Below are 63,787 nucleotides of genomic sequence, written 5' to 3'. Positions count from 1 at the left end.
CACATGTAAGAATGTCATCTTCACCACTAGTGAGAATATGTCCTCGAAGTATATACCTTTCCTCTGACCGAACCCTTTCACCACAAGTCTGGCCTTGAACCTCGTCTGCTCAATCTTTTGTCTGAACACCCACTTGTTGATCAGAGTTTTCTTGTCCTTAGGCAGTTTCACTATGTCATAGGTGTGGTTCTTATGTAAGGATTCCATATCCTCTTGCATAGCTTTCAACCACTCCCCCTTATGCTCGTTGACTACGGCCTCTGCTCAATTTTCTATCTGAACACTCACTTGTTGTTGAGAGCTTTTTTGCCCTTAGACAATTTCACCTTGTCATAGGTGTGGTTCTTATGCAAGGATTTCATCTCCTCTTGTATAGCTTTCAACCACTCTTCCTTATAATTGTCGGCTAGGGCCTTAAAATAATCTTTTGTCTCTCCCCCATTAGTGAGCATAATGTACTCATGCGGCGAGTACCTCTTTAACGGTTGTCTATCCCTAGATGACCTCCTCACCTGTGGCTCAACAGGTGGATCAAGTGGGGGCTGCTCCCTTGGTCAATCTTCTGAAGAAACTTTTTCGTCCTCTGCACCTTGTTGTACTCTCCCGTCATCAGGCACCATGTGAAAAATAATCGGATCCATGTCCTCTAGCTCACCTAAACTAAGCTGGTTCTTCTCTGGCTTACCAATGTCTTCCATACACTGATCTTTAAAGAAAACTACATCTCTGCTCCTGACGAGCTTCTTCTCGGTTGGATCCCACAATCTATAACCGAACTTTTCATCACCATACCCCAAGAATACACACTGCCTAATCTTCATATCGAGCTTGGACCTCTCGTCCTTTGATACGTGAACGGATGCCCTGTATCCAAACACCTTAAGATGATTGTACGATGGATCCTATCCAGTCCACACCTTCTAAGACACTTCTCCATTCAACAGGGCTGATGAAGACCTGTTTATCAGATACACTGCTGTATGCATTGCTTTTTCCCAAAACGTCTTGGGCAATTTCGCATGAGATAACATGCATCTGATTTTCTCTACAATGACGCGATTCATTTGCTCAGCCACACCATTATGCTAGGGGGTCTTGGGAATCGTCTGTTCATGCCGTATACCCAGGGACTTACAATACTCATGAAAGTTATCGATATATTCACCACCATTGTCAATGTGAATGCACTTCAATGATTCACCTGTCTCTCTCTCGACTATAACATGAAACAATTTAAATACACCAAAGACCTCGTCTTTGGATTTCAAAGCATAAACCCAAACCCTCCTAGACGCATTATCTATAAAAGTCACAAAATACAATGCTCCACTCAAGGTTTTTGTCCTCATAGAACTACAAACATCAGAATAAACTAAATCTAATGCATGCACTTTATTAACATGAGAAACAGTTTTAATAAATGAAATTCTATGTTGTTTTCCTGATAATTAATTAATACAGGTTTTGAGAGGTATACCTGTCACGTATGAAAGAAGCCGCTTCTTTGCTAGTACTTGAAGCCATTTTTCACTCATGTGGCCTATACGCCTGTGCCACATGTCAATAGTTAAATCTTCCGCTGCGTTCAATCCACCCCTTGCACACACTGACACTTGCCTTGTAAAGGGTGTAACACTTCTTTCCTCTAGCTGTGATTAATGAACCCTTGATGAGCTTCCAGTGCCTACTAGTAAACCGGCTTTCACAGCCATCATCATCCAGCCTTCCCATTGACATCAAGTTGAGGCGAAGATCTGGGATATACCTCACATCCCTGAGAACAAATGTGCAGCCCACATCGGTCTTTACACAAATATCACCGACCCCTACCATCTTCGATATGCCAAATTTTTTTATCTTTACGGTCTCATAATCACCTGACTTGTAGCTTGTGAAGAAGTCTCTACGTGGAGTCGCATGAAAAGAGGCTCCCGAGTTAATCACCCAGTTGGTATCCTAACTCGTAGCAGTGAGACAAACATCATGATTTGCTGAAAGAATAACTGCAACGTCGTCATCTGAAGCAACCGCAGTGAAATCTGATTCATCTTCATTCTCCTTTCCTTTTCCTTTATTGTCGATCTTATTCTTACGACATTCATGCTTATAGTGGCCCTTTTTGCCACAATTCCAGTATTCAACATCCTTCTTAGTACTTGACTTGCCTCTTGATTTATCTCAAACCTTCCCGCCCTTCTTGTTTTTTCTTCTCTCCCGTTCCTGTGTCACAAGGGCCTCTTACTGAGTAGACCTCTAAGATTTCCTCCTTGTCTCCTCATTGAAGAGACAATTGGTTACCTGTTGCATAGACACATTTCCGTCTAGTACGGAGTTACTTAGACACTACCAATGTTTCCCAACTGTCAGGCAATGAATTAAGCAATAACAAAGCCTGCAATTCATGATCCAGGACTATCTTCATAGCGGAGAGCTGGTTCACTATATCGCTGACCTCATTCATGTACTCAGTCACAGAACCACTAAAACTTGAGATTCACAAGTAGTCTTATCAGAAAGATTTTATTACCGACTGTCTTCCTCTCATACAGTCCTTCCAATTTCAGCCATAGGCTAGCGGCTGAGGTCTTTGTAGACACATGGTGGAACACAGAATCATCCAGCCATTGTCTAATAAACCCCACTGCCTTCTGGTCCAACTTCTTCCAATCATCATCAGACATATCCTTTGATTTTGCTGATATGCCTAAAATTGGAGAATATGAGACCTTGCAATAAAGCAAGTCCTCTATCTTAGCCTTCCATATGGTCCAGTTAGAACCATTGAGGCTGATCATCCTTGATGAGCCACCTTACATAATTCGAAACCGATCCCACTCCGTTCAATGAACTTGGCTTTAATACCACTTTGTTGGGGGCCATTGCACAAAACTTTAGGATCTAGCCACCCAAAAAACACCAGAATGATGGGATAATAAAGCAATGAAATAAATCAAAGCATAAACCACACGACATCAGAAAATTTTACGTGGAAAACCCTCAAAAAGGTGAAAACCGTGGGACCTCGCCCAATTCAACAATCCACTGTAAAGCAGAATGTTACAACCAATCAAAAGCACACATCGCTTGGATCAAACCTTCTTCACTCATGCAGGAGTGGATAAACAACAAGAGAACAAAAGAAAAATGGAGAGATCTTATCGATCACGAGGATGTAGAAGCATTGAGACGTGGACTACGAAGTAGATCACCTCTATGAGCAGAACCTCCCTTCCACAAGCTTCCTCTCTCTCTCTCTCTCTCTCTCACCTTTAATAGCCCTAAGCCGACCTAGAAAGCCTTTGGAAAACCTTAGAATACCCAAGAATCCACCCCAATCCGCATACACCCCTTTATATAGATTTAGAAAGAGGTAGAATCGGAATAGGAAACAAAAATTGCAGAATCTGCGTTTCCACATACGAATCTGCGTAAACTTTCGATGTCATCGAAGGCCTTTGATGACAACCTTTGATTTCATCTGAGGTCCTTCGATGATATCGAAAACGGACTAAAATCTGTCCAGCGACCTGGAATGAAAAATTCCAAAAATACTCGATGATATCGAAGCTAGTTTGATTTCATCGAACCCAACAATGATGAGAAAATCCCCATCAAAACAGACCCAGTGAACTTGTCTCGGGATATAGCAATCTCATGGATCTTAAACCAATCCATCGACACCACCATCATTACCTTAAGATCCATCCCATCCCTCCTAATCCCATGGGATTCGCCTGGCCAAACAAGCTGTATTAGCTTGATTTTTTATACATGGTGTTGATGTAGAAATCCGGTCACCCCTTCTCCTAGCTCCTGAACTTGTACAAAGAGCGAACAAATAAGACCCTAGCTCATATGCCAGGGATCCTTCGATGGCGAAGTCAGGAAACTGGGTCTAGTTCGATACACATGGGTTAGGGCTAGAGATTGTGCATACATCTTCCTTTGAGGACTTTCCCTTATATAAGTAGGAAGAGGTGGTGGCGTGGAGGGGGTTCGTCTCTACTTTGGCGGGGATAGAATCCTAGTAGGATTCTGGAATTGTGTACGTGAATTCTTCTAGACTGTTGGTAGAGAGATCTGCGTTGGAGGTGATTTCCGTGTTCCTCGGCATGAATCACAGTCTGGCGACGCTTGGTCAAGCTCGGCCTAAAGTTGGTCGCGGGCCCTGGTTGGTCACGTTAGTCGAGGCCTTGCCATGTCGATGAAGGATATGGTTCACTTATTGAGGCCAGGTTTAGCCTCCTTGCCGAGGTCGGACACGTCCTATCTGCATAAGTTGAGCTCGGTTTCTTGCCTGAGGCCGAGTTTGACCTTAGGTTGAGGCTGGTTCTCCTTTGGCTTGTGCGTAGGCGGGGGCTTGACCATTAGGTCGTACTCATAGTTTATCAAGGTTCTTGACCTGGCTTGTCGACAATAGGTCGGCATATTTCCCCCATAACATATGACATGTACACAGCACAAATCACTTGCTTTAACACATGCGTCTTAAGTACTTATGTTTTTTTTAAAAAAATTATTATTATAATTTTTTTATGAATTAAAAAAAAACTACCTAATTAATATAAAAGTTACATTCCAATGCCTTCTTCAAAAGTACTTTCAATCGTATATCTCATTGATTTAAGTAATTATCAACTTCCTTTATATTATTGCTGGCATATGGGTTTCCTTGCCGACTCGGGTAGCTTCTGCCATTATGTGTATGTGAAATTCATTAAGTGCTTAATCTTGTGTTAGGCTTAAGATCTTTTTTTTTTTAATTTTATTTTATTTATTATTATTATTTTTGGGTTAGCTTGTTAGTACATGTTGCGGGGAAATCCAACTCTACGAGTTAAGCCAACTACTTACCTCAGAGCTCGGAGGGGAGACCTTGAAAGTGTATGATGGATAAGCGGGTTCGAGTCCTCTCTCGGCTCATCTCAGTTCATAACCGCTATCCTTGTTTAATAACTCGACAAATGGGTCAATCTGCGCACTAGTCTTGGTCCAAGGCCACCTTAGTTCGAGGTTTAGAGTCGAGGCAATGGGAATTCTACCAGTCCCGAATACTAGTACTTTGCCTTGGGCCTGGTGAGGCCGAGGCTGAGGCTAGATGCGGATATTCCGGGTGCCAAACTTAGAAATTGCCCTACGTAGATATAACCAAATATCTCGCTCGTGGATACGCTCCTCTAAGACAAGACGCGCTACACAATCCCTGGATTATGGACGAAATCTCCACGATTACAGTATCCCACTGATTGAGCGAATCGTGCCGAGATTAACGAACATAGATCATCCAACACGCAGGTATAAATACAAGGGAACCCCATTGCTACAGGTACACAAGATCTCGCACCCTCTCTCTACATTCAACTTAGACCTAGATTCCCTACCCTGACTTAGGCATCGGAGGGTCCCCCAGCTTAGCCAGGGTCTCCTTTGCTCACCTTTTGTGTAGGGTCAGGGTCCATCGAAGGTTCACCGCATTGAGCGGAGGGTGGTCCAAATTTTGACATCAACAGTACACACCTATGTCAGTACACACACTCCATGTTAGCCAGCTCCGCTGGGGATCGATACCAAGACCTCAAGTGTTGAAACACACAATTGAAGATCCAAAACTTAACTTAAGGTCAATTCATCATTGTTAGGCTCAAGATCCCAAACTCAGGCTCCATTTGTGATTCATATGGAACACACGATTGAAAATAATGTACAGGCAATGCTTAAACTTCAAATTATTTCTCTTGATGTGGCCCACGCTAAATCACGAATGGGCCTGATCTTTAAGCCCCAAAATAAAATTTTAGTGGGGCATATAATAATTAGAGAGGATTTCATATAATCATCACTTTGGGCCCTATAACCTTGGAAGGTTCAAATGTGGATGTCTCTTTCCAAACCACTTAACAGGTCAGCTTGAGTTTTTTTAATTTTGTAAGTAATGCAGGATTACATGTCTAACGGTGGGAGTGGATCTCATGGGCCTTGTGAAATTTTGTTTTTTAATATAAAAATGTTTTTTAACATCTAATTGCTCTTCATTTTTCTGGACCATCATGATATGTATGTAAAATCAACCATAAGATGTTAAATCCTATGTTAGGATTTGGGCTAAAAAATCATATTAACTTCTGATTTCGCATACCACACTAAAGAAAGCATTTGGGAGAGATGCGCAGCTTTGATTTTTATAGGTCCACAATGATTTGATGAAATCCACTCAAATCATTAAATGCCATACAAAAATTTAATTGTGGGGCCCTAAGATTAAGCTCATATATGATTCAAGTGAGTTATACGAAGAGAAACAATATAAGGGGCAAGCATTACCCTCAATTATTTGGTCCATCTAAATCATCGGATGGAGGTGATTTTTGGCCCTAAGCTTGATCATGAGATGAAGTGCATCATGTAGGGGTGAGTTTTACAAAAAAACATCACGGTGGGGCTTACGTGAGCTGCTAGCCCATCTGGTCAGGTGAAGGTAGTGCGATGATAATCGTGTAAATTAACGAGGGAGGTAGCTTATTGAAAAAGGAAAAGGTACCAGAGGTACATTCCATTCTAATTAGGCAGTTTTTCGTAAAGTTCACTTTTTATGTAACCATCTAATTTTCTCGAACCCACCGGACGAACGTTCCTGCGCACTCGTGCGCCTTGTGGTTTGGCACGTGCGGCGCGAAGTTAAAATCCTCACACCGACATCACTTCCCGCCTCTTGACTTGACAGAAGAGAACCTTTTGGGTTTTGGGCATTTGTGAGAGAGAGAGAGAGAGAGGGTGAGAGAGATGGAAGAGAAGAAGCCTCGACCTCCTCCACCTCTGATATCATCGGCCTCGTTCAAGGGCGCGAACGTATTCCTGTCGAGAAGCCTCGTCGCTCCCGAAACCTTCGACGCACTCCACGACGCACTCAAGATCAATGGGGCCCACGTCTTCCTCTGTTGCGATCCTTCCCGATCCGGTCCTTCCGATTTCCACGTCATCTCCTCTTCCAATCACGTATGTCTTTCTTCCCTCTCTCTCTCTCTCTCTACCTCATTTCCCTTCTATTCTCTCGAAACATCGATCGCTCATGACTGTACAATCCCTCAATTTCATTTTCAGGAGAAGTTCGAGGATCTCAGATCCAAGGGCTGTAATTTGCTCGGTACCCATTCCTTCCTTTTCTAATTACTGTTTTCAATGGTCTTATTCTCCCTATTCCTAGCTCTAATTACGTCTTTTGATTCTTCAAATGGCTGGAATTGATTGTATCGGCAAGTTCAATGAATCTTAAACTCAAGAGATAACGGGATACTTGTTGCTCTCGGTTCTAATTGCCTGATTTTCGTTCGGTAGGGCATTCTGTATGGCTAGGGACTTGCCTTTTGCCACTCAGACGATTCATTTGGTGGGCCACACCGTGGATGCGCAATGCTTTGGGACTTGTCTGCTGTCTGAAAATTGGAGTTTGCGAGCCCTATAGACAAATCTGTATGCAGATTCATGTGCCGACCTGGCACCTTGTCCTGGGCTTGCAATCTACACGCTGCATCCCACTTGATTCATCACTCAGATGTTCTTTGATCGCGCCAGGTTGGCACACGAACTAGAACCATTAACAAAATCACGGTCAAGTATAGGTTTCCCATACCTAGGCTTGATGATGTGTTAAACATGATGGCTAAATCCACTATTTTCTCTAAAATAGATCTCAAGAGTGGGTATCACCAAATCCGTATACGTCCCGGTGATGAATGGAAGACAACCTTCAAGATGAATGATCTGTTACATGAGTGGTTGGTCATGCCTTTTGGCTTAGCTAACGCACCCAACACTTTCATACGGGTGATGACCCAGGTCTTGAGACTATTCATGAGGAAATTCTTAGTGGTGTACTTCGACGATATCCTGATCTATTGCACCACTAGAGAATCATACTTTGAACATTTGAAGTTGGTCTGTATCGTCCTTAGGGCGGAGAAATTATACGCTAACCTTAAAAAGTGTTTGTTCATGTCTAGTCAGGTTGTGTTCTTAGGGTTTATAATGTCAAGAGAAGGGATGCGTGCAAACCCAGAGAAAGTCAAGGCCATAGTTGATTGGCTTGAACCGAGGAACATCCATGAAGTGCGAATCTTCCATGGCTTGGCCACATTCTATCATCGGTTCATTAGGAGTTTTAGTACGATTATGGCTCCAATTACAGAGTATAGGAAGAAGGGAGAATTCGTGTGGTTGAAAGCTGCAGTTAAGGCTTTTAAAGAAATTAAGGGCAAGATGGTAGAAACTTCCATCATGCACCTTCCCGACTTTTCTAAAGTCTTTGAAGTTGCGTGTGATGCATCTGATGTTGGTATGGGTGGAGTCTTGAGTCAAGAGGGTCATCATGTTGCCTATTTCAGTGAGAAACTGAATGAGGCAAAACAAAAATACTCTACCTATGATGAGAAATTCTATGCGGTAGTGCAATCTTTGAGACATTAGCACCACTACCTCCTACCGCAGGAATTTGTCTTATTATCTGATCATGAGGCCTTACATTATCTTCACTTCCAGAAGAAACTTAACCTAAGGCGTGCTGAGTGAGTTGTGCTCCTTCAAGAGTATTCGTTTGTCTTGAAACACAAGGTTAAAGTGGAGAATAAACCAGCCGATGCCCTTAGTCATAAAGTGGCGTTGCTCAATTCTTTGAGTGTAGGAGTTGTCGGCTTTAAACAATTGAGAGACGAGTACCTCACATGTCCATATTTTGGGATTACCTATACGTCACTCTCGAATGATCAACAAAGTATGGGGGATTTTGTGTTGAGAGATGGATTCCTTTTTAAAGGAAATCGTTTATGTATTCCCCGTACGTCCCTCCATGAATTCCTTGTGTGGGAGTTTCATTTGAGAGGGATAGCTGTCCACTTTGGCTGCGATAAGACTATTGCTCTCATTGAGGATTGTTTCTATTGGCCAAGTCTCAAGCGGGATGTTGCCAAAATTTTAGGGCAGTGTAGAACATGTCAGATGGCAAAGCAACAAAAGAAAAATTCTAGATTATATATGCCATTACCTGTGCCACATGCTTCGTGGCAAGGCATTAGCACGGATTTCGTGCTTGGGCTTCCCAAGACCATTAAAAAGCACGATTCCGCTTTTGTTGTTGTGGACCGCTTCTCTAAGATGACGCATTTTATCCTATGTTCTAAAACTTCGGATGCATCTAATATTTTTAAGGTCTTTTTCGATAGTGTGGTCCGTCTCCATGGTTTACTCAAGACTATAGTGTCTGACTGTGATGTCATATTTACTAGCTATTTTTGGAAGACATTATGACACGTGATGGGAACACGTTTACAGTTTTCTACTACATACCACCCCCAAATTGATAGCCAAACTGAGGTGGTTAATCGGAGCCTTGGAAACCTCTTACGATGCTTAGTGGGTGAACATGTGAAAACTTGGGATTTGATTCTACTTATAGCCGAGTTTGCCTACAACAGTTCAGTCAATAAATCTACAGGGTTGAGTCCATTTGAAATTGTTAGTGGGTACAAATCTCGGTTGCCCATAGACTTGTTACCCATGTCAGTTATCCAAAGATCTTCTGAGTCAGCCGATGCATTTGCACGACACATTCATGACTTGTATGCACATGTTAGACAACGAATAAATGTGAGTAATGATAATTATAAATGTTCAGTTGACCAACGTCGTAGGTGGACCGAGTTTAATGTAGGGGATTATGTAATGGTTAAGATTAGACCAGAGCGGTTTCTTTTGGGTTTCGCTAAGAAATTACAAGCTCGCAGTACTGGACCATTCAAAGTGCTGCATAAAATTGGGTCTAATGCATACATGGTAGACCTTCCACTTGAAATGGGAATAAATCCGACGATTAATGTGGAAGATCTAGTCCTCTGTCCTAACCCTTCCATTGTTTCTTCTTCCCACCATTGGCCACTTTCTGACTTTACTTTTCAACCCACTCCACTCTTTCCACCATTAATTGATCGTAAGGAAGAGATTGAAGGGATAGTGGATAAGGAGATTGTTTCCACATGAGATGGGGGCTTCTAAAGGTACCTTGTCAAATGGAAGAACAAGCCAATCCGATTCCACGTGGCTTACAGAAGCGGACCTGCAACGGATTGATACGGACCTTCTCGAGACGCACAAAAGTTTTAACTTGTTGGAGCCGAGTTCTTCTCACCCGAAAGGAGTTGATGAGGACATCAAACCCTTGAAAGTTTATTAAAGACGAAGGCTGCCGATGAATACATCTTTATGACTCGATGATGGTTCGTGGCACAATCAAGGAAGATTTTGAAGACCTTACACGTGGCCGTGGATTAATTGAAGGCCCCACATTAGGACGACACACATGTAGGATGAGTTAGAAGACTGATCTGTTACGCATGATTTTTTCTAATTTTTTTTTTAGAAAGCTTTGTTTTGCACGGTTTTTTTTTTCTTTTGTTATAGGGGTAGTTTAGTCATTTTCTTTTAAATACGAATTTTATAAATAGGTTGCTTTCTACCCTAAACCTAATAATGTTTTTTAATGAAAGCTTGGTGCCTCCTTCCCCCCTCTCTCTGCGGTAAGTTCTTCTCTTCCCCTAATCTCTTCTCTTATTCTAACTTCTATTTCTAGCCCTCCAATTTTCTTCTTCTCTTTTTATGCCTTGTCTTATTATTATTATTATTATTATTATTATTATTATTAACTCTGAAAATCTAAGAATTGATCCCAATCCTCACTCATATTTTCCAGCCGTCCTTATTCTAGAAATCCTTTGATTTCCTGGACTAGGGAAGCTACGTTGATTGTTGGATTGAAACCATGCAAGATCGGGAGGTCCCATCCTTTGCTGGATCCAATCCACGCATGCTTTGAATACGGTATCGCAGGATTGTGATGATGGTCTGCAACCATTGCATGTTCCCTTTATTATTATCTTTACTATGATGTGGAATGTGAATATTCCAATTGATTTGCTTAGTTTATTTCGCTGGATAATTTTTGTGCTCACACATGCATTTTAGTTTAGACCGTCCCGCATCAACAACTATGGTTCTTCAACATTAATCATTCTTGGAAAGAGTTTCAGCTCAATCATATCCATCAGGACTTCTGTCCAAGATTGATTCGGGAGCTTGTGCATGTGGGGTGTCATAGTAAGAATTCACTATTCTTTTCTGGCCAATCACGATTTTGTTCTGGTTGGAAAATGATTTTCAATTTTCTTGTTTCAAGCACTTCATTTCTTTCATGGCTCTGACATTAGTACTTTCATGGTTAATATCTTCTCTCTTTGGGAACTTTTGGTGCTTTCCATTTTGTTACTTCATGTTTGCATAATGGAGGGTGCTGATTTAGGTTTTGCATTTATAATTTTACAGGTCCTCAATGTATTTTTTCTTGTGCAAAAGAGCGTAGACTTTTGCCAAAGCAAGGTTACACTTGTTGCCTTGCGATGGATGGTGTTAAAGTACTTGCATCTGGTTTCGAAAAGGATGAAAAGGTATTAAGCTGCTCATGATACAATTCTTTGACTACTTGTTTGAGTATCAAAGATTTTTTCAGATATTGTGATGTTCGAACCTTTTCATGTAGTGAAGTATACACACAAACACGATCAGTATCGAGGTTCAGGGATCTATATACTGACTAGGAAAATGGTTACTACACTCCCAATCCACCTGTGTGTAAAAAGATCTTAAAGATTTAAGATTAAAACATAATACAGTGGAGAGCAATCACGTGCGATATTGACCTTGCAAGCTTGTGTTATTGTTGTCGTATCTTACCTTTAATTGGCTTCTCTCTAATATCCAGCCACCTGATCACCCCTTCAATTTAATATATGAAGTATGAACACTAGAATATAGAATTGGAACTGAAGGAAAATTGCTAGGATAATAATAACATAGAGCAAAAGCATGGGATGCTCAGAGGTTTATTTAACTTGCTTCAACCCTTTCTCTTCTTGCTTGATTTTTTTTAAAAATTTATTGGCAATGATATTTTATTAGAAACTGAAAGAAACCAAACAAAGCTAGGCTTGATGCCCTGAGCCACCACATGCAGCTAAATACAGAAAAAACCAAGAAAACTCCAGTTGCAAAGTGGTGGTGCGCTGCAAAGAAACGGAAGCAGAAAACAAAAAAAAAGCAGTTGCAAACAAACTTATCTGTTCTCTCCTATCCAGTATCAACAAGAAGTAGATTTCCCTAGTCGATCCATCTTTGGCCAAAGCGTCCGCCTCACTATGTGTGTGTCTTTGGACGAGGGAGAAAGACATTTGCTTATGAGTGCACAATTCTAACACAGCATCCACCAAATCTGCCTGCCCTCCAGGGCCAAGAACTCTTTCTACCCCGATGGTTGTAAACTTGTAAATAAATTATGCCCCACAACCAATTTTATGGCCTGCAGTCTAGCTGCCTCAACAATGTTGGAGTCCTTGATGCTGATAGATCCACGAGAACTCAAATAGCACTGTGCCACTGTTATCAAGCATGCTACCGCCCATCTCTGCTTGCCCAGGATTCCCGAAAGAGCACCATTCAAAGTTCACTTCGAAAATACCAGCAGGGGGAGCGGTCCAAGCAGATCCCTCCTTCGGCTGCTTCCAACGGCACACCAGGAAATCGTCCCAACTAGGATCCATCATGGAATGCAAGAAGCCTCTGAGTCTAGTATATGCCTTTGTCCAAACCTCTACCAACCTGAATATTTTCTGAACTATTACTTGAATCAAAGCAGCCTTGCCAGACAATCAGCCTTCATCCAAACTCTTTTCTGACTTGATATATTTTGATTCTTAATGCGCATGTGAGGTTTTTTTTTTAATTTAAATCTTTTTATCTGTTTCACTTATTCACAGGTTAAGATTGAAAAACTAGTGACTGCAATGGGTGGAGTGTTGCACACAAGGACATCCCTGGATGTTAGCTTCATAATTGTAAAGAATGTTTTGGCTGCAAAGTATAAGGTAAAATTTCTTGCAAGCTTTTGAAAAGGAACAGATATTCTTGATGTGGCATACAGTGTTAATGAACATTGCATACATTTAGGAATTGTTTTTTTTTTTGTTTTTTTTGTTTTTTTTGTTTTTTTTTGTTTTTTTTTGTTTTGTTTTGTCACCCATTGTTGATTTGTTGATCTTATACTGCTGGATCACTAAGCTACTGACATGCTTTTATTTAATTTACAACGCAAAAACAGTGAATTTATTTGATTTGAGATTTTATGCATGGATATCTCGTTCAAAAAATTAACAAAGCACAGGGTTTTCTATGCATGCTTTTTGAAAAAAAAAAAACTGCTTGTTATAAGTTACAACTTTCCAAGTTTGAGGAACTGAATGGTGTTCACTCCTAGGATAGTCCTTTTCACAATATTAGACATGATAGCTAACTCTATTTATTTTTCCTGGATGACTAATAATCATCACTCGCAAGGCTTATATGTGAATTCTATTCAGTGGTATAATTAGCGTGTGGTTCTTCTGACTTCCTCTAATGCTCAAGTTGTGTTGATTACTGGTTGCTGATTTAATTAGCTGTAGTTGCCGTGCACTCAGGTCATGTTGTAACTTTATCTGTTTATAGTTTATAGTTTTTTTCCCTCCCCACTTAGGAGACTATTCTTGCTCGTTGCAGTGGGCTTTGAATGTTCTTAAGAAGCCAATTGTCACGAGTAGCTGGCTACATCAATGCTGGAATGAGCATCGGATTGTGCCTCATGAGCCGTATAGGATTCTTCCATTTACTGGCTTGACCATATGTGCTACCAGAATACCAGCAGGTTGGAAAAGTTAATAAGATAATTTATGTCTTTGAACTGAATGATGTTAGCTATATTCTGATAGTTTCTTCATTTGATGAACTATTTCTCTGTATAAGGGTGTGCTAAGGTGCTCATTTTACTCAGATGTGCGGAAGGAGATGGAAAAGTTGGTCGTACAGAATGGGGGCCAGTATTCTGCAGATCTTACCAAGAAGTGCACACATTTAATTTCTGATATATCCTTTAAGGTTTAAATAAGTTTTTCCTTTTTTTAATGTGATTGATCCCGTTCTCATACATTTTCCTAGGCAAAATTCTTAGAGTTTCAGTGGCCTACTCCAAATACATGTTATTTTCTGTCATATTGGTTGCTGCTGAAGGTATGATCGTGACTAAGTGCCTGTTTGGTAGCAGCCTAAAAAATGAGTTCATCTCATTTTAGTTAATTGTATTTATGTATTAGAAGTCATATTTATTTTTGTCTAGGATAAAAAATAATCATGATAACCAACAATCACATTCTCTAATACATAATTCCAATTAACTAAGATGAGATGAACTAGTTTTTAGGCATCTACCAAACAGACCCTAATTGTTCTTTTTTAAATTTCTTGAGCCCAAAGTAAATCTTTTTAGTTAGAGGTAAAACTACTATGAAGCTAACTTTTTCTCTAAAGAGGTTGAAATGTACTATTGTGATGCATCAATGAGATTATTCCATTAAGTTGTGGTGTGAAGCTAACATTTTCCCAGAAAGCTTTAACTGTCCGCATTGATGCACCTATGAAATACTTCACTAAATGGTGAGCTGCAGGGTAGTGATTGCGTCATATTTAATCCCATTACTAAGTTTTCTTGTCAAACTCTACTGAAAAGAAAAAGCATCTAAGAAGTTTGCTCTTCCAAAAAGTTGTCCTGCTGAGTAATTTATTCACTCTAGCTGATCCATCTGCTAAGTTATAACTGAGACATGCACTTCCTCATCATATGACCAAGTTGAGAAGGATCTAAGAAGATTGGCCTGCCAAAAATAGGCCTTTGTAAATATGATTATGCTATTGACATACTGGAAAGAGATTATTTTACCATCTTCCCTTTAAACATAACTAGAAATTCCTTAAACAAAACCCTCATCCATGCTCCATGAAAAAAACATACTGCCGGACCTTGACATGGAATATAGTGGAATGGAGATTTAACCCTTGGTGTGAAGCCTAAGAAGTAAGAACAACTAAATAAATTGGGACATGAGAGAATGTATTATATACATCATGGTTCTGAGGTTTCTCTTTATTATTGTGTTTTGTTGTGACCGAAGATCATTTAGGGCCTGTTTGATAAGTAGGAAAAGAAAGGAAGAAGGAAAAGAAATATTTTTTCCTTTGACAATAAGATTTCAGCTGTTTGATATGCAAAGAAAACTGTGGATTACACAATGTAATCATTAGCCTTTTCCATGCTTGCAAGTCTCTAGCACAAGAAATGAGGTGACTGTTGTCTAAGAAATATGAGTTTTCCACTTGTAAAATGAACAAACCCCTAAAAACGGAATCTGTTATTTAATACCACCAATGGAAATTATCATTAAATAATCATTTTGATTTCCTTTCTTTCACCAGGTTTTCCCACTTATCGAACATGTCCTTCATTTTCTTTTGAAAGGTAACACTACCAGGGCTTGAACCCTGGTTCACTCACACACACTACACTATGGCCCTTCATTATACTTTGTGTGTACATACTTTTGCATTTGTTGTCTTGTTGCTATTTCAACAAGATCCATTTTCATTTTTCCATATTCTATTTACAGACCTACTGCAGGTCCTCCACTTACATTTTAATTGTCACTCTCTTAATGATTACTTAAATGACAGTTAAAGGTGTTTCCTTGACATCCTTACGCTCCTGAAGGTGACAAATTTCTTGTTGCCCGAAGATGGGGTCACATCAATATTGTTACTAAGAAATGGTTTGATCAATCTATTGCAAGAAGAGGTAATTCCAAGAATTATTAGCATGCAGTTATTCCATCCCATCGAATTTAAACCATCTTATTTTATCTCTTGTTTTTCGAGGAAGTAGTAAATGGATCATTTGGTTAGCTGATTCTTCCTTGTACTTAATAGCTTGTCTAGATGAGGAGTTCTATCCTGTTCATGGAACTTCAATTTCTTCAAGTAATGCTGTAAAAGGCGGTCTGAAGGGACAATATGGCCAAGAGAAGGGTGACACAACTTCGCAATCTGTTCCGTCAGCTGTGATTGCAGACACAGAAACTACACTGTCCCAGAATACATATTCAGTGTTTTCTGATGCTGCCATGCCCACAAAAGAGGCAAGTGAGGCACCTAGCTTAGAGACCAGAGGTGAAAGAAATTTTGATGGCTGTGTTGCTGATGACTCCCAAAGTGAAGATAATGACCTGTACTTGTCAGATTGCAGAATTTTGTTAGTTGGTTTTCAGGCTAATGAAATGCGCAAGTTAGTCACTATGGTGCGTAAAGGCGGTGGCACTCGGCATATGTCATTCAGTGAAAAGCTGACGCACATAATTGTAGGGATACCTTCAGAGATGTAAGTTTCTCCAACCTACCACAACATCATATGTGCCCTGCTTGCATTATCAAAGGCTTCCTTATTTTCCTATCTCATCTGTTCACTAAGATAGGAACGACAGGAATTACTGTGCTTGTGTTACACTCTTTCTGCAGTGAAAGAAAAGAGGTCAGGCACTATGCATCTTGGGGTGTCATTAATGTGGTGAGGACCATCTGGCTAGAAGACTGTGACAGAGAAAAGAGAGAAATTCCTGTGTCCGAAAGGCATATTGTTTCTGATTTACTTCTTGCAAAAGGTGTGCAAGCCATCTCCATAACGACTATCATTTAGATATTTTCTGCTTGCATACTTTTAGAGTTGATGTTGACCTTAGAAGTTCAGTTATTTTGTGCTTTATTAAGTTTGACAAATGCTCTGGTGCTTTGAGAGCACTATGAGTTATAGTTCCCCTAGTTTCTTCAGTTCACTTGGACAGTCCATTATCAATCTAAACTGTTAAGTCCAGAATTAATAGGCTATTGTACAAAAATCTTGTGATCAGATGATCCAATCCATCTTTGATTTGGCCTTACTTCCAAATCCATCCATTTTTTGAAGCCATGGATGGAATGGTTACAATTAAGGTATTTTGTAGTGGTAATGACCGTTACCTTTACGATATGGGTTGGCTGTTATGGTCTCCTTTTCAAAAAAATAAAAATGAAAAAAGACCTGGAAAACCTATATTGACCCCGTAATGGACTGTTATGGCCTCTCAGGGGGTGTAACAGGCCGTTACCTTTACGTAAAGGCCTTTACATCCCCGTAATGGCCGTTACGGCACACCACTTACAATTGCCTAACAAAAGCAATTCTTTAGAATCATAAGCAATCCATGAGATGCCCTAACAAATAGATGGATCAAATTGTTGATTGGATCTATTTTTGTGTAAATTACCTTAACTGTCCATATTAAAGAGCATTGATCAAATGGTTCATATTTGTCAAGTCAGCGTATGCTTGTACGGTAGCCTATGAAATCTGCGTTGAACCTAACGAACAGTCTAGATCAATGGATTGGACTGTCCACGTGTCCCAATGCAACTAGGAGCACTATAACTTATAGTGCTATGAGAGCACTGGAGCATCTCTCTATAGGTTTTATGGGCTTGAGTTGGTAATTGTGATTGATATGCTTACGATAATTTATGTATGACACGATCGTGTGACTGACTTGTTGTCCTGATTACATGCACTACATGCTCTCATAAACCATTAGATACTGGAATTTCAGGAACAAGAGAAGGGAAAAACTTCGTTTCACCTTCCAGCATGCCAACTCGCCAGGTACTGACTGATAAAAACTCTGAAGCAGAATTGTTATTGGAGAAAAACAGAGATACTGCAAGACAGGAAACAAACTTCAAAACGAACAACGTTGTTGAAACTGTTTCTAAACCTGACCGGCGAAGTCAAATTTATGCTGCAAATGAGGAGTGTAGGAGTACACACAAATTACAACAAGATTCTGACATCATTGCTAGGGATGTAAGATCATCAAATATTTTCAAGGGACAGTTATTTCGCTTTTCAAGTTTATTTCCTGAGGATCGGGTAAGTTAGATTGTTATTGTTCCTTTTTGTTATTTCATTTCAAACTTCAATCACCTTATATGGTTTTCTGTTGTAAAATTACATTATTTATTTATTTATTTTTAATAATGAAGTTAATTAAGTAGATACTAAGTGCGGAATATACAGAGAATTCTATAGAGCTGTGATGGTGATTAGTGCAGGCTGATGAACCATTAGGCTTCAGGGTCTAAGGTTCTCTAAGGACTTCCAACCAGTTGCTTTGGTTCAGGTACACTGTAGTACTTAGAAACTAGAAAGTAGATGATTTTTGGCACCCAGGGTTTCTCTAGGAGAGCCTGAGATGCCAAGATAGGTTGCTCCTAACATAGACAAAGTATCCTCCAGGGACCCTCTTATTTTACAGTGTAGCGATCCCATCCTTTTGAAATGGATTTGTAGTATCAAGTCTTTGCTAGCTTTGTTCCATGAAGTCTTTTTTTTTTTTTCGGAGTATTTCTAATTATTGAAACTAGATGATGGGGTTTTTATGTCTTGAAATAAAACCAACGTTACCATTAAAAAAAAAAGCCGAAAAGAAACCTTAGCTGAGAAGGATTAGAAACATATGTTGGGATGGACTGTCATTTATCTTCTTTATGTTTTACTTTAAACAAACTCAGAAACTGATATGGTATCTTCGTAATTCATGTACAATTGCTGACCACATTCATGGGTGATTTGCCCACCAAATAGCATCTCAGGAAGCTTTGACCTAGCGTTCAAAGTATTTTCCCTTAATAATAGCATTCATTAAAATTTGTTGTTCGACCCAGCCATTCCATAAGTTGACCAAACCAACAAATCAGTTACCTCCTTGAAATCATTGGTTTCGCTTTCACAAAACAAGGCCAGAGTTTGCTAACCTTAGTTGCAAGTTGCAATAGGCGTAAGGAAGCTGGAGTTGTAGCAAGTGCCATTGCAGCCTCATATCTAAGTCAAAAATTACTTGGTTGCATATATTCCTGGGCCAAGTTGCAGCAAGTGCTGGATGATTCAGAATGCAATATAGAATTTGTCTTTGATATCTTGACTTTGAGTTATGTCTGTTTCTGCTTGAATCAGTTGTCCGAATGAGTTGCGAAATTTTGACTTTTTTCATTACTGATCCCATTACTGTTTCCTTTCCCAGTGCACCTTGAAAGTTTCAGCATATTATTAGTTTCATGTTGCTTACTTATGTGCCTGCTTCTATCTCCAATTTTGTGAAATCTAATTGGTTTACATTTCTGTGGTCAGAGAGCTGAAATTGTCGAATGGATTAACGAAGGAGGAGGGTTGGTAGTGAATGATCAAGGGAAGCAGAATGTGCACTTCACCATTGCATGTCATGGTCTGAAACAGAGGCCTGCTGATGCTTCTCAGTCTACATCTGTTTCTAGTCACTGGATTCGGTACTGTTTGGAGGTGCGGTTTGTGATTGCATATTCTTTCTTCTCAGTTAACCTGTATCGAAGACTCTAAAAGGGGCAAGGGGAAGGCCCAAAAGGACGTGGGTGGAGGTAGTAAGAAAATATATGATGACCTATGATCTAACTGAAGTTATGACCCTTGATAGAGTGGAGTGGCGGAAAAGGATTCACATAGCTGACCCCAATTAGTTGGGACAAGGCTTAGATCAGTGTTTCAAATAGCGGTCGTAGCGCTACGTAGTGTAGCTAAATAGTGTTAGTCCTCCGTAGCGTACTCTACAAGGGTCGTAGTGTATGCTACAATGTATTTTTTATTTTTGAAGAGTGATGAGAACATTTATTTTTATTTTATTACTTTATTTTTTTAAATTTTGTTTATTAAAAAGTGTAGAACTCATATTATAAAAATAAATAAAATAAATAAAATTAAAATTAAAACTAAACCTTTCTTTGTTTACTTTCACTTACAATGGTGGTGATGCTTTGTTAAAGTTGGTGGGAAACTCACATGCTAGAAAACCTTTAAAACTAAACTTGAAAGAAAAAGGGTTTCGAAAGAGGGTTTTCGAAAACCCCTCTGTATAGATGACATCTGTATTCTACTTAATACTCGTAACCTATGGGATTTTTATTTCTTTTCATACATGTGACTTGTGACTTGTGGTTTCAATTAGACATTATTAATTAAAGTGGTTTGATTAAAAAAATTAAACTGGTTTGCTTGGAAAGTTGTTGATGTGATAATTATTTGATTTGGTTTATGACTTTATATGTGGATTGGCTTTTGATAAATGATAATTAATAACTCGAATATGCTTATACTTGAAAAAATGAATCATCTTTTAGGCATTTTTATTTTTACATTTTTTCTTACTATTTATCATATTTTCCTATATTTAAATTAAAAAATAGAAGCATCATGTAGCTTACGCTACATGCTACGGAGGGTTGAACGCTATGCAACACACTACCGCTATTTAAAACACTGGCTTAGATGACGACGATAATGATGATTATCTTAAGCAATTTGTCTGTTCGTTCCATGATGCTCACATGCAGTCTATTGATTACTAAACCTCCCCTATGAAAGTGTTTTGTATGGAGAAACCACTACTCAATATTGGCCTGTCCACATCAATTAGCTGGTTCTGGGAAATTTATAAACTTGTTTATCAGTTATCGCTTCCTTGGAGACAACCATGTGTGGTTTTTGCTTCATTTGTTTCCCATGCCTAGTTTTGTGATATTTTCTTCTCTTTCATTTTTTCTTCTTGTGCGGACATATCGATATCAATTATTTCCTCTGTAGTTGATACCTTGTGTTTGTCATCTTCATTGACTGTTATGGTCTTGTAGCAATTTTTTTTTTTTTTTTTTTTGCAATATCACTTGTGTAATTGTTTGGAAGTGCAGGTATAATTTTTCGGATGAATGTAAGTACAGATGTCATTCGGTGAAGGTTACAAATGACGATGGAAGTCATCAGTAAACTGGGAAATGAAGCTCAAAATTCTTTAGTGTGGCTGCTTCAATAAAAGAATTGCGGTCTATGAAAGTTAATGTCCTTTTCTGGTTGCATAAGTCTCTATGTTCACAAATCATGAATTCCTTCGGTAGGATAAGCTGCCAAGCCTGCCAGTCCTCAATGTGTGTGTGATATTTTTATCTGTTGATAGGTGTCCACACCACTTGTGCACAGTTCTTTTTACATGCTGATGTGAGCAGGTGTTTGCTACTGCTGCCATCAATGCAATGAAAGTGGTATGCAGAGCGCTTACTGCATGTTAGCTAGATGGTGACGTTTGCTTATTGTTAGAACATGCTTAAATGTCGTCAATAATTCTTAAATACGTAAGATTCTCTTAAAATCAGTAAAGTGCATCGAGTTTCAGAAATGACTGGTGGCGGGGTAGGAAATATCATTAACCACTTGATACAAGTCTATCCTTGTATTTCTAAACAAAATTTACTTTTTGTTTTTTTCCAGCTTTTGGGGAATATTAGGATCCTGATATACAAAGGAGAAATAGCTGCACATGAAGTTGTTGGGTTTCTGAAATTGTGCTTGAGATTTATCGATTATAAGTAAACTTTTTGAGAATAAATTGTTTTCTTTACTCAATGTTGCAAGAAATGCCACAAGAAGAGAGATCCCTTTTGGATAAAGACAGAATACGCTTTTATGGTTGAAGTCGACCTAGTAATTCCTCGAGGACAAAAACACTTCCGAGAAGAATAAATTGTTTTCTTTTTCCTGTTCAAGAATTAAAGAAACACCATCAGAACAGAGATCCCTGCCACAAAAAAAAATTATGGTTGAAATTGATCTAATAATCCTTCTAATCCATGAAGTTAAAAAAAAGAAGAAGAGAGAGCTAGATATATGTTATGCTATTTTGTATCTTTATTCTCAGTCATGTCATTTGATTGGTCAACGTACCATCGACTTACAAATGTCTGCTTGTTCTGGACTTGGTTTTGAAGGAGGGCTGCATGCCAGACGTTGGAAGTCACGTTCTCTACACACCGTTACCCTGCCGAGTTCCTTTCCCTGGGTTTGAAGGTTTTCGGTTCTGTGTCTCCCAGTATGAAGAGAAAGATCGGCTGTTACTAAGAAACCTATGCTTTGTTATTGGGGCAAAGTTCACAGAGAAGCTGAGTAAAAAGGTGACCCATTTACTATGTAAGTTCACCAGTGGCCCGAAGTATGAGGCTGCTTGTAAATGGGGAATACAATCAGTAACTGCTGAGTGGATCAATGAATGTATCAAGCAGGTAGATATCCAATTTGGGGTTTCTTGAGTGTGTCCAGGCATGTGTGCATGTGCATGTGGGTGCATCAGTGGGTTGGTATACATGCAAGTGCATCTGGCCTTATTACATTCTCTATTCTTGAAATCAACTAGGACTTTATGTTACTTCCAGGACACAGTAGTTGCTTTGGATCCATTTCGACCAAAGCCAGTAACAGCTCAAGACAGAGAGGCAGGATTGTGCACCATGAGTCAGTATCCTACACAAGCAGCTCACATGGTATCTGGAGATGCTCCTTCTCTGTTGCTGAGTGAAACCCAAGGCTTAATGAAAATACCAACACAGACTAATGGTAATAGTCTACACTAGGGTTCATAACATTTGATTTATCTTGTGAATTTTCATAATCAACAACAGAATGGATGGCATGGACAGGGATTAAAAGTAATACTTTCAGAGAAGAGGAAAAACACTCACGTGTTTCAAGTAAAAGGGCAAGGCACTCAGAGGATGACAGTTACAGGCATTTACATACTGTGGAAGTATCAGTTGATGAAGGTGTTATAGCTGGCAAGACACTTTCCACCAATAACACCGTATCAGAAGATCGTGGGGAAGCTTCTCATGCTCTTCCTGATGTAGCTGCTGCTATTGAGGACCTGTTAGCACAATCAAATAAGGTACTGTACTTATTTTTTTGCTCTATTTGCTCGTTGTGCATTTTTATCGACTTGTTACTTTATGGTTTCTGATGACAGATTCAAGACATGATGTCACCAGAGAGGACTGGGTGTGATCGTAGTGTATCCTTATGTATTTAGCTGATCATGCATTTATGATGTCTACTGCAGGGCTTTTATAACAGTTTCATGGCCTTATAACAGCCACCCATTGGCCATCGCTACCTTTACAAACTGTTGTAATGGTTCTTAGAAGTTAGAACAGGTTTTCTCTCTTTTGCCTCTTCTATTTTAGTTTTTCTAGTGACAATTATGAAGTGGATGACCAGCCATACTCTCATAATTTACCTTTTAAGGAAACATAAAATGATTATTATATATAAAAATGTCCTCCTTTTAAAGGAAAATCTCCAATGCTGTTATAACAAGTTAAGCCTGTCATGACAACTGATATGACTGCTATCATATACGCAGTCTTTTTATGGTTATCCATCATATCTGGGTCACAAGCTAACAGTGGGAGGCTATTACAGTCAGAAAACATGAAGATGGGCTTCAATAAAACCAAGGTTTACTCCCATTGGTACATGTGTTGATAGATCCTTGACAGTAAAGGTACCGATTTTCTCCCCTGATCGCTCAATTCTTGGTCAAGATCATGCAGATTCTCGCTCCGACTTTGGTATTTCAAAGCATTGGTTAAACAGGTAGTCCTTCAATTAACTTTACAGAGTAGCATCTATACAATAACAGCTACACTGGGGATGAGTAGAAAAAATGTTCTTCTGTGGAAAGGAAATGATTAGAATGATCAGTTATTTCATGAACATTCATGCAAATAAAGTATTTTTCAAGCGTGTATCTCATGGTTTTCATTGAGGTTTGCAAAACCCACACACATGTACAAGGGATAACATCTAAACACCACTACATGCGCGTGGAAGCCAGGTGCAGTATCCATGATGTCAACCAGGTTAGTCTTACCTTGAAGATGTTTTTGCCCAAAGTTCAGGCTGTCCGCTCATCTGGTGGAACACGATGTTAGAAACAGGTGGATGGCTAAGAAAAACTTCAGCCTGTACAATTGCTTTATGAACTATGACGCACCTGATTCTTGGGCCAGTACATCTACAAAATGGGACACTTATGGATGAACTGGATCTTGTACTATTTTCCATGGCGGCACCTATATTGGCATGTACGTGCGCATGTGTGTAGCAAAGGTTGTTTCATTACTACAACTGTATGTACTAATTGTGCTTACAATTCTCTCCAGGACTGAGAAACAAGATAGCTGTAGCAAGCCTTCTGGTCATGACAGAAACCAAGGCACCTATGATGGTTTCAGTGAAACACAGTCGGACTCTCAGGTTTTCAATCGCAATCATCTGCAATTTCTCTATTGGTTGGTGATGGGCGTTCTGGTGCAGTGTTGATCACAGAGCTTTATTTTGTGAATGTAGGTTGTGGGTTATGAAGAGGATTTGTCAGGCAGGCAAATGATAATTGACAGAGTGCGAACGCGAAGCATGACGTAAATTGTTGGCAGAGAACTAAGATGGGTTTATAAATGATAAAATAGCTGCAGATGGTCCACAAGGTGAAACTTCGATATTTAGCTATGGCTTGCACCTAAGATAAACATCAAGGAGCACTGCAGAATGTTTATGTAAAAAACAGAAGGTTAGGAAAAATGACCAAGGGTCTATACTCACTGCTTATGTGTGTCTCACGATGATCCTGATCTGTGATCAGTTTTCATGGTGGGCCCACCTGATGAATGGCACAGATCTCATGCACGTTAGCATTTCTTCACCAACATGATTATGGTTGGTTGACATCGCATTGTCTTGACTCTCCTGTGTGAAGCTAACAAAAAGGAAAGCTAATCTTATTGTACTGTTGAGCATCTTCTGGTCCAGACAGGCTGCTAGCATTTCTTCACCAAAATGATATATATAAAGTTGGTTGACATTGCATTGCCTTGAGTCTCCTATGTGAAGCTAACATAAAGGAAAGCTTTCCTTATTTTACAGTTGAGCATCTTCTGGAGTTTGAAATCTATGAAGGAAGCAAACTGGGGTGCGAGCTTGGAGCAATTTACCATGTTCCTTCAACTGCTGTATTGGACTGTAAAACATTTATGGGAGCTTTTACCTGCTTCTGCACTGTAATCTTTTTGAAATAGTTGGAACATCAGTTTCTGGTGCACTCGATGCAGTCATTTTCATTTGAACTTCGAATTTTTGCACTTGTGCTCAGAAACTCTGGCCTCGAAGAATTGTGCCAACTGCCCCCAAGTGGGTAAAGGAGTAGGGTTGATGTTGGATGGGTGGTCAGCTGTAGATCTTTTGTGAAGCTAATGGGAATTCCTGTTGTGTATGATTGGTGTAACCTGTTTGAAGTATGATTGGTATGACATGATTTATAAAGCTGAATCAAATTGCCAGAACTATGTATTTATTTTAATTTAAGTCTATGGTGATGCTTACCATTTTTCTGCTTGTGCTATTGAAGTAGTAGAAAATTCTGTTATTCTACTACCAATAGTAGAGAAAGGGGTGCATGCATCAATCTGTTCACTTTCATAAAATTGTTCTTGGGTAGGACTAAAATTGGGGATTAATTGACAATCAGAATTGACCATTGCAGCAATCAATTGGAGGCCATCAAAGGACATTCCAAGTCTCATCTAGGTTCCTATTCAATACCAGTAGGCCAGTAGGAGGCCATGGAAGGTGACAGCTATAGTTCTTGTGGACCATGTTCTGAGTTTCTCTCAATCTTGTGTAATTTTGTTCAGAGCTTATCTTTTGAAACTTATTATTATTATTATTATTATTATTATTTGGAAGAGAAGGAACACCATATCTTGCCAAAAGTGAAAAAGCAGATATGAAAGGAACATGAGGAAGAGCGTATGCAAATTTCTGCATTAAGCCCAAACTCAACCTTTTTAAATAGTAATTAATAAAAATTCTGGAAAAACCACCCAAGCCTCCTGGGATTTTTAACCTTTCTACATGAGTTTTGTGCATGTGGCTAACTAGCTTTTTGGTCGGCTTGTCCCCAGGCCATGCTCATAGGTGCAGAGATGCCAGAAAAAAAAAAGTTTTCATACATGCATGTATGTTGGCTAAAGGATACTTTGGCATTTACATGAGAAGTTTGCTTGAATACATACTGACATTGCAATAAGATGCTTCAGGGCTCTGGCTGCTGGATTTGCGGATGTTCAATGACCCAAAAAACGTTTATGTGGTAGGGCTCCCCTTGGATAGGGGATTCCCGGAAAGACTCTCCAATTGAGTGTTTATTCAAAGGTTACAGTGACCGGCCATATTCACAGCAAAAGAATCCAAATAAGATTTCATTTGCTATTCATCCAGCATCAAAGTGAGAGACATCATATAATCAGTTCAGATAATTGGAGGATGAACCAGGTTCAAATGCTATGGTCTCCATGTATCTCACTGCAATAAGTCAGGGTTGTATTGCAGCAAACTTCACACACATGCACATAGAGACTTTGAAACTACAACAATTGCCTTTTTCATCATGGTTCACCAAATGGGTGGAGGGGCTAGATTTTTGGGCTTGGGCATATTCAAGGTGGCTTTGACCGTATGAGTGGCTCTCACACAAGTGGGTCGTGCTGGCACTCAGTACCAAAATTCACCTTTTCAATCTCTCAGGACAAAATGCCATGGCATCTGCTTTATAAAAAGAAGGCTGTGCTACCCAATAGACCTAAAAAACAACACTGCCACTAACCCCTTACAGAATCTCTCTCATCACAGCACACAGAAGCTCATAGCCAAGAATCATACAAAAATCAAATACTTTCATTTCAAATTTGGAACTAAACAATCACTCATTTGGACAGTTTTTTTTGAATCACAGAAATATCAATCTTCACAACTGACTGATTTCTTATGAACATTAATTTCCACAAACAAGGCAAAATCTAAAAGAGCGGATACTGAGCACAACTCACTACTAGTAGTGGCTTCCGTTGGAAGATAAAAGCATCCATCGGCAAACCATTCTCGCCTTTCCTGAGTTAGAAACATGATAAAAAAAGAAGAAGAAGAAGAAGCAAAAACACAATCAAACTGGAAACTTCTTGTTACCGACAAATCTCTACCCAACTTGCCTTATTTCATGCCACCAGCAATCCGCCCTCCCTTTACAAAACCTGCGCAATCCATCCCACATCCTATCTTTTGTTGGCCTGTATCATACATCAAAGAACATTTCTTTCTACATTTATTTACGTTCTTCATTCACCTCAACACTTGCTCCCCATTTCGGCTTAGTACCTTTTAAGCATACTTCTTATGCGAACAAAGCACCAGGTCTTCCACAGGGTCATGTATTTTCTCCAACCTGAGAAATACTTCCCAATCACTGCTCTATAGCTAGCCCTACTCTGCACCACCTTCCAGTACTCTGCAATTTTTGGCCTGCTACTGATGTATTCCTCTTCTAGATTCAAAAGGACTATCCGGGCCAGCACCGGAACAAGCATCGAGTCCGCCGCTGTGAACTCCTCACCAGCCAGATACGGTGTCTCATTCAGCTGCATCTCCACTTCATCGAGAAGCCGGGCTAGCTGTTGCTCACTCTGCTTCAAAACATCTAGGTCTTTAAGCTTGTCCTCTGTTTCATATGCGTCCCTAAGCTTTAGGTGGTATATGCTGGCTAGATCAGGCGCCTCGGCCATCCGAGCGATTACTACCCGCCTCACAAATTTGGAAACAAAGAGCCGGTACTTCTCTGGGACATGTGAGAGTGTGAATATCTTGGGGTTCCAACTTTGTATCTTTTGCATCCATTCCATAACTTCTCTCCTATCAACAGAAGCATTGTTTTCACCACTAGAAGCATCTGCGACTCTGTCAATATACCTGTAGGATTCTATTTCATTTGAGATCCTGTCCTCCATTAAATATTCTGGCAAAAAGACAAAAAGAACATCGATTGGATACATCATCAACTGGGTCCTATCATGGATGCCAATGGTTCAAAAACAACACATATCAGACAACCCTAGCCATCAGGCTCTTCATTCTTTTGCAGCTCCCTTGATGATGCCTACCAATGACCATTTATGTTTGTCCCTGCCTTTCAAAAAAACAATTGTTTGTCTGGTCACCCGATCAGTGTGGTTTTTGAACCATTTGCATCCACAGTAGGATCCACCGATGGATGGTCCCAATTATTACAACCCCCCTCCAAACAAACGTGCGGTGGCGAGAGGGTTCTACCATATTCTGGTTCTAAGTCAATATTGTATTATTTCCCTAAAGAAAAGGCTCGAGTTACGGATGAGACTCACTGGATTATCCCAATAGTCTCATAGATGATGTGAGCACCATTCTGAAAGACAGGCAGCTTTGCAGTGGGATTCTTACGGAAGAATGAGGTGTCCATGTTCTTCCCTGTGAGAGGATTCATATGATATGATGTATAATCAATGCCTCTCTCCTCCAATGCAATCCGCACCTTCTGGCTGTCAAGGGAATATGGGTGATGGTACAGCTGCATGGTTTTCTCAGCATCAGCTCCTTGGATTCTGTTGCTTACTTAAAAATAATCTGATAGCTTGCAAATATATTTTGCTACATGCAGCGAGATAAGCTTTCATCAACTGGAGAGGGGGACGAGCCTTGCACCTGTTTAATGCCAAATTAGTTAATTGCACATCATTTTCCATATGCTAAAACACCATTTGGATGAATAAAATATCAGATTCCAAACTCCAAAACTGAGAAACTACCACAAGACGGCCAATTTATCACTAACCTCACTATGCTAGGGCTGCAACTTGGCAACACGAGTTTGGGTCACGGTTTCACAGTCCTTGGGTTGGGTTATGGTTGGAAAAGTCCTATCAATTTGAAATTGTGTTGGGTTTGGGTTGAGAAAATCCAGGTCGGTTTGGGAATAATCACATGTATTTGGGACGGGTTGGGTTGGTTTAGCGACGTGTATAGAGGAGTTCAGGTTGGGTTTGGGTAGGGCACCACGGATTGAAATTTGGGCCGGGTCGGGTTGTGGGTTGGATTCTCTTGAGGTTGGGTTGGGCTCAGGTTGACCCTCGACCCTACCTAAACCACCTGAGTTGCACCTCTATACTATGCAGCAGTGTTCTATCCACAACCTAAGAGGGATCCAGCATTCCAAAATTCTTTTTTGGGTACTTGAGAATATCTTAGCATCCCCAGAAAAAAGTTGGTTCCAGGCTTAATACTCTCAGTGTAACATCTACAGCATTGTTATCTCAATTCTCCATGTCATTAAATCCCAAACAGTGGTCTAAGGCTACCTTGGTGAACTCAATGATATCTGGTAGAATTTCTCCTCTACCACTATTTCAAAGGTCTCCAAGATGCCTAAAAGGACTGGAGGCCACAACAGAAAGTAATTAGCATTGAGTTCTAACAGCATGGTATCATCATCATCTAATCCTCATCACAAAAAATTGGAGTTCGCTACGTAAATCCTATTCTGCCATTCCACTCTATCAAGGACCATATCCTCCATTAAACCATAGGTCATCAACCATTTTAGATCCTTCAACTTGAACAATTGAGTCTTTCTAACTGTTGCATGTGGCTGAACCTTCTAAGTCTACTTTCCCTCATCTTATTACCTATTGGTGCTACTCCTAAGTTCCCTCGAATGCTTTCGTTTCTGATTCTATCCTTCCTCACCTTTCCACTCATCCATCTTAACATTCTCATTTCAGCTATGCTCATCCTTGATTGGACCTAGGCTCTCATCTAAAATCGGGGGAAAGCTGTAAATATGAGAATTGTGACACACTCCAAGCTAGTTTCTTTTGCGTGAATACCATTGTTGTCAAAATCGTACAATTTGCGACATATGATGTGAGTTGAATCTTAAGCAAAACAATTTGAATGTCACCTTGAATCCCTTTTTCATATGAATCCTATGATTTACGATTCGCATTATACTTGTTCTATTCTATTTTAAGCTTCACTTGGCTTACATTTTTAATTTTTAAATTGGTGGGGTGGGGGCTTTATGAATCCTTTACAAAAGTTAAATTATTTTATTTTCCTTTTTTTAAGGTATTAAATGACATTACTCTCTTCAACATTAAATCATGGAGCTTTATATATATATATATATATATATTTGATAAGCAAGCTGGGCTTGAATTAACATCACGTTTCCTGAATATTTGTCATTAAAGACCCACATTTTTTGTCACCATATCAAAATTTATCTGCCCTTGCAATCCATTCCTTGAATCTTAGGACTAGACCCTTTGTGAGTATACTCTCTTATTGACCTGCTCATTGCCGTCATCTTAAGGCTGGTGAAAATGGAAGATCAAGGTGGAGGAACTACTTTCAGGCTGGCTGGTGCAACTCACCACCACTACCTCATCAAAACCTGGATCCAGTTATTTGGTGTCAACTTTACAAATCCCGTTTTACTAATCAATCCTACCTAAGGCCCTATGCTCGTAAGTGAACAAGCCTTCTCACCGCCTCAATTGTCTTCCTCAGATCCTCTTCTCAGGCACCTGAACCTTAATAAATGTTCCCTGCCTTACAAGACTTCTTTGCATATGCCCAGAGAATCCTAATCTACTCACCATCATTTTATCTCTTATTGAGGTTACCTCTACGGTTTTTTGGATGGCCACATTCTTAATTCTATCTTTCCTAGTCTTCCCAAACACCCATCTCAAAATCCTCATCTATTCAACAGTCAATATTTGTTCATGCCTGTTTTCCAATTGCCAATATCGAGCCCATAGATTAAAACTGGTCAAATAGCTATTTCATAAAAATTTCCCTGAAGTTCCGTGGGCATCTGTGGCTATCACACGATACAAGATGAACATCTCCACTTTTCCACCAAGCTCTAATTCTATTGGGAACATCCTCATCGATCTCCCATCCTTCTGAATAATAGAGCCAAGGTAACAAAACATGTCACTTTAAGCAATCTCTTGATCACCAATTTTAACAAAGCCTCGCCTCTATTAACTGTTCTTACTAAAGTTGCATGCCAAATGCTCTATCTTGGGTATGTTAATTTTTAAACTGTAAGACTCTAAAGCCTTCTTCTAGACCTTTAATTTAGCATTTACATCCTCTCTGGTCTTGCTGATCATCCACAAACAACATATGCCAAGGGACCACATCATAGGCATTAGCCCTTAGTTTATCTATTACAAGTTGAAAACATGGAATACATTAATCATCATCATCAAAGCCTTACCCCAATTAATTGGGTTCAGCTACATGAATCCTTTTCCACCATTCCGATCTATCAAGGGCCAATCTCATATTGTCTAGATTCATGATCAAAGTTATGGCAGAAGTTTGACACCTTCTGCCGACCTGATGCAACCCTCCTTTATTTGGGCTTGGGAACAGCAATGAGAGCACAAGAAATGGGATATACTATAAAGGAAAATTCTTTTTAAGGCCAAGAACACTGAGCATTAGAAGAGTTGCAAACATTGCTGGATACTAAAATAGCACAAGCAGAAACCAAGCACTTTAGAATGTATGACACAACAAAGGAAACCTGGAAGTGGTTCTCTACGAGGACACAATTGTGTTTGTCTTACACGTAAGACTACATTGAATGGAAAGGAGTCCCATGTTCCCAACAGAGGCCAGCAACAAAGGCATGTATTGTCGACTGCAATCACAAAGTGCCCAACAAATATGTAATTCATAAATAATTCCCTGAGTTGTGCACTGAACTGTACAAAACCAAGTATCAGACACAATTAAAGCCCTTTGTTGTGACTATCAATTTTATTCAAGAAGATAAAGTACAACAAAGATAATGGAAAATGTTCCCAATACAAAAATTCGGCCATCTCATTCCTTATACGGCTGATGTATTGGCTAAACCATCAGCTTCTCTATGCTCAAACTCCACAAGCAAAAAAAGGTTTATGCAAGATAGAAGATCTTAAATCTCATCAAGAAAAGAGAAAAATGAAAAGCCTCCCTGGTTCACAACATTGTTTGATGCCCATGTGATTATACTTGAATCCCCTTCAACTAAGTTTTTAGAGAGAGTGATTGGAGAAAATCCTCAATCTGTAACTAAGAGACAGCTTCTGTTTCATCAAAATCTTCTCAAAGGGAAAGCTGGAAAAAGACATTCTAACCATGCGTCAAGATCATGATTTCTAGTGAACCAAAAGTGTGCTCCTATGCTTGTAATGTTGTTTAAGTTGTAAATATAAAATCGATTCATGTTATACAGTTTTGCATACACTTTATATCAGAACAACCCGAATGAGCCTAACCCAACATACAGCATAACTAATTCCCATACCGTGTATTGGAGTGACACAAATTGCAAGCAACCCTATTCAGGAAAATTGATGCATTAAGGTTTTTTTTTTTTAAAAAAAAAAAAAACCTTAAAAGAGTTATGGGAAAAGCTCATGTGGCCCCAGAGCACACTGATGGTCTTAAAGCACCATGGTGCTTTTAGACATGTGGACAGTCTGATCATTGATTTCTGTCATCAATTAGGTTTGACCAACTTTTCACTCATATCGATTGGAGAAAGCTATCCCTCCGAACATCAGCCTCTATTTTTATGACCGAAAGTTCGCTAAACCACGGATTGATACTTATGATCATCTGATAGAAATGGTTCCTGGGAGACATGTTATCCAAAGTGGGCTCTATCAAATGGATTACTCATATTGATTCTTGGATCTGCTTTCATCCAAATCATCCATTTTTTGTACAGCTATGATTGGACGGAGAAGTTCCTCTGATCCGTATGAAAATTTGAACATGGCACATGAAAAGTAAGTCAAACCTAATGGATGGTCCAGATTGATGATTTGATCATAACACATCCAAAAGCACCGGGGTGATGGATTGCCCTAGGATCGTTACCACACCAGACCCTAGGACCACCGAAATTATCACTAATTCATTCTTTTGGCAACATGAAAACAGTAACAAATACGAACAGATACTTGAACATGACAAATGGTTCATTTTGGATTTCTGGCGATTGAGCTGACCTTTGGCCGCGCTATCATAGAAACGGCATTTTAGTTATTTTTTTTTTCTTAATTTCAGTTGTATGCCGTTTCACTTTAATTACTGTGTGGAGCCATAGAGTTAATGAGAGGTAATTGTTTAAATGTTCGTTTGATGAATTAGGTTTTCCAAGAAGGTGGAGGAATTGCAATGCCTTTCAAAGATAACAAACGACTACAACCACAACGGAAACCTAGATTTCGACCACAACGAAAACAACATTCGTTAATCTCGAAGATCGTAATTATAACTCGAATTACAGGGAATTCAGTGAAAAAGAAAGAGATGGAGAAACGGAAGTAAGGAGGAATGCGTTTCTCACTGGTTCTTGCAATCAAGATTTCTGTTGAAAGCGAAAAAAAGGATGTGAGAGAGAGAGAGATTACCAGAAAGATCGATCAAAGACGCGGATTGGATTCTCCTTACTAAGTCTTCTCCGTCTCTTCCTTTGCCTTTTACTTCTTTCTTTCTCTCTTTCGCGAGAGACCGATGACGTGTCTAATGACCGTTTTGAAAATTTACACTCTGACACAGATGGGAGAATGCGACAGAGGAGTTGTTTTTTAAATACTCTGGCAGGGTGTGATGGATGATGATTGTGCATGTGGAATTAAGTGACACCGTCCAAATAATGTAACTGAGTATAGATATATTACGTAATTTTATGGTAGTTGTATGATTTTAATCTATGATTTATAAGAATTCGTTTTTAAAATTTGAACCGTTGATATTTTGTTTCTTGACCGTCCGTTGGAAATGAAGTGATCAACAAGCTAACACATTCCATTATTTCAATATAAATACTGTCTTTTAAACCATCTCAACTGAGGTCCACTGTCTGGACGGTTTATTTGAGTAACAAGGGTATTACACGTAAACTTTCTGAGTGCATGTGTATCATCTACCATAGTATGCCAGAGTATCAAAGTTTTCTCTCCGTGCGAACTGGTGGTCACAAAGAACACATGAGCCCGATCTGGTTTGTCGCGATGGATCAGGAAGAGAAGTTCATGGTCCTATACCTTATACTTGGAAGGTTGAAATATAGATCTAATACGTTCATATAGTTCTAAGTTCTTTTAAACAATTACTATTGAATAATTAAATGAAATGGAACATCGTAACCATCACCTCTTATGTTGAAACCATTAGCATTTGAGATGCTTAATTAAAGAACTCCTGGACAGGAAATTTTACTCAATTTTATTGTCTATGTTGGTTCATTTATGGAATCTTTGGCTAGATGGACGGTCTGTATCTACTGCACTACTATATGAGAGCACATCCTCTGACAGGGTAGCTCTTTCTATCAAACGCGACGAATGCAAGAATCCTCAAAAGACACTTTGGGGAGACCGGAAAGGGCAAATTTCATAAGGATATAAAGCACAAGAGAAAAGTTCTGATACTCTGTCAGAGTGTCATGCTTGATACTCACGCACTTAGAAATCACGCAGGTGGAGCATCTTTAACTTGAATAATCTAACTGGTCGATCGTGATACGGTAGAAAAGAAATTCATGGGTCAGGGTTCGGTCAATTTGAATTTTGGACGGTCCATGTTTACTCAAATTTGGTTAGATGTACACGCTGTGTATATTTCGTAAGTGCTTGCATATCAAATCACGCCTTTCTTGGAATCGCATGAAAGTATAAAATTCAAGCTTTGTCCATCTACACGCAACGCAAGCAAGACGCTAGCATTGCATGTGAGTAAAGATCTGAGCTTTCCTCTTAAGTGGGCCACACTGTTTGGCTCGTTTCCTAAAAATGAGGCGCTTTTACTCCCACAGAAAATCGAAGCATCTAAGGTAATGCCGTTACTTATTTTCGATCCGATCAAAATGGACGTGTGATTGAAGTGAGCCCTAACGTGATGCGGTTGAATCGATCCTCTGCTTCTCACAAACAAAGGAATTTATTTGCTGCAATGTGATTGGACCACATGCAAAGTAATTGGGCCTCATTATCATATACTGTATTTAATGCAATGGTAGTGATGATAACAATTCAGGAAAACAGTTTTTTTTTTTCTATTTGCGGCTAGGCGATGATCCAGATTTAGCGTATTTATATAATCAACCCTGGCAATCCGATGCATTATTAATGGGTTCTGGAACTAGAGCTAAAAAAATAGAAACACGTAATTCTTAACTCACCCCGATGTTTATGTGAAATCTACCTCAACCATAAGATGGGTCGCCCATGATAGGAATAGGGCAAAAAAAATAAGCCCACGATGATTCAGGTGGGATGCACCAATGGAAGCAGTGTATAAGGCAATGGGGTTACTGGAGGTTTTTTTTTTTTTTTTTTAGCCCAACTGAATCATATATGTAATAAATTTTGAAACCTGTTACAGGAAAAGTGGTCCAACTCTGCTTAGGCAGCTCGGTAGGATGAGCATAACATCGGCCTCCAACCCTGGAGTGATATTCATGAAAGTTATTTTATTCGGAGCCGACACGTGGAGCTCGATACAAATTGAATGTATAACTGATTAGACCGAGCAAGGAGCTGCGTTAAGTTGTTATCTGCTCTGACTTCTGCCCAGACCAGGTCATCGTCAACAGGTCGCCAAGCTCGATTTATTTTAGGCCCGTTTTGGATGACCTAGGCTCAGTTTGGACATTCCTTGGTAGACCAGAAGGGCTCGACTCGAATAAATTACGACATGTTAACGGGGCTGAACCCATTCCAGTAACGCACGATGGGAACAACTACCTCGCCCACGATCACGAAGTAATTGACGACATCATCACTTTCGCACACCTTGCCTAGTGTCTAGGATCGTGTCGAAGATGACGGAACCACGACGCATTACTCACACTATAAATACAGGATCACTCAACTGAGGAAGGTATGCAAAATCTCTCACCCAAAACCCCATCCACACAACTTAAATCCAGATTCTAGGCTTGACTTTGGCATCAGAGAGTCCCTTGCTCTAACCAGGGTGTCCATTGTCGTTCATCTGTGCCGGTGCTCGGATCTAGGATCTCGGTGAGGGTGAACCAGATTTTTTCATCAACATTTTGGCGTCGTCTGTAGGAAAGAACATGAAAACCATTCCTCCTTTACCAGAGATGGAAAACGGTGAAAGGGAAAAAGAGAGCGCTCGCTCCGACAACTGCTGCCAATCCCGAGTCAGTAAGGCAGCGAGATTCATCTCCTCAGCAGCAAGCTGAGTCGATACCTATGGGACTAGCACAACGGTCTCAGAACCGAGGGGGTCGATACCATTCATTGCAAAATCAGGTCAAGATGTTAGGCAATGAGTTCTACCAAATAAGGTAACAAATGTCGAGGCAACACCCTCCCCCGGATGAGGAGGTGATCGCCCTAGTAGCTGCGGAAAATTCTGTCCCCGCTGGTTCTTGAGGAGGAACATCTCATGGCGTGTCAACCTGAGCACCGACTCATGCTCGGGGCATGTCAGCCCGAGCTCCAACTCATGTCTCTGGAACCTTAGTGTTAGCTACTATCGACCTCATGCATGAAATTGCAAAAAAGAAGACGCGGGAAAGAGCCAGAGGATGACCAAGGGCCTGAAATCATCACAGAGAATAGAGATCCGTGGGAAACCCAGCTTGACAAGCTGCAGGACCAGATCGGTGTCATGCACCAAGCTTATCAAACACAAGCTCCGGCCATGATCGATGCGATGATGGAGGAGATAGAGCCTCCATTTACCAGTGAAATCATGAGTTCGGCCTTGCCCTCAAGGTTCCTGTTGCCCCCCATCACTCCGTATTCAGGTTTTGGAGATCCGACTGAGCATATGGAATCCTACAGGTCTAGGATGGAACTCTAGTCAGCATTCAAATCTATCATGTGACGAGCCTTCTCCCTAACCCTCACGGGGGCTGTGCAGAGTTGGTATAGGCAACTGAAACCGAGATTAATCGGCTCATTCGCCGAACTCAGTAGAGCATTCTTGACACAGTTCATTGTTGGAAAGAATGGTGGAAGCCGTCCACCCATTTGCTCACTATCAAGCAGAGGGAAGGCGAGTCTCTAAAAGACTATATCATGCGGTTCAACAAGGAGGCCATATAGATCGACGACTACTCAAACAAGATTGCTCTAGCTGCCATGATAGCAGGCATCAGAGAAGGAAAATTCCTCTTCTCCATCGGGAAGAATCCACCCACTACCTTGGGAGAGCTCATGAGTCAGGCTCAGAAGTATTCCAATGCTGAAGACCCCTTCAGCTCTAGGAAGACTACGCGGAGCACCGAAAGCTTGACAAGGGATAGGAAACGAAAAGAAGAGGCGGTGCCCTGGACGACTCACAACAGGGAGAGTCATAGATGAGGAGGAAATTGGCACTTATAGCTTTGATTCGCCGCCTACAATCATAACATACAGTTATTGCTGAAGTCGGAACGCCGTCTTATCAAGCACCATTTCATACGTGGCGGCACCCCATTAGCCCAGTCGACACGTCCCTCCGAGTCGAGTATTAGCTCCAACGAATGACACTCAATGCAGCATGTGAAGAGTCGTCCCCTCGCCTACTGCTTTCCACGTGGTGACATTCCATTCACCCTGACGATACAAATTCTTGGGCTTTGCCACGTTCTTTCTATCCACAAGACTGCAGTCGAAAGGTTACAGCCGCAGTGTATTGCCTCGATGGTACCAAAACATAATTACAAAATCCATTTCGATCTTCCTATACACGCCATCATGAGAAGCTGACGCAGGGATGAACGTGATGAGGATAACTACTCCGAATCCACAGAACTTCTCTGGACTCCTCACAGAGACCTCTCGAATCCACAAGGAAAGAAGGCAGAAAATAGAAATAAATTCTAATAAATTCGAAATTGATTAATTGATGAATAAAAATGAGTTCACAACCCTTTAAATAGGGGTACCAAGCAATGAGAAAGAAATCAGAATCAAACTACAACTCAAACTCCTAGAATCCGTGACTTACTATAAATAATAAACTTACTAATTATAGATGGTCGTGATGTCTACTAGTGCACAAGGTTTTCGGCCAAAAATAGTAAGTGTCCTATTTGGCTTCACCAAACCGTTCTCCTAATTATTCTAAGCTCTTTTCAAGTTGGGCACAACTCCTAAAGCTCGACGGATGAAGAGTTATAATCAAACTAAAACTTACTATTTATAGTAAAAACGAAATTAAAACAGGGAAACGACCGTCGATCCAGGGGTTTTTCGTAATTTCGGGTTGCGCAGCTCGATGTAGCGGGTTGGTTGGCTAAAGTAGCTCGTTCTACCCCAAAATCATATATTTTATGTCAGATAACTCATTCCGGATTGCGAGATACGCTCGATCTAAGGTCTGACGGTCCGGATCACTTCTGTCATCGACCGGGCCTTTTCTGATCCATCTTGGCCATGAAACTGTCCGCGACCCGCTCTACATCAGAAGCACGACGGACGAACTACCTGAGCAGTTACTCCCTGAGTTCGCGCTGCAAACTCAAGGAGTAGGGGGCTTCTGTTATGGGAAAAGTGGTCTGACTCTACTTAGACAGCTCGGTAGGATGAGCATAACATCGGTCTCCAACCCTGGAGTGATATTCATGAAAGTTATTGTATTCGGAGCCGACACGTAGAGCTAGATACAAACTGAATGTATAACTGATCAGACCGAGCAAGGAGCTGCGCCAAGTTGTGATCTGCTCTGACTTTTACCCGGACCAGGTCATCGTCAACAGGTCACCAAGCTTGATTTATTTTAGGCCCGTTTCGGATGACTTAGGCTAGGTTCGGACATTCCTTAGTCGACCAGAAGGGCTTGACTCGAATAAATGACGACCTGTTAACAGGGCTAAACCCATTCCAATAACGCACGATGGGAACAACTACCTCGCCCACGATCACGAAGTTCCAGGCTTGACTTTGGCATCAGAGAGTCCCCTTCTCTAGCAAGGGTCTCCATTGTCGTTCATTTGTGCAAGTGCTCGGATCTAAGAGCTCGGTGAGGGTGAACCAGATTTTTGCATCAACAGAACCCAAGCCTATACTTTAGTGTATCATCTAATCATGTGAATGAGTTTCATATAATCATCACAATATACTATGTAAAAAAATATAAGGGTGGATGTTTATTCCAACCTTTTCCTTGGCTTGGCCACTTACATAATAGCTGAGCCTGAATTTTTTAATGTGAACTTAAATTAGGATCATACATTTAATGGTCAAGGTAAACATCTAGTGCATATTATAGTGGGTTACGTACAAATTAAAAAGATAGAGTCCCTTTCCTAACCGTTGTTTTTGTGTGGTCCACTACAGAATGAGTTGATTTTTGATCCCTGCACCTAACATGGGATGAGTCACCTAGTGGCTAGGTAGATTTCACGTAAATATTACGGTGGGGCCCACCAGCTAGCATCCTGCTCGTTGGCAGGATACCACCTCTCTCTATATATATCCAGATGCAGTCGTCCATTTCTTTTGTATGACATGGCCTGCACGAGGAGATAAACAATGGGAGAGGATTAGGTGCGGCGCTTACCATGGGACCCACCTTATTGTATGTATTTTATATCCACATCTTACATTCTAAGTGACATATATATATATATATATATATATATATATATATATAGAGATATATATATATATATATATATATATATATATATATATATAATGTCATTTTAAGGGCAAGAGTAAGTGCCCACCTTGTTGTATGTATTTTAAACCATGAGTTCGTATGAACCTGGATGAAGGGATAAATAAAATATTAGCTAGATACATAACTTTTATGGCTTATTAAAGGTCAATCACCAATGTTTCCTACGGTATGGTGTAGAATTGGATCTACTCCAATTTTGAGCTCATATGGATAGTGTGGATATAGAATACATACATTAAGTTGGCCCCCAAGGTAAGGGCCACACCTAATCTGCATCGCAACTGTTGATCTTGTGGGACAATGTTTGGCCAAAACTCACAGTGATTAAGATTTTATCTCGGATGGCCTATAGGATGGCCTGTGAGAGTATGTCATGCAGAACGCGACAAGAAGCTAGGTGAGCCCACCATAATGTTCATAAGAAATTCAAACCGTGTGTTCATCATGTTAGGACATGAAGCCAAAAATGAGGCAAGCCTAAAATTCAGGTGGGCCACATGGCAAAAAATAGTGAGGATTGAATGTCCATCGTTGATTACCCGAATTATGAACATGATACTGTTTTAATGGGCTATTTTAATCGTGTTTGTGATGCAAGGAGAATTGATGAGCCTAGATTGAAAAGGATGCTAAAGGTATGGATTTGACACTCTGGCATCACCAAGGCAGTGGACGGGACTCCATGGGACCAAGATTGAGGATTTACACACCAGAGATCAGAGAAATTCCAGCCACTCACTTCAAACGGGCCTGAAAAATGTCTAGAATGCAAGATCACAATGTTCCCACCATCTGATCGACTCGAAACTTCATACATGGACTGAGGACCATAGATCAACCATACACATAAAATTTCAGCCATTGGATACTTGTAGAAGTGGCCCAACGGACAGATTATCCCATAAAACTTTGATTTGGGGCCCACCTGATATTTGGATACACTTCAATTTTGGTTTCAACCCCTTAAATGAGGTAGCAAAACAGATGGACGGAGCGAATTTCTCTCGAACATCACTATGGGGCCCACGTGTATATTGCATGTACACAGGGTACATGTGCACGAGAGGTACACCGGACTGGGAGTCCGGTCAAAACTCGGTTTAACCGAGTCTCTTCTTCAAAATAGGAAACTGTGTTTCCTATGGCGTGAAATAGAGCCGCGGTTGGATTCTTGTGGGCCACCACCATGCATCGACGGTCTGATCCGGACCATCCATTGGAATCCCACCAATCCTTTTATCACCAACGAGGTGACACAATTCCAGGAAATAGCAATGATGGGTTTCTAACCTTTCAAACAGAGATCAGATGGACGTAAGATCAAGTAGGTGGGCCATATCAAAATCACTCCAAAACCATTTATTCCCACCCGAAATCTCGCCAAGAAGCTAATGGATGGAGTGGATTTTCTCACCGACGCTGAACAGGGGCCCACCAATCATCACAGCGTAACTTTTCTGCACAGGCCGTGCGTCCGTGAAAACCGGACGCAATTTGACGTTATGGCCCACCAGAATGGCCCATTTGACCAATCTGGACGGTCCAAAAGTGTAAAAAGGAGGTCCTGACCCCAACCAGCCAGTTTCGAAAGATTTAGACAGTCAGCAGATCAAATTCAGACCAAACGCAGATGCTTTTGTGTTTTTCTTTTTCGCTGCGCTGAACAGAGATATGTAAGTCCTTATTGCGAGAGGTCTTATGCACAGACGCACCGACTCCACTACATCATTCTCCACTGCCTCCGTCAGCCTTCAAAAGGGAGAGAGAAAGAGAGACAGAAAAATCTCAGCTTGGGGGCTTGAATGTGGATACAAGAGAAGAGATAGAGTTGGAGAAGATTTTTTAGTTGTATTTGCTATTTTTTTTTCTTTATGCTTTAATTTGAGGATAGCCTAATCATGGTAGGCTAAACCTCTTAGCTAGGGCTAAGAGGTGAAGCTTGTGGTGTGATGGGAACGATTCTATGGTTTTGATTCATGTTAGACTTAAATTGATGTTGATTTAGTTTGATTAATAGTAATGCTCCCAGTTTTTAATGGTTTGTTGTGACTGAAATTACAATAGATCTGCGATAGCTTTGAGCATGTTCTTAGTATTATAGGGTTTATGAATTTGGGAACCCTATTGTTCACCATCGTCTCCTAGGCATGGTTGGATGACGGAACTCTTCCCTACTTCATAACTCTCAGATTGGATGTGGATTGGTTAATTCTGTTGTTTGCTTTGTCTCATGGGCATGGTTTTGTGATGGAATCCATTCTAATTTACACCCATCTGATCTCTTTAAAACTAGATTAAATAAAGTTAAGAATTGATTTTCGTGTTATATCTTCCAATTTGGATGAAGATGGGACTCGAAGTCCATTGAGTTCATGAATCGATTGTAGATCTCCCCGATCTCTACAAGTAGATCCTCCGAATCCCTAGTTTCCTACCTCTGAATTCTTTAAGTTTTAAATAATTATTTCATTATTATTCCTCAAATTACGTTGATTTAGATTTCATCTTAGTCTAGTTTTAGTTCTACTTAGTTTCAGATTAATGCAGGTATCAGGTCCTTGGGATTCGACCTCGGTCTCACCGAGTTTATCACTACATCACAACCCTATACTTGGGGAGTGAACAGTTATGGCAAAAAATAGTGAGGATTGAATGTCCATCGTTGAAACATCGTAAGCCACAAGTTTTAGATCAGGCGATTATTTTAATCTTTTCAGTTCATCCCTTCTTAATGGTAGTAGTGAGATATAAATATCACAGTGGACCTAGGAAAGTTTCAACTCTAATCAGTATAGATTGTGTGTAAACATCAAGGTGGACCTAGGCAAGGTTAAATGGTAGGGCATTCCTCTTGCTACTTTTTCCTGTGATATGGCCCACTTCAATTTTGAATTTGACTTATTTTTAGCCTGATGTCCTAACATGAGGATGCAAAATGGATGAAAGAGGTGGATTTCTCACAAACATCAGAGCACACCTAACCTTGCAGGACGAAATTTGAAAGTTGCAGGAAGATGACAAGGATATTAAATCCAGAATTCGCCGTGTCTCAGGAATAACTCTTTCCACCCTTCCAATTTCCTTCTTCTTACTGATTTGCATTTTCTTTCTCGGGCCCTGGTCCTCTGTGGGAGGGATAATGTTATTAAACTCAACTTTGATTGTAGTAGCATGGGCAATCTAGGACCGGCTGGCTATAGAGCTTTCACATGTGAGTTGGGCCATGTCTCCTGATGTTTTGCAAAACCTCCTTTCCCAACGAGCTAAAGATCATGTTTCAGAGAGAAAATGAAGTGCGTAAAAGATTGAGTTATTTCAGTAAATACATTCAACCAACCCCAATACTTTTACCAATTAACATCCTAGAAGATTTCACAATACCTTTATCTGGCGCTGCTATCGACATAACAACCGGTACACTGCAATTGATCTAATTGTCCCTTGAGCACTGCTGCCTCTTTCTTTTGAGGTCGATTAGATTAGATTCTTCCCTTCCTTTTTTAGATTTGAGTCATCAGACTTATCCACCAAGGGATTTGTGAAATTTCAGTTTGTGAGTAACCATCGGGTAGTATAGGCATTTGTAACTGCTATCATAAGAGATAAGACTTTATGAATCTGCTGCTTGTTCATACCATCTAATGGCCAAGGAATAGGTGATCAAAAGACCTGATTTCGATAAAAGAGCACCATCGCTCTTGCTAATAGTGGCCCGACTAGGCATAGTTGTTATGAAGTCACTTTCACTTTAGTTAGGGCTATCGAGTCAGGGGCCTGGGCCCTAAAGGGGGCCTTTAAAAAGTGCAACGGCTTTGAAGCTAGCCATTGCTTCCAGCCATCCCTTCTATTAGTGGTATCCGAAAGATGGAAGGAGGGGATAGTGCTTCATAATTTTTGGTACCTATCTTTACCCCGGGTGATAGAGAATAGACCGAAGTCTTCACTTTTCAAATAATAATCAATAGGAACTAGGAAAGAATCTTTTCGAAGGATTCCACCAATCAATCTCTCTTCAAAACTTTATGCTCATGCTTCGCAGCGGAACTCCTCAACATCTGCAGAAATCTGTAGACATTTACTATGAGTCGCTTCCCCTTGAGCTAAACCCGGGCTATCCTGCAACGAACCAAGTGGGACGGTCTCCCTTCCTTCTATTCCGTGGGGTCTGTCCTGCTCCCCATCGTGAGGAGTGAGGGGCTACATTGATGTAGGGTTGGTGCCACTTGTCATTTCATTTTCCAATTGTGTCTGGGTCAGGTCTGGTTGTTATCAGCAGGTGTTGTTTTGATTGATTAATCATTTCATAAGGCGTGAAGGTAAGTAAATGTCATGTTCCTATTATGGATAGGGACCTGAAGCTATGCTATTTGCTTTCTATATTATCAACATACTTCCTACTTTGGTTCCATATAGGTTTCGAAAAGGGAAACGATATTCGATTCTGAATACTGCTCCTTTTTTACTAGGTCATAATTGAGTCATTCAAGATTAAATTTATACTTGTTTGCTTTCAAAGGTCAGGGGCAGAAGTGCCTGAAGTAGGGATTGAAGACGGGGACAGAAGTCTACTTGACCATAGGGAGAGTCGTAGATTGGATAACGAGATCGTACCACTTGTCTGGTGCAAATGGAGGTCTCTCTCACTCTTGTATCTCGCGGCTTGCTGGTAGACAGTAGCTTGTTTCTTACTTTTGTAAGAGATAAGACTGTAACCTAAGAAGACACAGAATCCTGATGTATACTTTCGATCATCTGAACATCCGGTTGCTATTCGCTTCTATCCTTTGGCAATCAAGGGAGTAAGCCCCCGTCCCGTCGATTAGGTTTGAGTGAATGAGCAACTGCCTTTATTTAATAGGGTAGGGGATAGGATATTTACTAATCTTGTCACGCCCCAAACTCGGAAACCGGGCTCACAAAATTTTCGATCACCGAATCCGGCGCCGACAGCCTCCGTAGAATAAAAAACAGTACAAAGAGATTGGACTCTCAGATGAGACTAAGCAGCTACCGTTCTGATGCACCCCTGACCTATCTTGATTAAGAGCTGCTCTTTGGTGGATACTGGCACAAGGTCTCTTAGAGTGATATGCTCTTCCTTCGGTCCCTCTTGTACCGTGGGCGGAAGTCAAAGTCAACCGAGCGAAACAAACCGTAATGACATAATCAAAAGATGGAAACTGAGTTTTGCAAATTATCCCCAAAACTGGAATCAGTCCATGTTACAGCCCATATCTTCGTTGCCGATGACTCAGTTACGTGTTATATGCCACTGTTGTGGTGCCGATAGATTAACTACTTCAGCGCCGTTATCGGACATTGCAGGATGAGCATCTATTTCTCATATATCGCTCCACACCGAGACTCTGACTTTTCATAAAAGTACCTCTTGAAGTGCTTTTTCTTGATCTTGACACTCATCTGTTTTATTTGAAGCAGTTCTGTGTTCATGTTGGCAATCAATTCTGCAAGTTCATCTTCTATCCCATCCAATTCTTGTATCCCCTTATTCCATTGTTGAAACAGGGCCTCGTCATGCGTCCCTTACATGGCCTTACTTTTATAAAGGCACAAAAGTTAGATAATGCATCTCTACTGATGAACCATTTCAATAGTATGGAAACAATAAGGCTGTTATGTTGATTACTAAACTTGTTGAAGAGATGAAATATAACGAAGGTATATCTTTTTTTATCAGAGGTTGAATCAATCATTAGAAGAAGAATTAGGCTAAAAATTAGGATACATTATGGGAAAATGAAACTTCCATGGAAGACATGAAAGACAGTAGTCTTTTGGAGCCGACTCTAATTAATGAACTAACTTTTGAGGTTGGAATAGGGAAAAAGTGAATCTAGATGTCATCTTCATCAAAACGGTCAATCGCATACTGGAAATTATGATAAAGGATTACTTTATTAATCCCCCAGAGATATCTTTTGAAATATTTTTCAAATACAAAAGTTCAGTATCTTCCCACGAATTAGTGAATTAGGCAATGTGTTTTTGTGCAAAATAACTAATAGTGGGTCAATCTTCATAAATTTCATTGTCTCGGCCTTTCACCAAAAGGTGGAAGGAGGGGATAGGCTATGCTCCATAATTTTTGGTACCTATCTTTACCCCAGATGATATAGAATAGATCAAAGTCTTCACTTTTCAAATATCTTCGTTCCCTTGTCTCTTATCCTTTATATGGACTTTGATATTGAAAATGCTTTTCCAGCGCCCTCTTCATTGAAGGCAAGCCTTCCGGGCCTAGGTCGAGTCAGGGTCAGCACAGGTCAAGCACGTTTGAGAGTTAGGGCCGTGGTTACTCGAGGCTTTAGCTGCGGGATGAGAAGCGAAGTGGGAGAAGGCAATGCAGGAGGAGATATCTACTAAAAGGTCGCCCGCTCACTTCCACAAGCAGGTAGCCGTTGCTTGCTGGCTTCAAAACCTATTAGGGTCTTCTGTGTCCAGGCAGGGAAAGGGGGGGCGAGTGGGCAACCGCTGAAATACAACATGGTCCAGCCAGTGCAGTGCCACATTTTTGTGCTCTTTAAGGAAACTAATCAACTTTCTTAATATTGTGACTCTTCCATGCTGTGTCTCAGGAACCTCTTCAATACGATTCGAATTGCTAGCTCCCGTTCATAGTTTTATTACAGATGATACACGGGGAATCTTTTTATGGCGATTCTTCCTTCTAATGATCGGCAAATCTATGATTGCGGAGCTCACGACTCTTTTAGAAAGAAGAATGACAAACTTTTACACGAATAATTTCTGGCCTTGCACTGACCATCCAATGGACCATGGACTAAACGGCCACTACCTGCTACAGCTGCTGGATCGACAGAATTTTTCTTAAACAACTGGCTAGAGAAAAAGGATGAATTTATGGAACGAAAAGACAATAGAAGAATTGAATCCTCCTTTAATACCAACCCTCTAAAGCCTTTGACTTTAATAGATGGTCATAATTGTTTTGAAGCAAGCAAGCAACAGTTTTGAAGCTTATTAGTAAGAGGGAGGGGCCCTTGAGGAGCCGCTACTAGCTCAAGAAATTGATGAAGTTCTCTCGAGCAGTACTAGGAAATTCCTGCCTGTGTTTGGTAACACTATACGAGGCGACGTTGTCATGCCCGAAGTAAGTCCTGCTCCCTCGATAGAATCCGTCCAGGCATCGTCTTTAAGGAGCCAGCTTAATGTTCATTTATTTTTTCAAAATCATTTTAAGATTTCTTTTTTTTTTTTTTTAAATTTTTTGTTTTTCCCATGCGCACACACACCCCCACACACTCACGCTGCAGTGGGATTTCACCACCTGTGGATACTTGAACCCTTGATTGGGTGTTGAAACTCCTGAGAGTCTACCACTGGAGCTGTCACGCCCCAAAATCCGAGTACGGAGTGTGCACCCTCAGACTCGAGTTTTGATTCATAACTTATACACAAAGCATACTAACTTAATTCTTTAATCAGCTTAATCGCATGTAATATTTACATTCAATATAAAGTCCACCATAATCTCAATTACACATACATAATACATAACACCAATCAACTAAGCATCTATAAATCTTGATAACCCTTAAAATAAAATAAACCTTAAAATATACCATTATACTATAATGATATTTATTCCATGCTAATATTGATCCAAAGAAGTAAAGCTAAATAATTCCTTAAAGTCTCAAAATAAATACCAGTATGCATTATTCGTTAATTAAGCTGTGCTAACAAAATAAAACATATAATAAAAAATTTTCTAATGCAGCCACTTCATCCTCAGATAAGTATAGCCATGTTTCAGTTGGGTTGTGTTCAGGTACAGCAGATCCTTCCGGTTCTTACGCCATGTCATTTGCTAATAGCTCCTCTCTATGGTTTTTCCGTCAATAAAAATGTAAGCTGGCCAGGCTTAGTAATATAACCCAGCATGGTTTATAATCATAGCAATTAAAATAATGCAAAAATACATGTACAAAGATATGAATGTAAAATAAGGTATGAATGCATTAGATGGGGTGATCGTTCATCTGCTTGGGTTAGAGGTCGTCAACCCGCATCCACCTGTTGGGTAGGCTTCCACCTTTCGGTAGGCTTGGGTATAGCCCGCATATGGTAACGCTCTACCAGGATCAACATTTCTTCCAATGAGGGCCCCTATGATCGACCATGCATTATACAATGCAATAAATGAAGGATGACATATAAATGCATATTTTTCATATTTGGCATAGTTGTCTCGATTAAAATATTCACATATAAATTTATCGTATAATTATCATATCAAAATATTCAAACTAGTAAATCAATCAAACAATCACAATAATTTATTTTAATTTTAATGAATTATGAGACAAGTTGGGTTACTCACCTGAGTCTGGTAGTATTGACTCTGCAATGTAATTAGGTTGATTTGAATATCGGGGTCCTATTAATTATATCAATGGTATTATTATTCATTTATTTATATTATATGGTGGGACCCACCTTTGATTAACATCCTAGGTGGCCAGATCCAAAATAATTAAATAATTCAAATTTCTATTCTATTTTTTTCTCATTTATAAGATTTTAAAATTGAATAATAATTACTTGATCGGGGTGGTCTATCGGATGGTCAAATCATTCAGATTCTTGAGATCTTGTCATGTTTTACCTCTATGCATTTGAGGAGTGGTGTGGATCTAACCACACATTTACCAATGGCCCCTCTTGATCTTCTACGCCAAGTGATAGCAACACTTGCGCAAAATATCTAAGATTCCTTTATCAAACACTTCTAGGTCTAACTAATGTGGCCCATCTGATAGTTAGATTGATCTGAATATTAGGGCCCTTGTATATTTTGGCCTTAGGGATCATATGATCCGTACAGACCAAATCTAATTTGATCAGATGCACACCAACTACAATTACATAATTTTAAGTTCACCTCACCTTTAAAGTGCCTCCACCCATAATCCAATACAATGAACGTATGACCAATCCACACCGTTCATTGCATTCACTAAATCAAATTATATAAGATATATAAAAATACTAGAATGAGGACGATATACATACCCGATGTAAGCACTCCAAAGTTTTCTTTCTCCCTTTCTCTGTTGTCACAGATAGCCTTTTTGTTAATATTTAAGTTCGACTAGAACTCTTTTTATCTTGAGAGATGCGGGGGGGTTTAGAGGTATATTTAAACTAAACGAGTTAAAGATTTAGATAGGATAGGAGATAAGATAGATTTAAAATAAATAAATAATAATAAAGATAAGATAAAATATATATATATTTATTAATATTATTAAATTATTCACGGCCCTTACAGGAGCAAGAGTAAAGATTCGAATCATTTTAAGATTAAAGCCTAAAACTTAGGCCCATTTGTTAAATCTAAAGTCTAAAGACCGAATCTGGAATCTGAAGCTTGAATGTGAAATCTAAAGCCTGGATCTGAAGTCTGAAGTCTGAAAATTAAAGTATTGAATTTGAAACAACCCATGTGTTAACAAACATCTTAAATGTCTTAAATATGTTAATTTGACACATTTGCCCTTAACTCCTATGTGAAAATGTTTTAAGTTATAAAGAAATTATTTTTTATTAAATGAAAATAAAATTATTCTATTTAATTCAAATAAACTAAAATACTTAATAGAAAACTAAAATATAGTGGGAAGATTGTCACGTTGTGACTATGTTTCGTGTAGGTAGCAACAAAACCTTCAAATAAGGCTCACCTTGATGTTTATATGCTATCCAAATCATTTATAAGGTCATTCCTGATTAGATGAAGTGAAAACACCTAAAATATAGCTTGAAACAAAACTTTCATGGCTATAAAAATGCTTCAACGGTGCTCAGTGAATGCCCGCTATTTCCTATTACATGACCCACTTAAGTATTTTATAAACTTCAATTTAAACCTTCCTAAGGCTCACTGTAATTTTTATTTGAAATCCAACCTGTTCACATGTTAAAACAGACATGAAAGAAGGGAAAAACCAAATATCAACTTGATCAAAAACTTTTGTGGCCTATTTAAGTTTTTAATGGTGGCTGTCACTCTCCCCACTGTTTTCTGTGGTGAGGTCCATCAGAGCTTTGAATTTGATTCCTTCTTTGGATTTTTACCTAAAATTATATTTCCAAATGGATGGACGGCATGGATACAAAACATACATCATGATGGGGACCACATAACTTGTTGACGTAACTTCAGTAGAGAGTCTCGCTACCAATGTGTCAGTATTCAATCCGCGTCCGTGGAAACGGATTGGCTACTCCCCAGCCACTGCCACCAGCCAATGGCCGGTGGTCAGTGCTATGTGGGCCCCACCATGATGCATGTGTTTCATCTATGCTGTCCATCTACGTTTCTAGATCATTTAATGGTATGAGATCAAAAATGAGGTATATCCCAATCTCAAGTGGACCACATTACAGGAAAAAAAAGTGTTGAATGAATGTCGACCATTAAAAACTTTTTGGGGCATAAAAGTTTTGGATCAAGTTGATTTTTGTTTTTTCCATTCATTTGGGTCTATATGACCTAATCAACATATTGTATGTCAAATAAGCAGTACATTGGGCCTTAGGAGAATTTTAATGGTGGATATCCAATCACTATTGTTTTCCTGTGGTGTGGTCCACCTGAGATTTATATTCCTCTCATTTTTGGTATCAAGCCTTAAAATGATCTTTAAAAATGGATGAATGGAATGGAATGGATGAAACACATTAATCATGGTGGGCTCAGGGAAGTGCCCTATGTTAAAAGTTGGGATGTATATAACGTAAGGGAGAAAATTTCTTTCACAAAGGATAATTTTGGATTAAAAAACACAATAATCACAGATCGCATTCTCCACCCAATTAAGCCAGAATCCCATCACATAAAATTTTTAACATAAAGGACTCTCATCCCGGAAAAATTTCAACATAAAATCGTGATGCGCTTTCCTCCTCATGGGTTAACAAACACCACTAAAAGTTTTGGATTAAGATCACCTTTGCTTTTACCCTTCATCGGAGATTGGATGTCAAATAAATAGTACAGTGGGCCTTAGGAGGATTTTTAATGTGGATATCCAATCACTGTTGTTTTCCTGTGGTGTGGTCCACCTTATATTTATATGTATCTCATTTTTGGGATCGTAAAATAATCTTAAAAAATGGATGAAACACATACATCATGGTGAGGCCCAGAGAGCACCGACCATCAGCCACGGGCTGGTGGCAGGGGAGTAGCCAATCCGTTTCCGTTTGCATCGGGGTACATGAATGACCTAGATACATACAACGCTTCTTCCGGCGAGGATGTCATGGTAGAACATCAAGCCGTGTAAAAGGTGGGCCACACCGTAAAAATCATCTAGGGGTGTGGATTGCGTACTACCCCACTACGGTACTGTCAGGGGTTCTGTGGGGCACAGCGTGATGTATATATTTTATCCACGCCATCTATCCATTTTGAAAGATCTTTATAAGGCTTAGTCCAAAAATAAGGCAGTTTGAAGGCTTAAGTGGATCACACCACATGAAGCAGTGGGGATTGAATTCCTACCGTTGAAAACTTCCTAGGCCCCACCATGATGTTTGTTTTCCATCCAACCTGTTTATAAGTTTGCATAGACCTGTATGAAGTGAAAACATAAACATCAGCTTGATCCAAAACTACTTTGCCCCCAAGAAGTTTTCAACGGTAGGAATTCAATCCCCACTGCTTCGTGTGGTGTGGTCCACTTGATCCTTCATTCTACCTCATTTTTGGGCCCATGACCTGTAATGATCTGTCAAAATGGATGGACAAGGTGGATAAAACATATACATCGTGGTGGGCCCCACAAAGGCCCTGACAGGACCGTCCCTCTCTACCTAGGTCCAATCTGCGCCCTTGGATAAGATTTGTAATTGTAAAATCTTTCTTAAAGTGCATGCAGAGGAATGTTATGGCCAGATTGGTTTGATCAAGAAATGATATCCTTTGATGGAGCGATGATAATTGTGGGGCGCGGATTCAGTCAGGTCAGGACCTAACCTAGTCCCTGAAGTCGCCATACTACGAACGGTGGTGATCCTAGCAGTGGAACATGTGGATTGTGGTTCTGATGAAGATCGTAGCAGCGGACCATGAGGCTGTGGCCCACTAATCCACGCGGATTCTGACTGTAGCGTGCTGGGTAAACTCTGTGGGCCCACTGTAACGTATATGTCTCATCCACACCATCCATCCGTTTTTCCAGCTCATTTTACTAACAAGACAAAAATTGAAGCATATCCAGAACTCAAGTGGACCACACCGCAGGAAATAGTGGGGATAGTGACATCCACCGTTGAAACTTCTTAGGGCCCACGGTGATGTTTGTTTGTCATCTAACCTATTCCTAACAGACATGAATGAAGGAAAACACCAATATCTACTTGATCCAAAGCTTCTGTGGCCCCAGGAGGTTTTCAACAGTAGGCTGTTCAATTCCAACCGTTTCTTATAGGGTGGTCCACTTGATCTTTGGATATGCTTAAATTATGGGAAAATGCCTAAAATGAGCTAGAAAAATGGATGGACGGTGTGGATAAGACACATACATCCTGGTGGGCCACACAAAGTTTACTCAGCAGGCTACTCACTACTCAGTACCCAATCCACGTTCCTATAAAAGGCCGGCAAGACAAGGCTCGGAGCGGTTTCGATCGAATGGACTGGGGCCGAGGGAAGCCTATTTTTTGAATAGGCCCATCTGACCCATATAAAATTGGACCTTGATCAACTAGGTCCGTCCCATGAAGAACCCTTTAATGGCAACGACGGGCTAGGTCCAAGCCCATCTAGGGTCAGTTCTAGGCGAGCCTTTGAACTAGCTGGGCAATGGGCCTGCGAGAATTGGCACCATCCCGACACTCCATGCACCATCTAATCTTATTAATGATTTTGATAATTGAATCTTGACCTTAGATTCAAATGTTGGTCACATGTCAAATATTAAATGGGCTGGATGGCCACTCCTAGCCCATGGAAGGACCTGTAGAAACCCAATACCAATCCCAACGGCAAATGGTTGGGTGCTTCCAAAATGCTAGTTGAAAACTTGCCAATACTAAAAGAGATTAAAAGAAGAGGAAGAAGATTAAGAGCAAGGGATAAGACAGTTTATGGTCACAGTCACTAGCATGATAGTTCTATACTTGCTTTTTTAATCTTCCTTTTTATTTCTTCCACTAATGGCAGTTCTCTAATCAACCCACAAAATCAACAGGTGGTATGGAGCCTGTCTTCAGTTTGTATTTTGCAAGGGGGGTGATACTGAACTAAGTGGCCATTCAATTGGGTAAAAGGATGTTGGGATTCAAGCCTGGTTTTTTGGCCTACTCAACAAATAAATGGATTGGTTTTTTCAGTTCCTATTTTGGCTATGGTAAAATGGGGGCCTGCAAAGTGCACACAAATGCAAATAAAAAGGCTTCAGTTTTGCTCACTGATGTAGAGTGGGTCACGGACAGTTTCATAGTCAAGATGGATAAAAAGGCCCGGTCGACAACAGAAGTCATCAAGACCGCCAGAACCTTAAAACAAACATATCTCGCAAACTGGAATGAGTTACTAGACGTACCATATATGATGTTGGGGTAGGACGAGCTACTTTATCCAACCAACCCGGCATATTGATGGTCAAATTTGCCAGATTCCATGATATTGACGGTCAAATTCCATGTTATTTCTGCTTTTACTATTTTTAGTAAGTTTTAGTTTGATTATAACTCTTTATCAGTTGGGCTTTAAGAGTTGTGTCCAACATGAAAAGTATTTAGAAAAATTAGGAGAATAATGTGGTTAAGCCACATATACACTTATCATAAATAGAAATTTACTATTTATAGTAAGCTACGAATTTTAGGGAATTTTAATTATAGTTTAATTCCTAAACTTATTCCAATTCTTGGTATCCTTAGACTTTTTAAAAAAAAAAAAAAAAAAAAAAACAATTGATTAATTTACAAATTTTCATGAATACTATTTTTATTTTCTTACTTTTTCCTCTAGATTCGAGAAGTCTCTGTGAGGAGTCTAGAGAAACTTTGTGGATTCGAAGTAGTTATTCTTGAGAAAGACAGTGATCGACCACATCACGTTCATCCCTGCGTCACTCAAGAGGAGGTTTATGCCTCAAATACCCATTTAAAGGGTGTATTTAATTCTTTGGCAAGCACAAATCTCAATGAACATAAGAGAAAAGAAAAAACTTAAAATAAAAATCTATGCCCTACTAACCCTTCTAATTTTAAATTACAATAGTAAATGGCTTTAAATGGATAATGATTATATACTATTGTAATTGTATGATAACATTACTTACATTTTATTGTTATGATGATGTTGCTACATTATTTATCTCACCTAAAAATGAAAATGGTAATTTTATAATGTGAAAATATAATAATTACAATTCACTTTGACTATTTCCTTTACCACTATATTTAATCTCAGTTTCCCAACCATAATCACTACTTAAACAAACACTTGGAATTGATCATGATATCTCATTTACTTGCATTTTATAGGAAATTGAAAAACCAAACAGGCCCTGATTTCAAGATCACGTACAAAATCAGATCAAAAATTTTCCACCCGTTACTGGTCTAAAAACCATACCTAGAGCAAGAGAATAGGTGGCTTAATCACCTAGGTTTGGTGAAAAACGCAACCTGAAAGAAAGCGAGAGCCGTCAATCGGCGCAACGGACTGTGCTATGTTGACATAGACTAGAGCGAGAGCGTCCCCACAGGTACGTCTTCATGGACGTCCACTGCAGAGCATGATGGGACATTGTAAACTCCACTGATTTAATGGCCTAACTTTGATGCATTCAGTTAGTCTTGAGCTTTTCGCCTATTGCTTTGGTTATCAACAACCATGATCAGTGCTTTTCGCGTATTGCTTTGGTTATCAACAACCAAGACCTGACTAAAGCTACCACAACGTTGAAAGGGCTACTTCAACACTAAAGAGTGGGCTACTGGAGAGCGATTATGTGTGGCTCGAGCCTCACCTGAGAAGATGCGGCCCATATTGTGGAGCCCACCTTGATGCATGTATTCTATATCCAGGTGGTCAGCCCATTTTGCTAGATCGTTCTACTGCATGAGCCGAAAAATAAAGTAAATACAAATCTCAGATGGACCATACTTAGAGGAAGCAGTGGTGATTGAATGTCCAACCACCATTAAAAACTTCCTAAGGCGTGGCATAATGTTTCTGTAATGGTTACTTGCCATCTAACCTATTGATAAGGTCACATAAACCTAAATGAAGCTAAAAATCAAATATCAGCTTGATCCGAAACCTTTGCAGCCTATTATAAATTGTTAATGGTCAATCATTATGGTTTTAGGGCTTCAAGGGATTTTGAGCCAACTTTGAGTTGGCTTGAGTTTGACTCGACTCGGCTTGAAGCTCGGCCTAATCTTGACTTGGCTTGGCTCACATCGAGCTATAACTTAATTCAACTCGAATCCCTTTTATATTATATATTAAATATTATATAAAAAAAAGTTGCCGTATAAAAACTAAAAAGAAAATGTTAGACCTGAAATCATAAACTTAAGTTTAGCTTGAACTCGGCTTGAGCTGACCCAAGCTGCTAACCGAACCGAGCTAAGACGGTAATACTTGCATATTGAAGCCGAGCGATTAGGCAGTTGGCCGGACCAAGCCAAGCTCAAGCACAACTCAATTATGCTCTAAACAGCTCTATGGTTGAGTTTCGAACAGAATCGGTCTCCTAACCTCAGCTTTCTAAATATTCATAATTAGAATAGTAGAATGCTATTTCCAAATGCCACATTTTCAGACAACAAATGCAAATCCACGGCACATGCGAACGTGCAAGGATGTATGCTGCTTGTCGTGTCTGTCCCATCCAAAAATCCAGCGTGGCCCACTATTCAAGTGGGAGGTGCATGTTGAATAGGGAGCCGATTAGGTGAGACCCGGATCCACCGAGGTGGGCGGGAACCTGAATGTGGGGCCCACTGTGATATGTGTGACTATATCCGCGCGGTCCATCTGTATTGAAAGCTCATTTTAGGGCATGATCCAAAAAATGAACCAGATCCAAATCTCAAGTGGACCATAATACAGAAAACCGTGGTAATTGACCATTAAAAACTTCTCATGGGCCACAAAAGTTTTGGATCAAGCTGATATTTGTGGGGTCTCTTCATCAAGATCTTTGTGATCTTATCAACAGGTTGGATGGCAAATAAACATTCCAGTGGCCCCCATGAAGTTTTTAATGGTGGGTATTCAATCACTACTGTTTCCTGTGGTATGGTCCACATAATATTTAGATTTACTTCATTTTTGGGATCATTCTCTAAAATGAGCTTTCAAAACGGATGAATGGTGTGGATTTAAGGCAGATACTTTACTGTGAGCCTCACAGTCAGGTGTCCCACCCACTTCGGTGGATCCAAGGTCTCACCTAATCCGCATCCGTTGAATGTATACTGTTACCGTTCCCTTCTCCATACATGTGCGGCCACAACTTAAGTGAACCAGCAGGTCTTTTGGGCTAAGGAACGATGAACCTTGGGTATGAGTCTATGAATGGTCGGGATCTCACACACGTCCCATGTTTGGAATGTTGTGCTTGAGGATGTGATGCATAGAAAAGATAATGATACAGTAGAGTATGGTGAACCCTAATTCTAATAGGACAGAGCAGTAAACAAACGGGGCAAGTGGTCCGTGTTAACAGCACTATAGTCTATAAAGAGGCTTTTTTCTTTTCCTTTTTCTTTTTCTTTTTCTTTTTCTTTCTTCTTCTGACTGAAAAAGGAGTGGATGTAAGATAGACAGCGCGGTGGGCCCACTGACATTCGGAATTTTACACATTGTAAAACAAACATGTGTTGCAGAGGATTTCACTGCCGTTGATACATAAGGGCAACCAATAGACGGTTGTAGATGGACATTCGGAATGAGATGCACTTTATATCATGAATGAGAGGTTGATATTGCGATGGCTGCTATTAACTGACTTTATCTTAAGTTGGTAAGTTTTGTTTAAATACTTTAGAATTTGTAACTTGATATTAACTATTATAGAAATTTTTATTCCTAGCTAGTTTGCCAGTCATTTATCTGTGTGTGTGTGTGTGTGTGTGTGTGTGTGTGTGTGGAAAAGGTGCCATGCGCTCGGCCTCACGATAAGCTCCCGTGAGGTCAAGTTGTGTGGGCCCCACCGTGATGCGTGTCGACCATCAACATTGTGCATTTGATGGGTCCCCTTTAAATTATGAGATATCCCAAAAATCAGCCGTATACGGAACTCAGGTGGGCCATACCATCTAAAATCATGTGAAGACATGCCAAAAACATATAAAAACACTTGGTGGGGCCCACCTGAGTTTTGAATGCTGCTGAAACTTGGTCTAAACCCTCATCCAAGTGGGACACACATAATGGATGGGTTGGATTTGCAAACCACATATTGGTGGGCCCAAAAAATGATTATTAATGTTTTAATGGTCCGTGGCCCCTCCCCACTTCTGTATGTGGTGTGGCCCACACAAGTCACGGATTGACTTGATTTTTGAGACCTAGGCCCATGATAGAATGGTGCATCTGATTGATGGGGTAGATGTTCGAAACGCATCACGGTGGGGCCCACACAACTCAACCTCATGGGACATTACCATGAGCTCGAGCGCATAGTACCTTCCCCCCCCCACACACACACACACATATATATATATATATATATATATATATATATATATATATATATTTGTTGATGAATAAATCTGGACAACTCTCCTCTCTGATCTTCGATCTTCGAGCCTCTCCAACATCTTGAACCTGCACACTTACAATGAGCAAATGAGATCCTGGGTATCGTGCAGAGATTAACGGACCCAGACCGCCCGATAGGCAGGTATAAACACAATGAGACTCCATTGCTACAGATACGCAACATCTCGCACTCTCTCACAACCTACGAACTTAGACCCAGATTCCTTTGACCTGACTTAGGCATCGGAGGGTCCCCTGCATAGCTCAGGGTCTCTTATGCTCATTGTAAGTGTGCAGGTTCAAGACGTTGGAGCGGCTCGGAGTTCGAAGATCGAAGGGAAGAGTTGTCCAGATTTATTCATCAACAATATATATATATATATATATATATATATATATATATATATATATATATAATTTTGAAGTATTATTGTTAATTTTATTAGATATTAATTTCAATTTTTAATTAGATATTAGTTAGATATCCATGTACTGGACTATTGATTAATATAAAAATTACTTTAGATAAAATCTATATCTAATTTATTTGGGAAATATCTTAATTGGTAGGCATATCCAATATCTTAGTCCTGTATCAAATATAGTGTTACGGGAAAATCTAGGCTAATCCCGATTGAGGTAAACTCGGCTTGGTCGATTGAGCGGCCTCGTTAAAAGCAAGTTGGATGACAGGGCTGAACAAGCCGACCCGTGGCACGGTATTACCTCATCTACTCTGACTAAGTTACAATGACCAGTGTTCAGCTACCAAGTTCTTTTGTACAGCTTTCACATCAGTCTGAAATCCAGAAGAACCTATTACACACTCCATCCGTTGCCTTCGACCAGACCCTTGTCGACGAGCGATCAGGCTTGGCCCACTTATGGGCTCGAACTATTACAGGCGAGACTTAGACTTCAGGGTCGGCTCGGATGAAGACGTGGTCTACAATCACAATGAGGAATCAACTCCAATAACATACGTGAGGAGTGGTTTCCGGCACACGATCGGTGATAACCGCCAATATCAGCATGCGCATCATTCACGCCTAATGGTAGTAGTCGTGTCGAGAATGACAGACACGATGACTCCAACCAGAAGGTATAAATAAGGGACGCGCCAACAGGAACAGGTACAAAAAATCTCTCACTCAAACCCCCATCCACACTACTTAGACCCACATTCCTAGCTTGACTTTGGCATCGGAGGGTCCCTTGCTCTGGCCAGGGTCTCCTTTATTTACATCCTGTGTAGGCTTACAGGACTTGGCACTGGTACTCAAAGCTCAACAAGGGTGAGCCAAATTTTTGCATCAACATATAGGTTCGCGGCTTATAGCCTCACTGGTGAGTTGCCAAGTTCAATAGAGTACAAAGCTGATTGGGCATAACTGGGTTTTCTTAAGTGGATCATATTTTTAAATCTAAGCTCAATCCACCACTCATTTATCTTGAGAGAAAACCACCTTAGAAATCGGTGGGACTAATTGACACGTGGACCCATCCAACCCATTGCAACCCCTACCTGGGTATACCAAAAAGGCACAGTAGTTACTCATCTAATACAAGATGATGCATGTGGTCTACATGTCAATCCAGACCATCCAAATCAAAGCCCCCCTTCTAGATGGACTAGTCCCTATAAAAATAAAAATTCAAACTGACCAAACAACCTTAACACTGTGACATTAGCTGTTGAATTTGGGCTCTTCCAATTTTATTTCAATGGCCCATTTGATGGAAATTCCATAACAATGCTTCTGGTATAGTTATCCGTCACTGTCTACTGAAGAAGAAACAAGGTGGTGGTGATTTGGACGGTTGCCTATCCAAACGGGAAATATGATAGGATGCCCAAATCATTAATAGCTAGCCAACTATTTCATCAATGAGTTAGGATCTTAGAAACATGATGCTCACGATGACTATGGTATATCATACTCATGCAGGCGTGCTGTACATGCAAATAAATCCAGACCATCCAAATTACACTCTAATCATACGATCCAGGCCATACATTCGGCTGAAGACAAATGCAGTTATTCAGTTGGAATTGGATGTACGATTATCTCTTAATTAAACAGTTACAATCATCTAATCAATTAAATTCTTGGGTTCCGCTCTGACCACAATGCGAGACATGATTTCAATGGTCTAGATTGATGCATGACCAACGTAGCACTCAAGATTACCATAGAGGGACCCAAGTAGGAGAAAAGGGTAGTCGTTTTCTGGTTAGTGGGATGATGAATTGGGTCCCACATCTGGCGCTTGTTGTTCTTTTAAGTAATTAACGCTTAAAAAGGCATGAAATGGCTATGATAAGGAGAAGGTGGTGGGACATTTTCCGGCTTGAGCTCTTGATGCTGTTAGTTAGGGAAGCAGATTGAAAATAACTGCCCATTTGATGCCGGTATTGCATGCAATCACAGCAATATGAGGTGACCGGTACAGTTCGAATATATAATTTAAAAAAGTTCAAAACCAAGATCTAAGTTAGATGGTTAAGAAAGGAACATAGTACCAGTTAAAAGATTACAAAATGCGGGTCCCATTTCAGCAAACTGATGGATCATGACGCTACAATTCCTTACGAGAAAAAACTAATTTGATACTCTGGTAGGGTGTAATTGATGATACGCGGACACTTAGAAATTACTACTATATTGCATTGATGGAATGGGTTAGTTGTGATAATGCATGATTTGACTATCTGACTCTCGGATTGGATGGTTGAAAAATGAATACCACCCAGTGTTCCTATTTCAATAAACAAGCGTCCACGTATCAGTGGCAGGGATTGTTGGACCAATCTGATGTTGTGAGTGTGGTTTACTCAGTTTAATTTGAGTTAATGTATGCCAATGTGTACGTCTCTGACTGGCAGCATATCAAGTGTCATGCTCTGCCAGAGTATCAAATAACATCCCATTCCTTATCGTGGGGTCTGGTTTAGGTCAAAATGTGACCGAATGAGAAAACACGTCACATCAGACGATGCCACATCAAGTTTACATTAATGTATGGGCATATCGCGTATACATACTGTATCTATGGTCTGATTCGTCTGACCATAAAATCAAAATCGGCACCTTACTGGCCAGGACAGCTGGGGGTGGGTGGGGCCCACCAATGAGTCTGGGAACATCTTCGAGGAGGCATTGTTTACTAGAGTATTTTATTCATTTACTTATTTATATCATACGCAGCATGAATCAAGGATCTGTTTTCCTGGGGTGCCGCCGGACTGTGGATCCCTGATTGTGGGGCCCACCTTTATGTATATTCCTTATAATCTACACTGTCTATCCGTTTTGACAGATCATTTTAGGAAATTGAGACAAAAATGAATCAGATGCAAATCTCAGGTGGACCACACCATAGGAAACTTTTTGTGGGCCATAAATTTTTTGGATCAATCTGATATTTGTGTGATGACTTCATCCAGGTTGAATGGCAAATAAACATGGCACCCAAGAACTTTTTAATGGTGGGTATTCAATCACCACTGTTTCTGCGGTGTAGTCCACTTAAAATTAGATCTGCTTCATTTTTAGTATCATGCCCTAAAATAAGTTATTAATATGGATGGACAGTATAGATTTAAGGTACATATAATATGGTGGGCCCCATAGTCAGGGATCCACCGATGCCACACCCATTTTCCTGACAGAAAACTTTTGATACTCCGAAAAAGCTCGATTGATGATACACAGCCAAGTATAAATTACTTACAAACAAGTAACCGAATTAAAACCAAATTAATCATATTTGATTATGTGACTATCATACTGGTGGGCATTTATTAGACAGAAAAAGAAAATGAAAAATATCCGGTGGTCCAATTTCCACAAACAGGTGTCCTTGAATCAGAGGTTTGGAATTTTCAACCAATCTGATATTAGGATTGTGACGTAGAGACAATGATATGTATAATCTAGTTGCTTTTTAGTTAATATTTTCCATGTGTACAGATTTTGATCTATATAGCTACTCTTCCTGGCAATGCCACAATCTATGCTTTTGGGAAGTTTTATATGTAGCATCGTTTGAAGAGAAATACCGTAATTTTTGGTACCGCGCCACCTCTCCCTCCAACATGCCAGGAAATCTGTAGCATGGAAATAATAATGGGGATTCGCTAGGTGGGCCACATAAATATGTTGAATCAGATCGTTCAACAGTGCGGTCCACTTGATAAGCGGACTAGCTTGATTTAACAGTTTATAAAATTCGTTTTCCTTCTTTTTCTTTTTCTTTTTTTCCTTATATATGCTAAAAGACAAATGTAAGATATTGTGATTACACGTTTGTAGGAATATTTAGTAATATATTTCATATCATATCACCAAACAAACCCTGATTAAGAGGAATTATGCGATGGAAGTGCGCTCTTATGTTACTCGTGCGAGCAGGTCCACCACAGCTTGTGGTGGCACTGAGCTGCTGTGGGCCCTCCACGTCGACTGCGCATCCAATCGGTCCCGTCCATTTTGTTCTCTCTGTCATTCTATAGAGACTATAAGTCAGGCAGATCCAAAACTTAGGTGGGTTGCAGGGCAGGTAACTGTGTAAAATCATACATAAGACTTTTAGTTTGAGTGGGTGTAGCCGACTTGGAAATTTTAAAGGTCTGATTTTGAGTTTTTTACTTAATCCTAGTGGTTTGCATCTAATGAATGGATTAGATGGCATATGCACAGCACAGTGAGCCCGGAAAACAGTGGGAAATGTTTTATTGGTTGGGGTTCGAACTGCTCCGTCTGGTGTGGCCCACCAGATTTTCTGTTCGGGATGATTTTTCGCCCCATGGACTAAAATTGAAGTGTGCATATAATGGATAGAGGGTCCATATGAGGGAACTTTATATAATGAGTGGGCAAAACGTGTTACTCTAAGCATGTGATCTTCAGGTTAGGTTTTTAAAGGACAGGAATTAACCACTGGAAACGCCACCTTTTACCCGGATCATCTCAAATCGCTCCCAAACTTTACTTCTCCGAAGTAAACCATTTTGCACGGACACAATATTTGCAAATACATATGGCTACGGTTATAATCCGTAGCCGTAGCTAGTGAATGCAGTGGTAATTCCAAGTACAAATAGTGTTTTCGTACCGACTAATTTACTTTAGCAAAGTAAAGTTTGAGAGCATTTTGAAAAGATGCAGGGTAAAAGGAGGCATTTAGAGTGGTCAATTTCTTTTTAAAGGAGTTGATAATATAGGCCATTATCATGGCCCTTGCACCAAAACCCGTCAATTAATTGGTGGTCAGTTGGTGGATTTTAGGACCTAAGATAAAAAATTAGTATGATGCAAGACTCAAGTACTAGGCTGAACTAAAAGAAAAGGTGGGTAGGGATTTTTCTACTGTTGAAACCTCCCTGGGGTCAACATCGATGTTTACATTCCATCCATACCGTTCGTAATGTCATTACCACTAAGATGAACTGAAAACACAAATATTAGCCTGATTTAATTCTTTTGAGGTTCATGAATATTTAAACTGTGTGTGTTCATTCCTTATGTTTTCAGCCCAAGTATTGTATCATGCTTATTTTTGGCCTCATTAAAATGATTTCATAAAATGGATGGATAGATTGGATTTCTCAAAAACATCATGTTGGGTCCCACTTAGGTTTCCAGCGCAGGAACTGCATGCGAAAGGCTTTCGCAGGAAATACACATCGTTGAGGATTTTCTGTAAAAGCATTTCGCTCGCTGGAAACCTAGGTGGGGGCCCACCATGATGTTTTTGAGAAATCTACCCCGTCCATCCGTTTTTTGAGCTCATTTTAGGACTCGAGACAAAAAATTAGTAGGATGCAAGACTCAAGTGGGCCGAACTAAAGGAAAAGGTGGGTAGGAAATTTTCTACCGTTGAAACCTCCCTGGGGTTGACAATGATGTTTACATGTCATCCATACTGTTCGTAATGTCATTACCACTGAGATGAACTGAAAACACAAATATTAGCCTGATTCAAAGCTTCAGAGCCCTATGAATATTTCAACTGTGTGTGTTCATTCCTTACATTTTCGGCCCACTTGAATATTGTATCCTCCTCATTTTTAGCCTAATGTCTAAAATGATCTCACAAAACGGATGGACGAATTAGTTTTTTTGAAAACAGAACAGTGAGTCCCACTTAGGTTTCCAACGGAAGAACTTCATGTGAAAGGCTTCCGTCGCATCCTTTGGAGAGTTAGAGAATAAGGTGAAGAGGCGTGCCGGAGAAGGAAACTCACTCTTTCAAACTCATGTTAAGAGCGCCTTCATCCAGACCGTCTGCCTTATGCGACGGTTGATAGCAAGGTTCGCACGTAATGACGTACAAACCGGTGCGTAGCTAAGTGTTTCTCTCTCCCTCTCTCTCTACACACACATAATGTCGTCGACCTCATGGGAACTCCCCATGGGGTCGAGTTGTGTGGGCCCCACCATGATGTATGTCTAACATCAACACCGTGCATTTGATGGGTCCCCTTTAAATTATGAGATATTTCAAAAATTAGCTATATACGGAACTTAGGTGGT

General features: G+C 40.1%; 2 protein-coding genes across 6 annotated transcripts; one reads left to right on the top strand and one right to left on the bottom strand.

Moving 5' to 3' along the window:
• The first annotated feature begins 6,698 nt into the window (after positions 1 to 6,698).
• LOC131242662 (uncharacterized) lies at positions 6,699 to 25,794 on the top strand. 4 transcript variants are annotated; one of them, XM_058241446.1, is made up of 19 exons: positions 6,699 to 6,993; positions 7,099 to 7,141; positions 11,365 to 11,486; positions 12,852 to 12,959; positions 13,630 to 13,774; positions 13,901 to 13,992; positions 15,658 to 15,751; positions 15,883 to 16,330; positions 16,468 to 16,610; positions 17,574 to 17,908; positions 19,166 to 19,333; positions 21,823 to 22,113; positions 22,264 to 22,444; positions 22,528 to 22,772; positions 22,851 to 22,895; positions 23,388 to 23,479; positions 24,049 to 24,142; positions 24,236 to 24,372; positions 25,425 to 25,794. In XM_058241446.1, the coding sequence occupies exons 1-18, from the start codon at positions 6,781 to 6,783 to the stop codon at positions 24,308 to 24,310; spliced, it is 2,934 nt and encodes a 977-aa protein (XP_058097429.1). In that variant the 5' UTR covers positions 6,699 to 6,780; the 3' UTR covers positions 24,311 to 24,372; positions 25,425 to 25,794. The 4 variants fall into 4 exon arrangements, with proteins under 4 accessions (XP_058097429.1, XP_058097431.1, XP_058097430.1 ...); XM_058241448.1 differs by lacking the exon at positions 25,425 to 25,794 and adding an exon at positions 24,809 to 25,268 and having other exon boundaries at positions 17,589 to 17,908; XM_058241447.1 differs by lacking the exon at positions 25,425 to 25,794 and adding an exon at positions 24,809 to 25,268 and having other exon boundaries at positions 23,394 to 23,479.
• An 805-nt stretch (positions 25,795 to 26,599) lies between these two features.
• Positions 26,600 to 33,387, bottom strand: LOC131242664 (glutathione S-transferase TCHQD). Of its 2 annotated transcripts, XM_058241450.1 has the most exons (4): positions 33,232 to 33,331; positions 31,393 to 31,927; positions 28,114 to 28,450; positions 26,600 to 27,682 (listed from the first exon to the last, which is right to left on the bottom strand). In XM_058241450.1, exons 3-4 carry the CDS (start codon positions 28,320 to 28,322, stop codon positions 27,088 to 27,090), a joined length of 804 nt encoding a protein of 267 aa, XP_058097433.1. In that variant the 5' UTR covers positions 28,323 to 28,450; positions 31,393 to 31,927; positions 33,232 to 33,331; the 3' UTR covers positions 26,600 to 27,087. The 2 variants fall into 2 exon arrangements, with proteins under 2 accessions (XP_058097433.1, XP_058097432.1); XM_058241449.1 differs by lacking the exon at positions 31,393 to 31,927 and having other exon boundaries at positions 33,232 to 33,387.
• Positions 33,388 to 63,787: the final 30,400 nt, after the last annotated feature.

This window comes from Magnolia sinica, chromosome 4 (genome assembly GCF_029962835.1).
Source record: "Magnolia sinica isolate HGM2019 chromosome 4, MsV1, whole genome shotgun sequence".
Taxonomy (NCBI): Eukaryota; Viridiplantae; Streptophyta; class Magnoliopsida; order Magnoliales; family Magnoliaceae; genus Magnolia; species Magnolia sinica.
The sequence above is the reverse complement of the archived record's forward strand: the minus strand, read 5'-3'. Positions and strand labels throughout refer to the sequence as shown.

What these genes read in the sequence shown, in the direction of transcription:
- LOC131242662 (XM_058241446.1), top strand. Translation starts at nt 6,781, where the DNA reads ATGGAAGAGAAGAAGCCTCGACCTCCTCCACCTCTGATATCATCGGCC. An exon ending in TCAATCTATTGCAAGAAGAG is followed by an intron (nt 15,752 to 15,882) that starts GTAATTCCAAGA and finishes TGTACTTAATAG; the next exon opens with CTTGTCTAGATGAGGAGTTC. An exon ending in TCAATGAATGTATCAAGCAG is followed by an intron (nt 22,114 to 22,263) that starts GTAGATATCCAA and finishes TGTTACTTCCAG; the next exon opens with GACACAGTAGTTGCTTTGGA.
- LOC131242664 (XM_058241449.1), bottom strand. Translation starts at nt 28,322, where the DNA reads ATGCAGCTGTACCATCACCCATATTCCCTTGACAGCCAGAAGGTGCGG. An exon ending in GAGACTATTGGGATAATCCA is followed by an intron (nt 27,683 to 28,113) that starts GTGAGTCTCATC and finishes AGAATCCTACAG; the next exon opens with GTATATTGACAGAGTCGCAG.